This window comes from Lacerta agilis, chromosome 9 (genome assembly GCF_009819535.1).
Source record: "Lacerta agilis isolate rLacAgi1 chromosome 9, rLacAgi1.pri, whole genome shotgun sequence".
In the NCBI taxonomy this organism is placed as follows: Eukaryota; Metazoa; Chordata; class Lepidosauria; order Squamata; family Lacertidae; genus Lacerta; species Lacerta agilis.
The window spans coordinates 64905073-64977161 of NC_046320.1; the positions used below are offsets into that span (position 1 = coordinate 64905073).

General features: G+C 44.4%; 1 protein-coding gene across 2 annotated transcripts; it reads right to left on the bottom strand.

Moving 5' to 3' along the window:
- Window positions 1–787: 787 nt before the first annotated feature.
- Window positions 788–46608, bottom strand: GC (GC vitamin D binding protein). 2 transcript variants are annotated; one of them, XM_033160904.1, is made up of 13 exons: window positions 46468–46608; window positions 22320–22389; window positions 21222–21354; window positions 19799–20010; window positions 16717–16849; window positions 16108–16202; window positions 7878–8007; window positions 6362–6567; window positions 5077–5209; window positions 3997–4088; window positions 2316–2448; window positions 1903–2003; window positions 788–938 (listed from the first exon to the last, which is right to left on the bottom strand). In XM_033160904.1, the coding sequence occupies exons 1-12, from the start codon at window positions 46529–46531 to the stop codon at window positions 1947–1949; spliced, it is 1458 nt and encodes a 485-aa protein (XP_033016795.1). In that variant the 5' UTR covers window positions 46532–46608; the 3' UTR covers window positions 788–938; window positions 1903–1946. The 2 variants fall into 2 exon arrangements, with proteins under 2 accessions (XP_033016795.1, XP_033016794.1); XM_033160903.1 differs by lacking the exon at window positions 46468–46608 and adding an exon at window positions 24362–24443.
- Window positions 46609–72089: the final 25481 nt, after the last annotated feature.

Sequence of the window (72089 nt, forward strand, 5' to 3'; positions counted from 1 at the left end):
GCTTTTATTTAAAATGCATCTCTGGGTTATTTGTGGGGCATAGGAATTCGTTCATTTCCCCCAAGAAAATATAGTCCAGCCCCCCACAAGGTCTTAGGGACAGTGGACTGGCCCCCTGCTGAAAAAGTTTGCTGACCCCTGCTCTAGCACATATAAAATGTGTGTGGAGGATTACTAGGCCACAGCTGGATATACCAGTATAGTGTAAAACAGCCTTACCCAACCTGGTGCCTTCCAGGTATTTTTTATTACAACTCAAGGATGATGGGAGCTGTTCAAAACATCTGGAAAGCACGAGCTTGGGAAAGGCTGGTGAAAAGCTGGTGGGGAAGAATCTCTGGCAAGCATTGACATATCACTTGCACTGAACAATAGATACTAAATTACATAAGATGGTCACTATTTTCATCTGAGATGTTCTCCTTGAGGTAGGTCTGCCTGGCTACATTGCCTTCTTTGCTTTGCTGTCCCATGAATTTTCTGTTTTTATTTTGACGGGGTTTCAAATCTGTTGTCTAGCATGCTGCTGCTTTCGCCACCACTCCTTTTCTGGCTCAGTTCCCTTGTCTGCAAAATGGGCGTTTTTTGTGTGTGAAGCTGAATCACAACTGCAAAGCATGCCTATTTCCTCTGAAGCAAAAGAGCTATACATACAACGTTAAGTAGAATCCGTAAATTATAATGAATGGGATTGTTTTTCTTATCATTTCTAGGTGTGCACTTAGAGAACTTTTTTTTTTTAAGGCTCTCGCTCCCTCCACCACCTGAATTGAAACAATCACAAGGCTGGAAATATGAATACAGGTTTTATTAAGATGCCAATATGCCCTAGTCAGGTTTCTAGAAAACTAGACAGAGAGATGTGTTCAGAGCTCAGCAGCGTTGACTCAGCAAAATCTAGGTTCTGTGTGCAAACAGAAAGTCTTTTCGCGCTGCACCTGCAAATATGAAAAGAACGTTTCTTTCATGGGTATGGGAAAGGGATGAATTAATTAGCAAAAACAAAATAAAATAAAAATTCTTTCCAGTAGCACCTTAGAGACCAACTAAGTTTGTTACCGTACCCTGCATCACACACAGAGTCTATTTTTGCTTTCCTACCTACCTGAGCCTTCCCTGCTCCAGAAGAAACATGCCATTAATTAGCAAAGATATGCTTGTGCAGTGTTAGCACTGGATACATTTGTGCAGAGAAATACATGATCATCTGAAAGGATTTGCCATGCTATACTTTTAATTCTCAGTCACTTGCAATAGCACAGGTGTAGCATCTTGTCATGAATCAGCCAGCCCCCAGTGAAGGCTTGCAGCCAGCTCCGAGGGAAGACTTGCAGCTGGCCCCCAGTGAAGGTTTGCAGCCAAACGAAGAATGCAGCCAGGAACAGAGAGGGTTAACTGCCCTGCAGGATGAGCGTCATTTAGTGCCAATTCCCCCCGCCCTTTGGAATGCCGGTTGATAAGGAGCTGGACAGAACCCAACCAACGCTCTCGGAAGTGCCAAAAGGCGTGGACAGAGAAGGAAGCAGTTTGTCAGAACGAGATGAGATGGGAGCTGAGCCAATCCCTCTTAAGAATAGGCTAAAGGGAGGGCTGTTATATAGAAAACAAAGCAAAAGGCGCAAAGTGAGAAAGCTCAATATTTTCTGTAACCGGAAGAGGTCTTCAGAAGGGTCATCTTGATTGATGATGGAGGAGGCTGTGTTAAGCCATCCGGAGCTATCTGTTTGTTTTGACAATAAATTGTCCTTTTTAATTAACTACGCTCACTGTTATCAAGCCGGGGACTGGACTCCTGACACATCCCAAAGAGATGTTTGTGAAATAAAAACTTCTCAGTGCATACATAGACACAACACCGTACCCTGCATCACACACAGGGTCTGTTTTTGCTTTCCTACCTACCTGAGCCTTCCCTGCTCCAGAAGAAAGAAGTCATATTCTCACAATTAATTCTGGGCCAAGCAGTCATCACTGGTGCATGTGTAAGCCACTTCACTTTGAACCTGAAAATAGGGGGGGGGGATGTTTCAAAACTCAATTTTCTACGGTTGCCATATTTCAAAAAGTGAAAATCCAGAAACAAAAAGTCATTGAGCTTTTTTGGGGGGGGGGGGCAAAGTTATTGCGAAATCTCAGAAGAGAATGAAGTTTTTATTTTTTATGAAATTCGCCACAATTTAGACTTCCGACGTCGATTGCCATACATCCGGACATACAATTCCTGGACATTTCAGCGATGTCTGAAGTAGGTCCTAGAAACCAGGAATCCAAGGGCTGCTTCCTTGAATTGCTGAACTGGAGAGACGGTTCCTTACCTTCAACCCGCAATAGGATGGAGGTGCGTTCAAATGGCAGCAAGTGGATGCAAACGTAGCCCTTTGCTCGACCAGCCCAGAAATGGTATCTTCAGAGGCACTGGGAAGCGCCTTGTGATAGTGCTCTCTTAGCCTGCAGAATGGGCATAATATCTGATTTAAGAAGGCCTTGCATATTGCAATTTCGGGGGGTAGGGGGATGACTCATTCGATATGTGTTTCACGAGGCACTGCTAAGCCAATGGACTATACTGCTACACAGTGGATTTTTTAAAATGTATATTTAGAAACCCAACAGATGACCGGCAGGTTCCCACCAAATCTGATTTTCCTTGGTTCTGTTCACATGTGAATATTCATATCTGTTAGCCTACTTTGCATCTATGAAAACAAGATTCCCTTTTTCCTGACTGATCTTGGGTTGAACCTTTTAATATTCTGAATTAATATTTACCCGTGCATTACAAAGCTATAATGACATGTCACCAACTGGTTCTTTGTTTTGTTGCATCATAAGATGTTTTGATTATTCCAGAAAATCTTTAAAACTGGGGAAAGCAATAGCACTTTGTATGGAACCCCACCTCCAAATTGAATCCTTAACATCTAGATCAGGTTGGGGAACATTTTACAACTCAAGAGCAACTATTTTTTTTGGGGGGGGGCACATGTCGATGATCAGAAGAGACAGAGGTAAAGTGGGTGAAGCAATGGATATAAATTTTTATTTTTGTGCACTAGGGTAGTTTTTAACATGCCACCTCTCTACCCTTCATCCAGACGAGCAGGAAACATAATCAGGCACATCCCAGCCATGTGAAAACACTTAAGGACAGTGAAAAGCAGAATCAGAATTGGTGTGGCTGATGAGAGGCATGAGGGCCAGACAGGGAGACTTGGAGGGTGGCCTTTGTCACCTGGGATTGAGGTTCTCGACCCCAATCTACAAGCTGAAATAAAATCTCAAGAAATACAGCTAAGCCTGTAAATTACATGGGGGTTATATTCTGGGGATCATGACTAAAGCCAATATTGCTTATACAGTGGTACCTTGGTTCTCAAACTTAATCCATTCTGGAAATCCGTTTGGCTCCCGAAATGTTCAAAAACCAAGGCGCGACTTCCAATTGGTGTAGGCACCCCAGAAACAATAGCCGACAGCCACACCGTAAGTTCGGCTTCCGAAAAACGTTTGAAAACAGGAAATAAAAAAATTCCTTCCAGTAGCACCTTAGAGACCAACTAAGTTTGTTCTTGGTATGAGCTTTCGTATCTGAAGAAGTGTGCATGCACACGAAAGCTCATACCAAGAACAAACTTAGTTGGTCTCTAAGGTGCTACTGGAAGGAATTTTTTATTTTATTTTGTTTTGACTATGGCAGACCAACACGGCTACCTACCTGTAACTGAAAACAGGAACACTTACTTCCGGGATTTCAGCGTTCGGGAGCCGATTTGTTCATCAACTAAGCCATTCGAGAACCAAGATTCCACTGTAGTCATAACACACTGGGTTCAATGGTAGCTGGGATTGCCAAAGTCATTTCACCCAGAACCCAGACCACCTTCTGCCTCCTATTTATTTATTTATTTATTTATTTATGCCGCGTGCATAACACTAAATGCCCACAAATTTTGGGCTTACTATACAACCACTCCTTATCTAGAAGGTAGCGCTCACCTCTTCTTGAAATCCAGGAAAGTATGAGTTGTGTAAGCTCCACACATTTCATTTCCTTTTGAAAGCAATTCAAATAACTTTGTCGGTGGTTTCTGGAGTTCATAAGGGAAAACGTAGAACGGCAGTAATATTAAGCAGCATATAAGTGCTTTTTAAACAATAATGAAATTCTGCAATGCTGATGCCACCAGTGAAAAAACCTGTCTCCGTGTCACAGCAAGTCAATAATGATCAGGCCATGTCTAAACGAACTGGGTTCCATTTGCAGTACTAGTTCTTTCAGCACTCCCTTTAGGGTAGGGATGCGGAACATGTGGTCATACAGTCATTTGTCGGACTTCAGTTACCATCATCCTTGACCATGCTGGCTGGGGCTGATGGGTGTTAGAGTCCAGCATCTAGAAGCCCACATTGCCCTCATATGTGATTTTTTATTTTTTTATGTGAAATGGGGAGTGGAAAGGGGTTTGTTTAGAAGAAGAAGAGTTTGGATTTGATATCCCACTTTATCACTACCCGAAGGAGTCTCAAAGCAGCTAACATCCTCCTTTCCCTTCCTCCCCCACAACAAACACTCTGTGAGGTGAGTGGGGCTGAGAGACTTCAGAGAAGTGTGACTAGCCCAAGGTCACCCAGCAGCTGCATGTGGAGGAGCGGAGACGCGAACCCGGTTCCCTAGATTACGAGTCCACCGCTCTTAACCACCACACCACACTGGCTCTCGAGTGTTAGGGCAGTTTTTCATGTTAACATGCCATGCATATTTTGGAGACCCTCAGGAGGCAGAAGATCGCTCGTGACTGGCCCAAGGTAACTCAGTGAGATTCACAGTTGTGTGGGGCTTTATCATAGAATCAGAGAGTTGGAGGGGACCACTTGGGTCCCTCAACTGCCCAACATAGGGATTGAACCCATTATCCTGAAATTAAGATTGAGGTTGGATGGCCATCTCTCATGGATGCTTTAGTTGAGATTGCTGCAATGGAAGGGGTCCAAATCTGGTCCAAAATGCAGCTGCTAGATTACTGGCTGGGCTCCCGTTCAGAAATGAAAAGCTTTCAGAACTGTATTGCATCTTACCTTTCCTGCAAAACAAGCAGCGGGGTCCTCCGTGCTACAACAACTATTCGCCACTGTTTGGCTATCGTCATACAGGGCAACGAGAAGAGCTTCTGGTGCATACGTAAATGTCTGGGCAAAGCGGTGTATATACCTGCAACAGAAAGAAAAGCGTCTCAGAACATTTCGAAGTTTGTGCCAGCACTCCCTATGCTCTTATATCAAGAAGCTAACCAGGACTTTTACTCTTCACGAATGAGTTCTTGAAAAGTTTGTTTTAGGAAGGAATTAGTTCTCCAGTTCATTCCTCATTTTACAAATGAATTAGTACCCAAGGCTCTGGATCAAGGCTGGTACAGTTCTCTTTCTATTTTAATTATTGGTATGGGTTTAACCAGTGCTTTCTTTCTTTTTTTTAAAAAAAGTTTAGGGGTACTTTCATTTTCCTTTTGTTGTTGTTGTTCAGTCATGTCCGACTCTTCGTGACCCCATGGACCAGAGCACGCCAGGCACGCCTATCCTTCACTGCCTCTCGCAGTTTGGCCAAACTCATGTTAGTAGCTTCGAGAACACTGTCCAGCCATCTCATCCTCTGTCGTCCCCTTCTCCTTGTGCCCTCCATCTTTCCCAACATCAGGGTATTGAAATACTGCCCCTCGATGAGGCCAAACCTAGATTCACAAAAATTTTAGGGGTATGTGTACCGCTGTGTCCCCCCCAGAAAAAAAGCACTGGGTTTAACAGATTTTACATATGTTTATAGTTTTAATTTTATCAATGTTTAATTGTTTTTAAATGATTGGTTTCTTTGAGAAAATGTTTGTAGCAATTCTTGTTTTTAACTGTAAGCTGCCTTGAGTCCTGTCTGGGGAAAAATGCAGGTTGTGAAAAATAAATATATAATAATGGTAATCAGGGCTGCGTGGCTACTTTTTTCTTCAAAATAAACACATTCATTTTCAGCGGCTGCATATCACGACACATCATACCTTGCCAGGGAGAACTTAAATTCTTTTCCTTGGTGCCTAAGACCCCCAGTCTCTTCCACAAGCACCCCAAATCCTGCCCTTGATAAATTAAGAAATGCCCTGTTACCTCCAAGTTGGCTGGAAAATAAAAAGCATATAAATGGGTTCTCCCACCTTTTCGATGCAGGCTTATGTTGAAGTGGGAATTAAGGTCAGTTTGCAATTTTGAGTTTGGAACCAGCAGGTATTGCCAATAATGAATAAGCACATTTAAATTACAGCTAATTAAAAAGCTTATCTCTTGGAAAGTGTGTTTGTGTGTGTAGGGGAACACTTACTTATAAATTTCCCGCTGTCTACAGTCCACATTGCACAGGCATTCAGGAGTCGGACTTGCAACATTTGAACTGTCGGTATTCTTGTCCCATGGCAGGGAATATATGCATACATATTTTTGCAAGCCACAATCTCCTTGGCAACAGTTGTTAATTCTTTTATCTTGGGTTGAGAGTTTATTGCAGATTTTGGCAGTGTGGTTTGACACCTGGGGAGGAAAGGCAGCCATTGATTATGCAACAAAACTGAAACACGTGAAAGGATGCCTTTCCTACTGTAGGAAGAAGAAGAAGAAGAAGAAGAAGAAGAAGAAGAAGAAGAAGAAGAAGAAGAAGAAGAAGAAGAGTTTGGATTTGATATCCCGCTTTATCACTACCCGAAGGAGTCTCATAGTGGCTAACATTATCCTTTCCCTTCCTCCCCCACAACAAACACTCTGTGAGGTGAGTGGGGCTGAGAGACTTCAAAGAAGTGTGACTAGCCCAAGGTCACCCAGCAGCTGCATGTGGAGGAGCGGAGACGCGAACCCGGTTCACCAGATTATAAGTCTACCATTCTTAACCATCACACCACACTGGCTCTCCCTCCTCCCTGGCCTCCATATTTTAAGGCTACTTTGGAGGCATCCAGCTGGGGAGGAGAATTAGTGGGAAGTAGAAGACAAAGACCTTCAGTCCTGGCAATTATTTTGTGGGGGCCAGTCCTTGGTGCCTGGGAAGCTGTTTTCTTGAATAAAGAGCTAACCTTTCTGCTTGTCTCTTGATTGCTGACCTACATCTGAACTAGCCCTGACATATAAAGTGGTACCTCGAATTTCGAAAGTCTCCGTTGAAGAACATTTCGGAACTTGAACGCTGAAAACCTGGAAGTAAATGCTTTGGTTTTTGAATGTGCCTCGGAAGTCAAACATGCCACATGGCTTCCGTACTGAGTTTTCCGTATTGAGTTTTCCACTTTTGAACATTTTGGAACTCAAACGGTCTTCCGGAATGGATTACGTTTGAAAGCCGAGGTACCACTGTGCATGGTCCAAACCAAAAACTTTTGGATATTCTTTTTTGGAATTCATAGACTCATTGCACTAAATGCACACTTCCTTGGAAGTAAGTCTCGTTGAAATATGTAGAACTTGCTTCCAGGTATATGGGTAGAACTAGCTGGCTCAATCTGTGTTAAGTAGTTGGCATGATCACTTGACACAGCTCTTCCTGTCTTGTACCATTTTGGAACCAGTGGAGGGCAGGATCACATGTCTTAGTGCCCCATATAAAAATGGTTCTGCAGATGGAAAACCAGCACATAGAAGACTAGTTGAGAAGGCCCAGTTAAAGCCCATCTCCCTGATTTGCTGCTTTTCTATGTGGAGCTGGAAGCAGTACATCCCAGCAAGAGCCGCATCACCTGATTCTGCAGATAAGAGGACTCAGCCATTCCTGCTGGACACAGAGTGCTCTACTATTTTCAACAGAATGACAATGGCCATCAATGTGAAATGGCCTTTTGCTCCCGAATGCCCACCTCCTTCTGGATGCAGTCTTCTTCCAATGAATCACAGCACTTGGCAAGCACTTCAGAAGCATCTTCAGCGAGGGATAAGATATCCTCAACAGAAGCAATTGGACTTTTCTGAGTATATGTTATGAAATAGCTAGACATGGGCAGAGAAAAATAAGTGGGGATTTAAATTAGTGTAGCTATCCCAAACTGAATAAAATAAAAAATTCCTTCCAGTAGCACCTTAGAGACCAACTAAGTTAGTTCTTGTATCCCAAACTGTATCCCAAGCTGTATCCCAAACTGGTCCACCCGCCCTTTCTAAGCAGCTTCAACTGCCAGCGGCAGAATATAGACACCACAGATGGAGTTGAATAGACAGTCTCTTTCTGATCTCTTCACTTTCCACATTATATTATTATTATTATTATTATTATATTATTATTATTATTATTTGAATTTATATACTGCCCTATACCCCGGGGTCTCAGGGCAGTTCACAGAATTGCTGCAAAATGGCCTATTAGCCCATATGGGCATTCTTGTCTGAAGCAGTGTAGGAAAGGTGGCAGTGGTTGGGTCCATTTCCCAAATCCTCGATACTCTCTGACCTTCCCACATTTAGTGTGGTGTATTCTAACCATGCTAAGCTAAATGTGTGAAGAATCCCAGCCCTAATATGTGTCCAGGCAATAATAGTCTCTTGTTATGATCTGGCTTCAGGCACTGACCTGGACACAGAGGATGGGAGCACCAAAAAGTTTATGGAGGATCTATACTATAGGGAACCTTTGGCCCAACCTGGGAGCTCCTGAGTGAAGCTGGCATCTCACAAAAGGGAGACTGTGGCTCTCCCAGTGGCTCTTCCGGTTAGGTGCCGAGTCAATGGCGGACGGGAGTCTGATGGCTCCGTCCTCCGTTAGGCGATAGGGATCTCCGTGCCTGCGCCACGGGTCCCTTAAAGCCACGGGAAGAGCGTCCCGTGGACCGACGGCTTCGTGGGTCCCAGACGTGCTGTCTCCGTTCCTGATTTACCCTCGTAAGGGGGAGAATCGGGTGAGCGGAGCCCCAGCACGGGACTGAAGAAGCGACTGCCTGCGGAGGATCAAAGCAGCGATCCCGCCAGACTTGAGCACCCGGCACTTCCTACATAGAAACTTCCAAAGAAACCTCTGTAAGTTAAAATATTGGATTATTCTACAAGTTTAAAGAGCACTGCTTGCAGAGGAAACTTTAAAAGGAAGCCTGTTCCCTTTGAACTGTTTGCGCGAGCTTGGTAGCGCTAAAAGATCAAAGCCGCGGCTAACGGGAAAGTTTTGCGAACTCTGCCAAACTTCTTAAAAGTGATTTAAAAGTTGTTTAAAGTTTGTTTAAAGATCCAAAAACAGTTGATATGGCAAAAGAAGAAGCCCCTCACCCTCTGGATTAGGATTCCGGGTCAGTAGCGGGCTGGGATATATTGTTGCCATTTTTTTCTTTGTTGGTGTTCCTGTGTTACAGTGGACTGTTTACCAGTGGAGATACTTTGACTCTTTGCAGCCAGATACAAGCTATTTTATAGACTTGGTGGTTACATTGCAAGTGAGAAAACAGATACTGACTTGGGCTATTTAAAATAGACTCTTCTTGGCTTTAAGGAACTTATAACTTTTGAAAAATCTGAACTCTTGCCTAAAGTTGGATTGCTGGACTGTTGTGGACTCCTGGCTCAGCAGCCTCTTGTTCTCAGAAGCTAGCTGCAGGCCACCTGGTGTTTACTTTTGGGACTGTTGGTCTTCGCTGGTGAATGTCTGAGATTGTCACTACAGCAACTGGAGTGACCTTGAGATTACAGTTACAGAGCCCACAGGGAATGGACTTAGATCTAAAGGAACTGGCTCTGAAAAAAGGAAAGGCTCTGTTTCCTTAACCCTGCAGGAACAAATGGAAAAATTGGTTGCAAGTGTTGCAGAAATTGCAGCAGGTTTGAAAAGTGTCACCGATGGGTTGAAGCAAACACAAGAATCGGTGAACACTATTGGTGCATCAGTGAATACCACAGTTAACTCTGCAATTGAAAAACTCCAAGTGGATATTAAGGCTGATATTAAAACCTCTACCCAGATTTTAGAAAAATCAATTGGTCAAATTGAGGAAAATGTAAAAAAGAACAGAGAAGAAATTAATAAAATTGGGCAGGAGGTGACTACGTTAAAAAAGGACTCTGAGGAAATCAAAGTGGTCAGAGAAAAAATAAAAAGGTGGAGGAAAAATTGGACAATTTAGATTTGGAGCAGCTAGAAAATATTGGAACACGGCAGAGAACTGTGGAAGAGTCTCTCGCTTTTCTGCAACTACATCAGAGGGAAGGAAACATAAGAATAAGGGGTCTTCCAGATTGGAGGGGGAAGACCTAAAAGCCTATATTGTGGAACTATTTTCAACTTTTTGGGAGTTAGAAGAGGTGAATGTCTCAGCACGCATAGTGAAGGCCTTCAGATTTGGACCAAGAGGCTCCAGAGGAAAGAAAGCACTAAAACAGTCAGTGACTGTTTGATTGTGCTGCATGATAGACACGACAGAGACTATTTTCTGGATTACACTACAGAAACAACCTGGTGGTACAGCAGAACAAAGTAATTTTTTATAAGGATATCCCCAGATTTTTTTTGGAAAAAAGAGCTCCTTATAACGACCTGGTGACGGAGCTAAGAAGAAGAAAAATCTCCTTCAGTTGGGAAATTTCCAGAAGGCCTGGCATTTACGTTGAAGGGAAAAAGATAAAAATAAGGTCCCTGGCGGAAAAGCAAAAGTTCTTGGACAAGCATCTGGAATTCTTTAAAGGAACCCCATTAGACCCAGCACTGCTCTACAAGTTCCAGAGGTATTCCCACCACCGTCGGGATCACCAGGACCAAGCCAAGATCCAGAACAAGAAAGAAAGGAGAGGCAACTGGAGGAGAGGATAAACAAAGAAATGGCGCTCAAGTTAATGACTTGAATGTTCGGGGATTGAACCAGAGACCAAAGAGACGCAGAGTATTTTACAGCATAGAAAAGAGAATTTGGACATAATATGTTTTACAGGAAACCCACATAGTCCGGCGTCACAGAAGACTATTACAGAACAAAAAATTAGGCCAAGAGTTCATATCATTCGGACAAGGTCAAGAAGAGAGGAGTAGTGATTTATGCCAAAGGAGAAATATAGCCCAAGACAGCTATTTAAAGATGAAGAAGGGAGATACATCGCAATTGAAATTAACGTACAAGGCGAAAAATTTTAATTCTGGGACTTTATGCACCAAATGATGGAAAGTCGATTTTTTACAAAAAATACATGATTTGCTGCTGGATTATTTGGACTATAAGGTAGTTTGCCTCGGAGATTTTAATGGGGCAGTTTCACATTAATGGATAGATCTCAAAGAACAAAACTAACAAATGATGGAAACTCCCAAAGACTTTTTTTGAAATGGTGGACAATCTGAATTTGGTGGACTCTGGAGATTAAAAAACCCCACAGAAACAGAGGCAACGTATTTCAGTGAATCGCAGCAGTCATGGTCGAGGATAGATTATATCTGGATCTCGAATGAATTGGCTCCAAAACTACAAAAAGCAGAAATCGGTCCCAAAACGCTTTCAGACCACAATCCGGTGCAGGTAAATCTAAAAATGATTTCCAAGGATTCTTTCAGGTGGAGAATGGATGACGCATTGATGAGAGATACCAAGCTAGTAGAAAGAGCGGTTGAAAAAGATGAAAGAATATTTTCAAATTAATTGGAACTCAGAAGTGGAGAAAAGGATTGCTTGGGATGCAAGTAAAGCAGTAATGAGAGGATTCCTCATTAGTGAAAAGGCAAAAAAGAAGAAACAACAAAACGCAGAAATGGAGAGATTGTTGAAATTAATCAAAGGAAAGGAAAAGAATTAAGAGGACATCCCAGATGCGTCAAAATCCAAAAAGAAATTAAATACTTGCAATCTCACTAGGCGAATATTATGAATCAAGATATTGAATGGAAAGTGAAAATGATGAAACAAAGAACATTTGAATCTGCCAACAAATGTGGAAAACTACTAGCTTGGCAATTAAAGAAAGACAAAAGGCAAATGTCATCAGTAAATTGGTAGTAATGGAAAAATGTAGAGAAACCGGAGGAAATCAGATGGTGTTTTCAGAGATTCTATAAGCAACTGTACAAGGAGGAGAAGATAGATGAAGCAGAGATAGACCGATTTCTGGAAAAGAATGGATTGCAAAAGGTCCCAGAGGAAAATTAATAACTCTCAACCACCCAATAACGACACAAGAAATAGAAGATGCAATAAACAACATGCAATTGGGGAAGGCTCCAGGACCGGATGGATTAACAGCAAAATATTATAAGACATTGAAAGACTGGCTATCACAGCCGTTAAGAGAAATTTGCAATGGAATACTAGAAGGAAATAGGGCACCAGAAACGTGGAAAGAAGCCTTTATCACACTGATTTTAAAACCAGATACTGATAAGACTCTAATGAAAAACTACCGTCCAATATCCCTTTTGAATGTGGATTATAAAATCTTTGCAAATGTTTTGGCTACAAGGTTGAAAAGAGTGCTGAAAGATCATATCCATAGAGACCAAGCAGGTTTCTTACCAGGAAGACAAATAAGTAATAATACGAGAATTATTGTGGACATTTTAGAAAAACTGGAGAGAGACATAAATACAGATGCAGCACTATTGTTTGTTGATGCAGAGAAAGCTTTTGATAAAGTATCTTGGATATTTATGAAAAAGAATTTGGAAAAAATGGGAGTTGGAGAAAAATTCTTAAATGGCATTAAGGCCATTTATACAGAACAAAGAGCAAAAGTTATTGTGAACAGTGTGATATCGGAGGAGATTGAAGTAGAGAAAGGAACAAGACAAGGGTGCCCTATTTCCCCTTTACTTTTCATTACGGTCCTGGAAGTCCTTCTAAATATGATTCGGAAAGATAAACAGACAAAAGGAATTAAAGTGGGAGAGAAGGAATATAAATTACGCGCCTTCGGGGACGATTTGATGCTATCCCTGCAAGAACCAGAAAGCAGTGTCCCCAGAGCTTTGGAATTAATTGAACAATTTGGACTTGTAGCTGGCTTCAAATTAAATAAGCAGAAAACCAAAGTTTAGGTAAAATATGAGTGCAGAACAGATTCAAAGAATTCAAGAAGCCACAGGCCTCAATTTTGTCAAATCCGTAAAATATCTAGGTATCAATCTCACAAATAAGAACTTGAACCTGTATAAGGACAACTATGAAAAATTGTGGATGGAGATAAAAAAAGACATGGAGATCTGGACAAGACTTAAACTATCGTTAATGGGAAGAATAGCAGTGGTTAAAATGAATGTCCTACCAAGGATGCTGTTTTTATTCCAAGCCATACCAATTTTGGATAAACTAGACTGTTTTAAGAAATGGCAAAAGGACCTATCGAAATTTATATGGCAGGGCAAAAAGCCAAGAATAAAATTTAAGATTTTAACAGATTCTAAAGACAGAGGAGGCTTTGCCCTGCCGGACTTAAGACTTTATTTTGAAGCAGCGGCCTTTTGCTGGCTAAAAGATTGGTTTAAGTTAGAGAACGTCGATGTGTTGGACTTGGAAGGTCATGATAATATGTTTGGGTGGCACGCATACCTTTGGTACGACAAGGTTAAGATCCACAGAACTTTTAAGACTCATATAGTTAGAAAATCCTTGTATCAGGTTTGGATTAGATATAAAGACTTGTTAGAGAGAAAGACCCCTAGATGGATCTCTCCAGTGGAGGCCAAGGCCTATAAGAGACCGAACATGTCTGCAAATTGGTTAAGATATATGGACATATTGCAGCAGGAAGGGGACTCTTTTAAGCTAAAAAGCTATGATCAGGTGAAAAGCCAGGTCCCCGACTGGCTGCACTATCATCAGGTATTTGAAACATTTAAGATGGACAAAAAAGTTGGTTTTCAAGTAGAAAAATCAAAACTGGAAACAGAACTGATAGAATCGAACTTTAAGAACCTTTCCAAAATGTATAATCTTTTGCTAGAGTGGCATACGAAAGATGAACTGGTTAAATCATCAATGATAGATTGGGCGAAAGATATAGGACATAATATCATGATGGATGACTGGGAGAGATTGTGGCAAAAAGGTATCAAATTTACTGCTTGTCATAGTTTAAGAGAAAACATAATGAAAATGGTTTATAGATGGTACTTGACACCAGTTAAGATTGCTAAGATGAATACCAAAATGTCAGATGTATGTTGGAAATGTAAACATGCGAAAGGTACCTTTTATCATATGTGGTGGCTGTGCCCAGCGGTAAATGCTTTCTGGGATAAGATTTACAATGAGTTGAAGAAGGTAATGAAAGTTACCTTTTGTAAGAAACCAGAGGCATTTCTTCTGAGCATGACCAACGAAGAGATACCCAGTCAGGACAGAGTGTTTTTTATGTATGCCACAACAGCAGCTAGAATATTATTGGCAAGAACATGGAAAGGGGAAGAGATACCAACGGTGGAAGAATGGCAGATGAAGATGATGGAATACATGGAACTCGCAGAACTGACCGGCAGAATCCGGGACCAGAGGGAGGAGACGGTGTCACGAGAGTGGAAAAAATTTAAAGACTATTTAGTTAAATCAGTAAAATTGAATATTTGAGCAGAGATAAATTAGAGGCTTTAGTAGGGTTATATTTGATAAAACTGGCAAAAGAAAATTTTTGAATGAATGATTTATTTGTTAAATAGGAGTTAAGTTTTGACATTAAGATAAGATTTATAGTTGATTAAGATCATGATTGTGTAAAGTTAAGCATATCAAAAATTCGAGCAATTGTTAAATGAACAAGATATAAAGCTACCTTTAAGATGTTTTTGACTTTGAAGACAGTGGAGGGAATGGGGGAAGTCCCCAAATTAAGAAGTTAGTAACAAGGAAAGTATAAAGATAGGTAATGGTTAAGGTATGTATATGTTCTTTTTTCTTTTTATGTTTATTGGTATTGTTATTTGTTATTGTTTTATTGTTGTTTTTATGCCTTGTGTTGTTGTTTAATTTTGTTTTTTGGTGTTTTATTGGAAAATAATAAAATCTTATAAAAAAAAAAAAGAATAGACAGTCTCTTTCTGATCTCTTCACTTTCCACATTATTATTATTATTATTATTATTATTATTATTATTATTATTATTATTATTTGAATTTATATACTGCCCTATACCCCGGGGTCTCAGGGCAGTTCACAGAATTGCTGCAAAATGCCTATTAGCCCTATATGGGCATTCTTGTCTGAAGCAGTGTAGGAAAGGTGGCAGTGGTTGGGTCCATTTCCCAAATCCTCCGATACTCTCTGACCTTCCCACATTTAGTGTGGTGTATTCTAACCATGCTAAGCTAAATGTGTGAAGAATCCCAGTCCCTAATATGTGTCCAGGCAATAATAGGTCTCTTGTTATGATCTGGCTTCAGGCACTGACCTGGACACAGAGGATGGGAGCACCAAAAAGTTTATGGAGGATCTATACTATAGGGAACCTTTGGCCCAACCTGGGAGCTCCTGAGTGAAGCTGGCATCTCACAAAAGGGAGACTGTGGCTCTCCCAGTTTCTCATTTTTCCCTTCTTAAATTCAGTTTTCCACATTTCTTTAGCAATTTGTGATTTTTTGTTTAAATCCTCATGAAAATTCATTGGCATTTTAGTGTGAATTTTGCCCGACAAACGCATTTTTGTATGCAGTTTGGGCTAATGTTCAAGTTTTAGCAAACCATTTCCCTTAACATAATGCACGTTTGCATTTATTTTCGCTAATACATTCATTTTCCTGCAAACTCCCCCTTATATTATTGTCTAGTCGAAAATTGCATTGGAAAATTCAGTAAAGTGTGATTTATTTATTTTTTGAACGATGGTTGTGTTTCGGTTCTCATATTGTTTTGCAACATGTGAATTAGGTAGGTTTACCTTTAGATATGAAGTGAATCATTTTGTGTGTGCCCTAGACAGGATTCTTATGCATTGCTGCATTTGAAAAACACGACTTGAAATACATGTTTGGATATGGTAGCAAATTTGGTACTATCCCATGGAATTCCATTGCAGTTTGCTTCTTCCAACCCAGATAGATCTACCCAAGCTTTCCCAATGAACAGGAACTACCAGAAATTCAGAGATTCAACAGGTAAAGTTCCGATCTGCCATAAATACATAGGATGCAGAAGGTTTGCTGTGTACCTGAGTTTTGTTTTCTCTTTCCCAAACACGGAATAGCGGGAGCACGCTTTGTTGGACAGATCAGTGAGCATCCTGAGAGACTTCCTCTCCAGCCTCTGCAGCATAAAAGAAAGAGGTGAGATCAAACACTTGACTCACATTTAGAAGAAGAAGAAGAGTTTGGATTTGATATCCCACTTTATCACTACCCAAAGGAGTCTCAAAGCGGCTAACATTCTCCTTTCCCTTCCTCCCCCACAACAAGCACTCTGTGAGGTGAGTGGGGCTGAGAGACTTCAAAGGTGTGTGACTAGCCCAAGGTCACTCAGCAGCTGCATGTGGAGGAGCGGAGACGTGAACCCGGTTCACCAGATTATAAGTCTACCATTCTTAACCACTACACCACACTGGCTGTCCCTCCTCCCTTGCCTCCATATTTTAAGGCTGCTTTGGAGGCATCCAGCTGGGGAGGAGAGTTAGTGGGAAGTAGAAGACAAAGACCTTCAGTCCTGGCAATTATTTTGTGGCTGCCGGCATTGGGCTGCAACTGAATTGGAGGGCAGTTTGTCTGAGCTGTTCAGAGACAAAGAAAGTGCAATGCGTTTAGTGCCGAGAAAAGAAAGCACAGACCTCTTTTAAGAAGCAGACCGTGGGTTGATCATGGGTACAACACGTTCCGACGATGGACAAGTAGGTCGTTGTGGAGGCGATCAAGAGTGGCAAAGGTGTATGGCTATGGTCAATGGAAAACTCATACAGAAACCTAGAAAATGGACCACAAAGGAGAACATAAGGAGATTGCATATCACAAGTGAGGTCAGCGAAATCTTTGCAGCTACTTCCGCTGTCAGACTTCTCCGAGTGCCAGTTGCTGGTTTCCCACAGGCATTGAGTTGGCCACTGCGAGAATAGGCTAGAGTAGGTGGACCATTGGTCTGATCCAGATTCCAGCAGGCTCTTCATCTGCAACACAAGACTTGCTTTGCTGCATATCCCCAGATTAGTCTAGGGTTGCAAATATCTCAATTCCAGTTTTTCTCGGTTTCTCATTTTTCAAATTCTAATTTTAAAGTCGGTTTCCCACACCTGTCTAATTTTTTTAAAGCCCTAATGAAAATTGGCTTGCGTTTTACTGTGAATTTCCCCAATGCAATTTTGCAAACAATTCCCCTGTTTCCTAATACAGGTGAAACTCGAAAAATTAGAATATCGTGGAAAGGTTCATTTCTTTCAGTAATTCAACTGAAAAGGTGAAACTAATGTATGAGATAGACTCATGACATGCAAAGCGAGATATGTCAAGCTTTTATTTGTTATAATTGTGATGATTATGGCGTACAGCTGATGAGAACCCCAAATTCACAATTTCAACTTTGGGGTTTTCATCAGCTGTGCACCATAATCATCACAATTATAACAAGCAAAGGCTTGACATATCTTGCTTTGCATGTCATGAGTCTATCTCATATATTAAACTCCAGTAGCTAATGAAAACAATTGCTTACATAAATGGATTTTTCCACAATATTCTAATTTTTCGAGTTTCACCTGTATAATAATACCTTAGTACATTATAATGCATTTCCCCCTACCTCCTACTAGTGGGAACTTCCTTTGGCTCCATCAACATAGGTGACACCAGAAGCTGCCTTACACTGTGTCATGCCATTGGTTTATCTACCTCAGTGTTGTCTACAGTACAATGACTGGCAGGGGCTCTCCTGGATTTCAGAAGGAGGTCTCTCTCAACCCACACTGGAGATGCTGGTGCTGGGGGTGGAACCTGAGACCCTCTGCATCAAAAGCAAATGCTTTACCACCAAGCGACGGCCCTTCCCCAGGCTCTGAAGCAGTCCTTCTATTCACAGATGGGACAGTCTGGATTCAGCCCCTTGAGTGGCAGCAGTTCTCAATAATTTCTGGGAGGAACCAGTTGCAACTCTGCAACCCAGGTTGGATGTTAACTGTTATGTACTGAGTTGAATAGGATCCAAAATGCACCAGTCTGATTGGTCCTAGAACAATAGGATTGAGATTGCAGCAGTCTGACTGGTCCCAGAACAATAGGATTGAGATTGCAGCAGTCTGATTGGTCCCAGAACAATAGGATTGAGATTGCAGCAGTCTGATTGGTCCGCAGGAGCCACCCAATCCAGCTCCAGGTGGAAGTGAATCCGCACTCCGATTGGCATACAGGAGTATCCCGGAATTAGCCAATCACGTGGGGCCCATTGTGTAAATAGTGTATATAAAGCAAATGTTTTGGGGGAACTGCATTCCTCCTCACTACTATGAGCTGAATAAAGAGCATGAAATTCACACTTGACTCCGAGTATATTTCATTAACGTAACGTTTTATATTCAGCAAAGCATCTAGACGTCTTCTTTACAAAACGAACAAGGGGGCAATCCTTTTTTACAAAGAGGGATGAGAGGCCAGAGAAAACGGATTTCTTCCTGGCATCCTTAGCATCTCGGTCCCTGCTCCCCCCAGAATTATTATCAGGTTTTAAATGTGGGAAATGATGTTTCAGTCAAAGATGACATTCCATGTTTGCTAGGTAAGCCAAGGGTTAAGACGCATGGAGTTCCTTGAAAGTTCCTAGAGAAGGCATTCTGCGAGGTCATATCCTCTGCTTGCATAGATGAGGAAAAGGCAATGGCATTTTAATCCTTTGTTCTTCCTCCTGCCTCAGAAGACAACCTGTTTCTTCACCATGTAACCATGTAAGGATACTTTGTGCTCTCCTCAGTACAGACTCCATTTTGATCTCAACTATGGGTTTTTTTTGTAATCTAGAAGTATATTCTGACTTATTTTTCACTGTTGTTTGCTGCTGAATCAAGTCTGCAACTTTAAGTAAGTAAATAACATTCCCCCCTCCCTTACGTTACAAATTTCTGTGTGATTATTTTGTTTAAAAGGGATAAAAAGTGGAAGATCTGGTCTGCTAAAGCATCCTGGATAATTGCTAGTGAAGTTAGGCAACCTTTGTCCCAAATGTTTCCACATTTTATGCTGCAAAGGGATGGTAAATTTTAAACTCTACTAACTGGGCGTTAACTCATAAAAGTGATAAGAGGAAGGATAAATAATAAATAATATTCTATCCAACCTCCAAATCCCTCCAATATTAAATCCCCAACTGTGCAAAACAACAAGATGAAAACCTGTTTGCGGTTTTAAAGCTCTTTCTCGCTTCGCAGACACCTCACTGGAAAGAACTTTTGGCAAACTGGAGAAAAAAATAAGTTTCTAGAAGGAAAATATATGGGGTGGTATATTTGCATTATAACAGACCCAGGAAGGAGCCATAGCTCAGTGGGTAGAGCACATGACATGCTTTGAGTGCAGAAGGTCCCAGCTTCTCCTCTCTGTTGTTGAGAGTAGAAAACCAATTCTAGGCTGAAAAATCCCCGCCACCCCCAGACTGCTGTTGGTGGACAGGAGTGAGCTAGCTGAATCAATGACCTTGACTCAGCAGAAGGCAGCTTCATAGGGTGAGTTTTGTAAGAACTGTTATGATAGGATAACCAGAAGATGGAGACAAGAGTTAGGACCTTTAGCATTCTCTCCAGCTACAGGGATCTGTCTCCAGGGCTCCCCTGAGCCCATGGAGTCTGGACCATCCATCAGAGTGTGGTCAGAGATGGACTCTGGTGCCTGAATGGGACTGGTAAATGGAACAGTTGAAATGCACACATGACTCACTTGTCTGCAAAGTCCTGGGGGTCCTTTCTGAAGGCCCCACATAATTCCTCATTGGATGGCTCCTCATATGTACGGAACTCCTTGGGTGGGTGCTTCAAGGCTGCCAGGCACAGCTTTCGTTCAAGGCCTTCCTCGCGGCAACAGGCAGCTGTCCCTGGATGCTTCGGGAAAGGGTTATTTGGGTTGCAGGATTTGGCCGAGAGTGCTAAAGACTGGGTGGGAGGAAGAGAGAGCGAAGGAGAAAAGAGGGAAAGGTTACAAGTTTGCTTAAGTACTGCAGCGTCTGATGCATAAGATCACAAGAAAAAACACTGTCTGATCAAAACAAAGGGAAATCTAGGTGGAATCTACACACATATAAAAAACACTGCGAAAATGTTTTTTTTGGAAAACGTTTTGAAAAATACATTGAATTTTGCATAGCTCTCTGATTTGTATACTGAGCTTTACAACACATTTAAAATGTTTGGTTTGCAGCTGCGTAGCTGAGTCCCTAGTCCAGTATCCTGCTATAAAGGGGAGTCACGAGGGGGGGTGGGGGTGGCCTGTCCCGGTTTCCAGGGGAGGGAGGGTGCCACTTGGGCCGGCGTTGTTCCGCCCCGCCGGCAGGCCCCAAGCTATGGGGCTGCCGCGCACAATCGGCGGCTCGTGGGGCTGCCCAGCTCCTTTTCATGTGGCGGCTCGCAAGGTCGCCGCGGAAGCAGTAGGGGGGGGCAGCCCCACGAGCTACCGCTCGCCACGGGAGCAGCCACGCTGGCCCGGATGGACTGACTGCACATGTCTGGATTTTTGGACATGCGCAGTCTGTCCATCCAGGCTGGCACTGCTCCTGGGGCGACTGAGCGATGGCTCGTGGGGCTGCCGCGTCTGTGCTGCTTTCCAGGCATGCGCAACCAATCCTGACGTGCGTTGTGCATTCCTCTTTTCCTGCAGCGTCAAGAGAAGGGGTGTGTGTGATCTCCACCATTCCTCATCCGTCGCCCCCTTGAGTCCAATCCCCGACAGTTTGGCATGGAGCAGCCCAGCAGGAGTGCATGGGTAGTTGGGTGAACCAGCGGAGGCACTCCCTTCCCAAGGCAGGGACAGCGGCCCCCTTGGGAGCTACCCCAAACTACCACGGTGGCTGCCCGAGCTCTGACAAGCGCGCCTGGCCAGCTGACTGAGGGAAGAAGGGAGGAAGGAGGGCAAGTGCCGCGGCCATGCTGCTGACATCAACGCTGCCACCAACTGTTGCTCACTGAGCCTGCCTGAGCGCATGCTGGCCTGACCTCGACTTGGAAGAAGCATGGCATGATGAGGGGGCATGCTGGGGGCAGGGGAACCCCCTGCCACCTGCCATACCTCCCCCCCAATGTTTTCCTCAAGTTGGTACCACTTAGCATTGAGAAGGGCTGGGTGCACATATATGCTTGTGGAAGTGTACCTCCGTTGTGTAGCATTCCGGGTCGGCTCCTTCAACGCAGCATTTTTCTGCAAGGGCGACAATCTCCACCACGATACTCTTGACTTCCTCAAAGGTGCTGTTGGTATACTTCCTGCTGTTCATGATAATTGCTCTGAGAACCAACAGGAGGGAAAGGATAGGGTTTTGACCTATGGAGCCTTAAATGGCCCAGGACCGCGATAACTCAAGGACCACCTCTACCCATATGAACCTACACGGACCCTGAGAGCATCCTCTGAGGCCCTTCTTTGTGTGCCTCCTCCTCGAGAGGTCCAGATGGTGGCAACATGACAATGGGCCTTTTCTGTGGTGGCTCCCCACTTGTGGAATGCTCTCCCCAGGGTGGTTTGCCTGGCACCTTCATAATATACCTTCATGAGCCAGGCGAAAATATTCCTCTTCAACCAGGCTGGTTAACATTTGATAACATTTAAAATGTGTTGTGGGAGGGGGTGCGGCTCATTGGTTTACTTTTCTTCTTATTTTTTTAAGATCATGTACTTTGTGTTTTTTATCTTGCATTTTTATGTTGTGAACTGCCCTGAGATCTATGGATGAAGGGCGGAATGCAAAACAAACAAACAAAGAGACAGACAGACAGACAAACAAACAAAATGAAAACCATGGAATTGTAGAGTTGGAAGGGACCCCAATGCCTTTTTTTTGCAATCAAGCAATATATCAATTTTGTTTAATAACTGTAAAAATAAAACAATACCGGTATTTCCCAAGCTATACTGTTGCCACCAGCTGCAGCCAGCAAAACCCTAGACACGAAAAGCCATTTAATTCCACATTCTGGCAGTCTCCACCCACAATGCAGAATTTCTCCCTCAGATTCAACCTGCCGTACGAAATGGCTGTGTGATCCACCAAGCTCTCTCCTTAAGTTATTGGGTTCTGCTCTAGCTGCCACCCCGCCACCTGGCCCAGTATTTTCGAAACCAAACAGGGGGGCCCTGTTCAGAAACAGATATTTGATCTCTCCCTTTTACGACCACAGCTGCCCCATTTTGGCTGGTCTGAATGACAGCAGGTGTGCGGCTCTGAATAGGCGCTGCCTTCAAAAATACTTACAGAGAACGGAATTTGTCCTTTCCCAAGTTGTTGAATTCTTGGCAGATTTTGTCTCTCATGTAATCCCGTCCTGAAAAACCAAACAGGAGGAAGAGCAATAAATCAAAAGCTCGTTTGCATTTCAAAGAGCTACCATATCACCCCAGTTACTGTGTCATCGTTGTCACCAGTCATCAATAATATGAGGACTGAATTCTCCGGAGCCATGATGGAGTTCGATAATAAGAACAAAATACAAGCTTGCTGGGTCAGGCCAATGGCCCATCTAGTCCAGTATCCTGTTCTTACAGTGGTCAACAAGATATCTGGGGGAAACCTTTGCATTCTCCAGTTGTGGAGGCAGAGCATAGCCATCATGGCTTCATAACCATCAATAGTCTCCCTCTCCATGAATCTGCCTAATCCTCCTTTAATGTCATCTAAGCTGGGGAAAGTGAGGAGGAATTAAAGAACCTTTTAATGAGGGTGAAAGAGGAGAGCGCAAAATATGGACTGAAACTCAACATCAAAAAAACATGGCCACTGGTCCCATCACCTCCTGGCAAATAGAAGGGAAAGAAATGGAGGCAGTGAGAGATTTTACTTTCTTGGGTTCCATGATCACTGCAGATGGTGACAGCAGTCACGAAATTAAAAGACGCCTGCTTCTTGGGAGAAAAGCAATGACAAACCTAGACAGCATCTTAAAAAGCAAAGACACAACCTTGCCGACAAAGGTCCGTATAGTTAAAGCTATGGTTTTCCCAGTAGTAATGTACGGAAGTGAGAGCTGGACCATAAAGAAGGCTGATCGCCGAAGAATTGATGCTTTTGAATTATGGTGCTGGAGGAGACTCTTGAGAGTCCCATGGGCTGCAAGAAGATCAAACCTATCCATTCTGAAGGAAATCAGCCCTGAGTGCTCACTGGAAGGAAAGATCCTGAAGCTGAGGCTCCAATACCTTGGCCACCTCATGAGAAGAGAAGACTCCCTGGAAAAGACCCTGATGTTGGGAAAGATGGAGGGCACAAGGAGAAGGGGACGACAGAGGATGAGATGGTTGGACAGTGTTCTCGAAGCTACCAACATGAGTCTGACCAAACTGCGGGAGGCAGTGGAAGACAGGAATGCCTGGCATGCTCTGGTCCATGGGGTCACGAAGAGTTGGACACGACTAAACAAATAAACAACAACAACAACAAAAAGCTGGGGACCATCACTGTCTCCATTGGGAGGAAGTTCCATAGTTCAGCTCTGCTCTGTGTTCTTTCTTTTGTACCAGTTACAGGTAGATAGCCGTGTTGGTTTGCCATAGTCAAAACAAAACAAAAAATAAATAATAATAAAATTCCTTCCAGTACCTTAGAGACCAAGTAAGTTTGTTCTTGGTGTGAGCTTTCGTGTGCATGCACACTTCTTCAGATAACTGAATCTAATGTAGGTGGGGTGGCCCACAACACAATTGAAAGCATTTGTCCGTCTTTCAAAGACGTGCCCTTCTCCAGATGCCTGCAATGTTGCCTGCTTCATAACAAGAAGAACATATGTTTAAAGAAGATTGGGAAATGTTTATTGAATATACGGGGGGGGGGAATTGTGTATATTTGAAAACGTGGGCAGCATTGAGACAAATTCAACTGTGTAAATAAGTTTTGATGGATGCAATAATGGAATACTCAACGGTTTAGTTTTTATAAAATATGCAGGGATTTATGTTACACAAAATGAACCATGGGAAGAGAAGAAGGGAAGTCATTGATATTTCAAGGTTGTTTAAATGAATATTCAAAAATGTAAAACAGAAGATTTAATAAAAATTAGATGGGAGGGGGTTTAGCTTGTTTGATAATGGCCGAGCTTCAATATCCTGAGAGCATCCTGCTGTTTATTCTTCAATAGCTCCAGGTTAGGAACAGTTTCTGGAAGATGGCTTACACCTTTGGAGAGGCATAAGTCACAAGCTAAAGGCATCTCACTGTTTCAGCAATTGCCACCGAGTGCTTGCAGCACTGAAATAAGTCTTGACAATCACCAAGGGGAAGATCTTTTATCCTAAACCCACCTCTCTCGTTTCCTCCCCTCCAGGACCCCAATTTCCACAATTCCTCTCTCGTCTCCTCTTGATTCATTAAGGCTAACAGGGCTGGAAAATGTAATAAAATAAAATAAAAAAATCCCAGCATCCTTTTTATCGCTGCTTGTTTCATCCTCACTGCACACTTTGGAAATGAATATGTTATGTTCTAGAAGGAAAAACTGAGAATTTCTAAGGGAAATTGCTGTTTCTGCTCATTAATTCTGGGTGAAGGCTTCATGTAGAGAGAAAGAGAGCATGGAAACCCGAACAATGAAGGAAGGATTTGTGCTCTCTTCTGGGAGCCTCAAGACTGTCATTCTTCGCAGGTGGGATTCAAGGAAGTTTTGTGCAGTTAGAGTGGGTGAAAATACTCTGGCAGTTTAAATCCTCTTTAAACAATGGAATTTGACTTTTTTTCATAGCCACCTGGCAAGTGAAAAGAGAAATGCCTAGAAAAGTGTCGGGTATAAACCCCCCACATGCAACTCAAGCTGCATGCGTCGGTCCAGTATATCTGAAGGAGCATCTCCACCTCCATCGATCTACCCGGACACTGAGGTCCAGCGCCGAGGGCCTTCTGGTGGTTCCCTCACTGCGAGAAGCCAAGTTACAGGGAACCAGGCAGAGGGCCTTCTCGGTGGTGGCACCTGCCCTGTGGAACGCCCTCCCACCAGGTGTCAAAGAGAACAACAACTACCAGACTTTTAGAAGACATCTGAAGACAGCCCTGTTTAGAGAAGCTTTTAATGTTTGATGGATTATTGTGTTTTAATATTTTGTTGTAAGCCGCCCAGAGTGGCTGGGGAAACCCATCCAGATAGGCGGGATATAAATAAATTATTATTATTATTATTATTATTATTATTATTATTATTATGCTCATGCATCATTGACACCTGTCTGTTTTGAGAGACAATGGAGTGTGCCTCTGGGAGTGAAGTCAACCAGCTGCATAAGCTGCACGGAAGTGACCTCCCTGGGGCGCAAGGCTGGGCAGTGTGTCTGGAGGTGCGGGGCTGCCCAGACAACAAGACCCCCGCCTCTTGCGCTCGCTGGTGAGGCTCAAAGGAAAGCAGAGCAATACATTTGGCACCAGCTTGGCTGCAGGAGCTGCCGGAAGACGCCATCCAACGATCTTAGGGATTGTACTCCCAATGTGTGTAGGGTTTACTCCTTAGCCTTTTCTTCTCCTGAAGATATCCCACAAGGTAGGGGAGGGAAAAAAATTCCTTCCAGTAGCACCTTAGAGACCAACTAAGTTTGTTATTGGTATGAGCTTTCGTGTGCATGCACACTTCTTCAGATACACTGAAGTCACCAGACCCTTATATATAGTGAGAGGGTGGGTAGGGGTATTACTCCGAAGGTTGGTGGGAATGGGTGATTGGCTGATAGGTGTGGTAAACCTGTTAACGACTTTTTACAGCTGCAATTGGTCTTACAGGGAAAAGCAAGGGGTGAGATGTGTGAGGATCTGAAAGGGTTACACACAGATCTAGCTACGCCGTCACACAGGAACTGACATGTGATGTTATGCTTTGTAATATGAGACTGCTGTAATTCTCAGAGACCGAGTCTGAAGTCTGTGTGAGAAGGTTGCTTTCGTTTTTGCCTGTACCGGAGAGGAGCCATGAACGCCTCATCTCCGGGCTTTTGAGTTATGCTACGCTGCAATAAATCTGCTTTGCTGACAGTGGAGGAGTCAGTGTACGTTTGTTAAAGACTGCTGATTAACAAAGACGATATTGCAGGGGGTTTCGCTTCAAGAACGCTGTGCATTTGAACTCTGCTATGAAGGTGAAAGTGTTTTGGAACTGCGCGATCGGGAAGCCTGCCGGACCCATTTTGGTGATTTGTGGCTTCTGAACGCAGGGGTTTTATTGCTCCTGACCCCTCGCAACACAAAAGGTTATGGGCAAAAGGTTATGGCTTTGCTAATTGCCTGCCTGCTATCGTCTTCAAAGGGAGGAATGGACAGCGTGCCACGGCAGTGAAACCCAGCTGGAGTGCAGCCAGGGCTGGCAAGCATTCGCTGGTGGGACGACGCCATTAATCCGGAGCCGGGAGTTTGAGTTCTACAGCAGTAAGTAGAAAAGCCCCGGGGGGAGAGAATGGCTGCCGCTGCTGAAGGAAATGAATCCTTTTCCTGCCCCTTTCCTCCACTGAATGGAGAAAATTATTTGGAATGGAGAGTGAAAGCCCAAGCTTGGATTCTTGCCAGAGGGCTTAGTGAATGCCTGAGAAACCCCCCTGTCCAAGCTGCTGCTGGCGCTGGAGCTGCAGCGGTCGCAGCTGCACAAGCTGAGCAACGCAGGGATGAGAGAGCCAGGGGAATGCTCATAATGGCCCTGGAAGGTTCCCAATTGCCCCTGATAGCTGGACTTGAGAGTGCCCACGCTATCTGGACCGGGCTGGAAGGAATTTATATGAGACCTACAGCTGGTGCAAAAATCCATTTGACCAGGCAGCTGTATGGCTTAAAACTGGCTCATGGACAGAGCGTCCAAGAACATGTGCAAAAAGTGATAGCCACGTTGGAAAAGCTGAGGCTTTTGGGCATCACGTATACGGAGGAGCAGAAGTCGTATATCTTGCTCACTTCTGTTTTTGATGAGTATGAGAGCCTTTGTCTCACTCTGGAAGCCATGCCTGCTGCAGATCTTAATCTCCGGTTGATTGCGGGACGCTTACAGGAGGAGGAGAGTAGGAGGCACAGTGACTCCGGCAATGGATATGCTGAAGGCTGCCCTGTTCCCAGCAGGAGAGGGGGGGCAGCTAGAAACAAAAGCCATGATTTTACTGTGCAGGCCAATGCTGCTACACGTCGCTGTTATCTCTGTAATTCGAGTAGCCACCTGCAACGAGACTGCAAGGCCAGAGGCGCTGCTAATGTAAACACACAGATAAGAGGTTACGGCAAGCCTGGAAACGCACGTAGGAGAGGCACAGGTGGGGGCTCATCGTCTGGAGGAAACCCACGTCATCTTGCTGCTGCTATGGCTACCGTCAAGGACGTTCCTGTTGCTAAGTTACAGTTCATGATTGACACAGCAGCATCTCACCATTTTGTGCCATCTGGTGACCATGCTCGGGACTGCAAGGACATTGTTGGAGGCAAACAAGTTTCCCTTGCTGATGGTTCAAAGAAAAAGCTACAGACTGAAGCTACTGTCTTTGTTGATTTTTTACAGGCTGATCTTCAATGCTTTGTTCTTCCAGGCATGAAGCGCTGTTTATTGTCTGTGTCTTCTCTTTTAAGGGATGGGTATGTGGTTCATTTGGAGAATGATGTCTGTACCATCTCTAAAGGGGGTAAACTGTTGGTCAGTGTGCCTTGTAATGATGATGGAGTTTTTGTTTTGGAAACAGGTAACAGTACCTCTGACACAGCACAGGCGCTGTGCGCGAATACGCCGATGCATCGTGATTGTTTACACTTATGGCATCGACGCTTTTCTCATAGGAATTGGCAGTACGTAAAGAAGGCCCCAGGTAACACGCAAGGGTGCGAGTTTTCACCATGCTCACGGTTTCTTGACTGTGCTGCATGCAAACAGGCCAAGGTAAAAACGTGCCATTTTCCTAGATCAGATAGAGTCACCACGGAGTGTTTTGCCCTAGTTCATGCAGATCTCTGTGGTCCGTTCCCGACGCCCAGCATGGGCGGAGCCAAATTCATTCTAACTCTCACGGACGACCACTCGAGAGCAGGATGGTCGATTCCGCTCAAACACAAGGGGGAGGCGGCCAGCATGATCAAGGAGTGGGTCGTTGCGGTTGAACTTGAGTTTTCCTGCAAAGTTCGCAGCTTTCAGTCGGACCGAGGAATGGAATTCTTAGGGTCCACACTGCAAGGGTTTTTCCGCCAGAAAGGTATCAAGCACAGGTTGTCAGCTCCATATGCTCCTCCCCAGAACGGAGTTGCCGAGAGGAGGAACAGGACGCTGCAAGAGGCGGTGTCAGCCATGCTTTTCGATGCTAAGTTGCCTCAGAAGTTCTGGGCTGAAGCATGGAAGTGTGCTTCTTTCTGTTTGAACCGCACCTACAATTCGGTGGTAGGTGACACGCCCTATGCTCTGTTGTATGGCAAGAAGCCAAAGGTTCACTTCATGAGAGTGTTCGGCTGCCAGGCTTATGTGCTGCTGCCTAAAGCCAAGCGCCGCAAAGGTGGACCTAGGTCCCAAAAGATGATCTTCGTCGGGTATGAGCCAGCCTCCAAGGCCTGGAGGTTCGTCTACCCTGAAGGGAAGGATCAGTCTCGGGTAGTGCTCAGCTGCAGTGCTGAGTTCTGCGAGCAGGAGGGGTGGAAACGTGTTCACGGCAATCCAGAAGTTCTCACTGACATTCTGGAAGGTCCTGAAGATGTGGGACAAGCAGGTGCACCACCGGCTGGTGGTAGTGGTCCGGGTGGTGGTCCGGCTGGTGGACCAGGTCCAGCTGGCGGACCAGCCCCGGCCGTTGGTCCAGCTCCGAGAGGTAGTGGTGCTGCCACTCCTGGCACTTCTGGTGGTTTGGGCCGAGCACCCAACCAAGGCCAGGTTGCACCACGTCCAGTAGCTACTCTGAAGCAAGAGCCGCGGAGTGCACCAGTTTCTCCAAAGGCTAGATCTGGAAGACAGTTCAAGCGCAGTAGAACGTCTCCAGAGGCTGGTTCAGGGGAACAGTCCAAGAGGAGCAGGTCAGTAGAACAGTCACCAGACGTCAGGGACTCACAGGCAGAGTCCAGCTCGTCTGAGTCAGAGGGGGACTCCAATGACACACTGAGGAGGTCCCAGAGGACCACGAAAGGAATTCCTCCTGAACGGTACACAGCCACTAGCGTGTGGGCTTGTATGGCTCTGTGTGAGCCAGAGAGCTTTGAGGAAGTGCAGAAATTGCCTGAGCCGGAAGCCAAGAAGTGGCACCAGGCAATGCAGAAGGAGATGAACTCCATGAAGGCACTGAAGGTGTTCTCCAAAGTGACGCTTCCCAAGGGCGAGCGTGCTGTGAGCAGTCGCTGGGTGTTTAGGCTTAAACCCACAGCAACTGGAGAACCTCAGTACAAAGCTAGGCTAGTAGCCAGAGGCTTCACGCAGAAGAAGGGCTTGCATTACACGGAGGTGTATGCGCCGACTTCTAGGAGTGAAACTCTTCGCTTTTTGTTAGCTGTAGCTGCTCAGAGAGGCTTTGTAGTGCACCACTTTGATGTGGACGTCGCTTATCTGAACTCGTCTTTGGAGGAGGTTCTGTACATGCTACCTCCACCAGGGTTCGAGGGCAATAAGCCGAATGTCGTGTGGAAGCTACACAAATCCATTTATGGCTTACGGCAGTCCGCCAGGAACTGGAATTTGTGTCTCCATCAAGCGCTGGAAAGCATGGGTTTCCAGCGGAGTCTTGCTGACAGTTGTCTTTACCTGGCAGGTTCCGGCCAGGAGCAAACTCTGGTGCTCTGTTATGTCGATGACATCATTTGCCTTGCCAAGTCAGAGAGTCAGGTGCAGGAGTTTGCACAGGAGCTTAGTAAGCACTTCAAGCTCAAAGAACTAGGTCCAGTGAGTGTTTACCTAGGAGTCAAAATTGAAAGGACTGAGGATGGCAGTTTCTTGCTAAGTCAGGAGAGCAAGATCGAACAGCTACTAGAGAGGTTCAGGATGTCTGACTGTGCCAGTGTCAGAACACCAATGGAGACTTGTTACGTAAAGGACAGTCAGTCCGGGGAACACTCTGCGTTCCAGAGCCCCGAGGTGTTCCAGTCAGCACTTGGAAGTCTGTTGTATCTCTCCCAGTGGAGCAGACCGGATATAGCCTTTGCTATAAATCTGCTCAGCCGGGAGGCAGCACAACCCAGTGTGCATGCCTGGAATGGCATCAAGAGGGTACTGAGATACCTACAAGGTTCCAGAGATTGGCGCCTCAAGCTGTCAGCAGAAGGTGGAGCACAGCTCTCTTGCTGGTCTGACAGCAGCTGGGCCAATCTGGATGACAGGAAATCAGTGTCTGGACTCGTTGTCAAGTACGGGGAGGCTCTGGTCGGGTGGAGATCCAGAAAGCAGAGTCTTCTAGCTCTCTCCTCTACAGAGGCTGAATTCAGTGCGTTATCTGAAGCCTGTAGGGAGATGGAGTTCTACAAGTGCTTGGTCCAGGAAGTCAACGGGGAGTGTTGTTTACCCATCACAGTTTGGGAGGACAACCAGCCCTGTATGAAGCTGGCAGAGACTGGACAGTTCAAGTCCAGAACCAAACACTTGGACATCCGGTTTAGGAATGTTTGTCAGAGTATCCAGACAGGCTTGGTAAAACTGAAGTATTGTCCAAGCCAAGAGAACCTAGCGGATGGGTTCACCAAACCTTTAGGGTTCCAACTGCATTGGGAATTCTGCAATGGTTTGTATCTGGTGTAGGCCACAACCTGCACCATGCCCTGTGTGTCCGGCGAGAGGGGGTGTGAGGATCTGAAAGGGTTACACACAGATCTAGCTACGCCGTCACACAGGAACTGACATGTGATGTTATGCTTTGTAATATGAGACTGCTGTAATTCTCAGAGACCGAGTCTGAAGTCTGTGTGAGAAGGTTGCTTTCGTTTTTGCCTGTACCGGAGAGGAGCCATGAACGCCTCATCTCCGGGCTTTTGAGTTATGCTACGCTGCAATAAATCTGCTTTGCTGACAGTGGAGGAGTCAGTGTACGTTTGTTAAAGACTGCTGATTAACAAAGACGATATTGCAGGGGGTTTCGCTTCAAGAACGCTGTGCATTTGAACTCTGCTATGAAGGTGAAAGTGTTTTGGAACTGCGCGATCGGGAAGCCTGCCGGACCCATTTTGGTGATTTGTGGCTTCTGAACGCAGGGGTTTTATTGCTCCTGACCCCTCGCAACACAAAAAGATGGCTAAAAATCATGTATAATGATGGCTGTATCATGTATTATGAGATAAGAATCCAATGTCTCTATTCAGACCAGGTCTCTCCATGGTTTTAGGTTTGTTAATACAGGTAAGTTGCAATTCAGCAACTTCTCTTTCCAGTCTATTTCTGACATTCCTTTGTATTATGCCAGCTACTTTGAGATCTTGTATAGAATGTCCTGGGAGACTGAAGTGTTCTCCTACTAGTTTCTCTGTCTTGTGATTCCTGATATCAGACTTATGTCCATTTATCCTTTGGCATAGGGTTTGGTTTAGGTAGGGATGGTTTAGGGTCAGAATTTTTCTTCTAGAGGGGCCACCTACCCAGGTTGATGAGCCCCATTTGCCACTCAGTTCCCTCTACAGCATGTGCAAAAACTGCCTTCTCTTGAGCATTGAACCCACTCTTAGTCTCATCCACTCAATCTGCCAGAGACTGTCTGTGACCAAGGAAAAAAAGTATCAAATACTCAGCCGTGACTAAATCCCTAATACGAGGGACAGGTATAATAGTATAATAAAGAAATAACTCAAACTTAACTGAAAAATGGGGTGAGGGTCCCCAAACAACCTGGTGAACTTAGACAAATATATAGATATATATGTTATGAAAACTTCCCGCGGGGGCAAGTTGAGAGACTGACCCCAAGACGGACGAAGCTTCCGTGCTCTCTGGCTCCTAGAGTCCAGGGGCACAATGTAATATGCAGTTGTTCCCAGCTTGAAAACAACATACACAAGCCATTTGGCTAAGATCTACTTTATTGTAGATAAAAAGAGCAGAGTATGCCTCTGCGCAGCAGCTCATAATTCAGAGCTGTCTGTTAATGCGACCTACATCTCCGAAGCAAAAACAGAAAGTAAGGAGTACAATAGTAAAATACAATGACATCACATGTGTGGGAGCTGGTATGCCCAGTGTAATTCCCACAGAGAGAAAACATGACTCTTGAGTCTTGTGACCTTGCTGCAGTGTTCGCAGCTCGTCATGTCATAATATCACAACAATATATATATTATTCAAATGAAAACCCTCAAAAGCCGGCTCTCCCTCGTTTCACTGGATACTCCATCAGTTTCCTCAGAGGGAAATTAGAAAGTTATCAAGATTACATCAAAAGAATAATGAGCAGTAGGGGGAGAGTCCTCCCCAAAAATTCCGTGTAATTTAAACTCAGGTTAGCTAACCTAAATAGTTGTATTAACAAAAAACATAGTTTTGAAGACGAAGCTGCACGGGCTCCTGTGACCAAATGCTACAAGCACATGATAGAGACTGCTGTGAAGCAGGACCAGTGAGGAGTTTGTCTGTGAAGCAGGACCAGTGAGGAGTTTAGTCTTCGATGCATTCCAAGAGGGCCAGATAGAGAGGTCTGGAGGGCCACTTTTGACCCTGGGAATTAACCCCCCCCCCACTGCTGCCTTAGAGCAATAATAATGAGAAAACAGAAAGATTACAACTTCTGTTTTAGGAAGCCATTCAGCACAGAAGCCAAGGGCACTAGAGGGTAGAAACTAGCAAATAGGTAGAGAAACTGACAGGAACAGAAGGGTAATCGATACTGAGTTGGTCTGTATAAGTTTGGAAAGCAAGCATCTTAGAAGAGAAAGACTGATAAAATAAATATGCATTCTTAAAAAATGCAGGTTAGTCTACAGAAGCGGAGAATAGAGAAAGAGGAGAGAATGCGAAGATGGTATTTCAGGGAAATAATAAAATAAGTGAAACTAAAACTAAAAGCAACAATATTGGCGCCATCCAGATGCTCCCAGCAGTATTTTCAACGAAGGGAAACAAATGAGTGGAAAGTAGACTCGGCTCCTTGAAAAGAAACAGAGGAGGAAAAAAGAGGGGTTCATTAAATGCAGTATAAAAAGAAAATAAGAACGTACGGGAGTGTTAGAGAATGCAGCATACATAATATTCACTTTGAAAGGTGCATTACTCGAGTCTATAAATAAATAATCAGAAGCAATCCATGAAGTGCCAAAAGCTGTAAGAAGCAGGCTGGATTCTTATTCTTTTTGAAGCAACGTTTGAGAAAAAGTTAGAACGAGTGCAAGATCTTGCAAAGCAAGTGAGTTCTACAGGCAGGGATGTGGAATCAGTGACCCTTCGGAAGTTGTTAGACTCTGTCTCCCATCAGCCGTAGCCCACACAGCCAGCGATCAGGGAAGATGGGAGTTGTAGTCCGTCAAATAACTAGAAAGCTCCTGGCTCCTCATCCCTGCTCCATCCCTGTACCAAATTGAACAGGTGAAATTGTTTCACGATGGATAGAGGTTCTGCTGAAGATGGTATCAGAGTGGAAAGGAGAAAGTCCAACAGTGAATTTGTGTGCCTGCTTGTTTATTTTATAAAAATTTATACAGTGCTTGACTGTAGAGAAAAATTCCGTTGTTCCATTGTCAGGAGAGGTCACTTCCTGGGTTTCATGGAGAAGCTGGTTTGCATGGAGAAGCTGTTTTCAACAGAGCCCAACAACAGAAGCACGTTGAGACTTCACCGGGTGTTGAAATTTTGTGCCCCTAACAATTTTGCACCCAGGGCAACTGTTCATGTCGCCCCCTCCACACTACACTACTGCCTAAGAGGCAAGGGGGTGGTAGAGGGGTCACAGGAGGTGACCCATTTTATCCCATAAACTCATTCCCTATGCCTCCTACCATTATTCTAAATAGTGGTTTGCACAACCCACTAAGGACACAGACAATGAAATTCAAAACAGCAACAATTAAGTGCACATTTATTGAAAATCCAATTTAAACTATTTAGTTTAATTCATTCAACAAAACTGATGAACTTGATTCAGTGATACCAGCTTTTCAAAGTCTCATAGTCATTTACACCTCCAGTGCCCCCTGCCTCTTAGCGCCCCCTCCCGGGTAATTGCACTGCCCCACAGGGGGTGGTACTGCCCACTCCGAGAACCCCGAACTTAACAGATGTGCCTTATCATGCTGGTTTGGGGTCTAGACTATCCTGTTGCATCTCTTTGCCTGTTAACAAAAGGAAGAAGGAGATTTCTATTCCGGTAAGAACCCGAAGAGGGCACTATTGTGACGCACGTTGTCGAAAGAGTGAGGATTTGCTAGCGCATATTGTCCTGGCTGTAAATATCCCGGAGAAACATACAGAAGTCAATATGATTCCAATGAAATAACACACTGCGTCTCCATTATGAAACCTCAAAAGAGAATATTGCAACTCACGTAGCTTCCATTTGTGCTGAAGGGCTTATTAATGAATAGCTAATCTCACCAAGTAGCTGCGTAAGTGTGCTGGCTCGGCCTCCGGAGAGACGGCCACCGGTTTAAATGCAAGTGGAAAATGGTGGTGGCTTTTAAATCCACTTTTACATCCAATTCCATGGAGTATTTCTCTCCCGAGAAGACTGTTTGAATCGAAACCTGGGCTATATTTGCAGATACATACTGTGTTTTGATCTGTATGCTAGTCCTCCCCATCCAAACAACACATCTGTAAGTATTATTTTTTTTGCTTTCAAGTTCCAAGTTTCCGAAAGTTTCTGCTCCTTTGGTGAAGATCAGTCATAGAATCACACAGTTGGAAGGAAACATGAGGATCATCTAGTCCAACCCCCTGCAATGCAGGAATACACAGCTGTCCCTTATGGGAATCGAACCTGCAACCTTGGCATTATCGGCACCATGCTCTAACCAACTGAGCTATCCAGTAACATAGATAGGAACACAGGAAGCTGCCTCATACTGAGTCACACTATCTAGCTCAATAATGTCTACACTGACTGGTAGCAGTCAGAGGGATCCTCTTACCTGAAGATGCCAGGGATTGAACCAGGCACTTTTGGCATGCAAAGCTGATGTTCTGCCACTGAGCTATGACCCTTTCACAAGGTTTTGGGTTAACTGGGTTCTGGAATTGTAGCCATGGGAGAGACGGTGGTGCTGCAGATGGGAGCACAACTCTGGGACTTTTTGTAGAGGAGGAATCACAGAATCAGAGCATTCAAAGTGCTGGCTTTGACCTATGAAGACTTAAACGACTCATGGTCACAATACTTCAAGGACCACATCTCTCCATATGAACTGACCCCCCACCCTGCAATCATCTTCAGAGGCCCTTCTTTGTGTGCCTCCTCCAGGAGAGATCTGGAGGGTGGCAACATGGTTAGAGGAATCCTCTCCCAGGGGAGGTTCACTATTCACCTCTAGGCACCAGACAAAAATGTTCCTCTTCAACCAGGCCTTTGGCTGATTAACATCCTATGTCCTTTTAAATGTGTTTGCGTGTGGGGAGTAGTATTGGTTTGTGCTTTTTTCGTTCTTGGTTTTATTATGTATTTTATGTTTTTCTTTTGTTATTTTGTTATTTTGCTATTTTTTATGTCATTTTGTTGTTTTTATGCTGTGAATCACCCTGAGATCTACAGATGGAGGGCAGTATACAAATTTAATTTGTATCATCATCATCATCATCATCATCATCATCATCACACAGGAGGTCCCACGTTCAGTCTCAGGCATCACCAATAAGGACTGGGAGACACAGATTATTGAGACTTTACAGATCTTATAACGTAGCAGTGGCAGCAGCAGCAACAGCAGCAACAACAACAAAGCCTGTTTTTATCTACAGCTTAATGAGCGAGCATCACTCCGGCAGTGAAATGCCTTTTGTAGATAAATTGGTAAATTGCTGCAAGGATTTCTCAATCCGGCATGGGACTAGTACACCCTGCACACATATTTTCTGTTTGGTCAAGGCCGTCTTGTGCAACTGACAAGGACAGTTATCTCAGGGTCGTTATCCTGCTCAAATGACCTTTGCCTACAAAAACAGTTGCTGCATCCACAGGATAATCGGGGAGGAGCTTGCTTCAGGTGGTTAAGCCGGGGCTGTGGAGGAAGTCTCAGGTCCCGTTTGCACTATACATTTTAAGCAGCACCATACTGCTTTAAACAGTCATAAAGGTAAAGGTAAAGGTACCCCTGACCGTTAGGTCCAGTCTCGGATGACTCTGGGGTTGCGCGCTCATCTTGCTCTATAGGCCGAGGGAGCTGGTGTTTGTCCGCAGACAGCTTCCGGGTCATGTGGCCAGCATGACTAAGCCGTTTCTGGCGAACAAGAGCAACACATGGAAATGCCGTTTACCTTTCTATATATGCCACAACAGCTGCTAGGATTTTGATAGCTAAAAACCGGAAAACTGAAGAATTACCAACAGTGGAAGATTGGCAGATGAAGTTGATTGAATACATGGAACTCGCAGAACTGACCGCGAAACTCCGAGACCAGAGGGAAGAAACGGTGCAGGAAGATTGGAAGAAATTTAAAGACTATTTGAAACGACGTGAAAAGATAGACATTTGAAATTAAAATCAGAGAACAGTTAAGGCTACAGTAATGCCAGAAGTTAGATAGGATATAAGAAGTAGTTAGAATTATGTTATGTTGATTTTTACTAGGATTAAAAATAGAGTTAAATGTTGATTAACGTTTATAATGATTAAGATTAGGTGATAAGGAAGATTTAACAATGTTATAAAGTTACTAAAGAAGATTAGAAATGAACGCAGAAGAGAGGATGCGAGGAGGTCCTAAAATAATGTTTATAAATAGGATAAGGATAGTTAAATACCGGTAAGTGTTTGTTTGTAAGATTTTTGTATTTTGTGTAGTTTTTTTGTAGTGTTTGTTGTATTTTGTATTTTGTGTGTTTTTATTGTTAAAACTTAATAAATTCTTATCAAAAAAAAGAAAGAAAAAGGAAATGCCGTTTACCTTCCCGCCGGAGCGGTACCTATTTTTCTACTTTCACTTTGACATACTTTCAAACTGCTAGGTTGGCAGGAGCGGGGAACGAGCAACGGGAGCTCACCCCGTTGTGGGGATTCAAACTGCCAACCTTCTGATCGGCAAGCCCTAGGCTCTGTGGTTTAACCCACAGAGCCACCCGCGTCCCACTTAAACAGTCATGGCATCCCCCAAATAATCATGGGAGCTGTTTTTGCAGCACTGAGGTGATCTCCCTGGGACGCAAGCTTGGGCAGTGTGGATGGAGGTCCTGCGCTGCCCAGACAACAGGATCCCACTCTCGGCCTCTCTGATGTGGTCCAAATGAAAGGAAAACAATACTTTGGCACCAGCTTGGCTGCAGGAGTTCCCTCACAGAGCTAAAATTCTCGGAATTCTCTGGGAAGTGGGATCGATTCTTAAAGCACTCTGAGAATTCCAGACCCTCTAAGTATCACTGTTTTCCAGGGACAGTCCTGGATTCACAGAAGCCGTCCTGGTTTCTGATTATATCCCAGAATGTTCTGCTTTTCCTTAGGATGTCCCTATTTTCATTGGAGGGTATGGAATTATGCGACACCCCCCCCCCCCCCGAGTCAAGGAGATAAGTAACTAGACAAGCTTTAGAAGACATTCAAAGGCAGCCCTGTGTAGTGAAGTTTTTAAAGGTTTAATTATGTTTTTATATATTTTGGAAGCCACCTAGAGTGGCTGGGGCAAGCCAGTCAGATGAGTGAGGTATAAATAATAAAATTATCATTATTATGGGATAGGACATCCCTATTTTCCTCGGAGAAATGTTGGAGTGTATGGAGTTTTCCTTTCTTAAGCTGAAGAGTAATTTTTGCGAAGGTGATAATCTCTATTTAGGCTAGGGATGACCAATCTTAAAATATTGTCATAGGCTTGGTGGCAGGACAGGAAAGACTTAGGTGTGATGTTGCCTTCAAGCCTGTGGTTTTATACCTGTAAGATGGGATTCTGCAGCTGAAGGGTATCCATAAGTGCTCAAACTAACCCATTTACTGAGTTAATGGCTCTAGCCAATTTCGTTAAGTATCTCTTTGTATGACTGAAGAGCGCAGAGGCTACTAGCTAAAGATGTTTTGAGAAGGCAGGTCTTCCTTCACTTCCCTGGCAGGAAGTGAGGTCACTGGTGAACACACGAGAACAAAAGGCCAGAAGTCAGTCTTGTTTAGAGGTCGGGGCTGGGGAGGGGCGGAGGGGTGAGAAAAAGAAAGAAATCTCAGAACATTCCTCCGAAAAATATATGCTGATAAAATTTGGCTTAGCTCTTAGCCACTTCTGCCTCACCATCTACAGAAAGATCCTGCAAACCTTTCTTGATTTAACAAAATAATGAGATGGGGGGTGGGGAGTATGTTTATTATGGGACATGACAACCCGGTCAAAAAGCAAATCATTTTTTTTGTCCCCAGGCAAAAATATGGCAAATTGAGCCATTGGAGCACATTATAAACACTGTGGCATTATTTTACCTTGTGAAATGCCCTAAGCTCTTTGGATGCGGAGTGGTATATAAATAATAATAATAATAATAATAATAATAATAATAATAATAATAATAATAATATGTTGTTGTTGTTGTTGTTGTTGTTTAGGCCTGGGACACAGCTTAGTCAAAGAGGGCTGCAGATGAAGAAGCTCCCAGAACTTTTACTGGCTTTGAAATCACATTTGGCTGCTTAACGTGGAGGCCTCTCCATTTATCACATCAAGAAAATCCAATTAGAGCATTGATAAAAACAGTGCACCACTTCAACTGCCTTTCCAAAGTAATTGAAGCATTAATTACCATGTAATTTGTAGTCTTTAGGCCCTTGAGAGTCCCATGGACTGCAAAAATATCAAACAAATCCATCCTTAAAGAAATCAGCCACGAGTGCTCACTGGAAGGACAGATCCTGAAGCTGAGGCTCCAGTACTTTGGCCACCTCATGAGAAGAGAAGACTCCCTGGAAAAGACCCTGATGTTGGGAAAGATGGACAAGGAGAAGGGGACGACAGAGGATGAGATGGTTGGACAGTGTTCTTGAAGCGACTGGCATGAGTTTGGCCAAACTGCGGGAGGCAGTGGAGGATAGGGGTGCCTGGCGTGCTCTGGTCCATGGGGTCATGAAGAGTCGGACACGACTGAACAACAACAGACTCAGGGAAATACTCTGAGGCTTAATGAGGGAGGGCATGAGAGTGAAAGAGAGAATGCCTTCTGTCCCATGAACACATGAACAAATGTGTTTGCGTATCGAGGACCTCAATCCACCCCCCATTGACTTGACACAGGAGACAGATTTTTGGTTTGGGTTTTTGGCAAATAATTTAGGGCCACAACTTTATTTAAATACAAATTCGGTGAGTGGTTGCGTAGGCATTGGTTCAGACTACTGTCACACCGGGACAGAGGCTGGCCTAGAACCAGCGATTGGGAGAATGCGACTGAGGAGAGTTAAGGACGGGGGGGCAGCAACGCGTCCCTCTTCCTCAATGGTCCCGGGGACTCGGCTTATGGCCCTAACCCCTACCGGGGGCATCGGACAAAGCATAAGAGTCGCCGGATTCCTTTAACGGAATTCCCAGCATCAACATGATTCTGGATGGGCAGCGCCCAATCCAGCAATCCACACAGGAACCAATGCCTAACCGCCAACCTTACAAGTTGTGACAAGTTGCTACTGCAGTAGGCAAAACCAAAAGGCACAGCCAATCGGCCAGATGGACAAATTCCTACTGGGCCCCTGCTACAAAGCAGACGACCCCATGACAGGCAGAGCAAAGTCAACGCAGAGGCCTAAGAAAAAAGGGGGGGCGGGACGGGTGATCAGCAGCCGAAGCCAAGAGAAGGAACGCCCTACGTGCTGAGGCTTAAATAGGACGCTAAGCTGTCCATCACAAGTTGCAACATTAACTTTTGCCCAGCAACTCCTAACTGACCATTAGCTACTAAGGCCGGCTACCGGCCCCACCCCCGCAGGAAGGGAATGTGTCTTGCCAGGTCCCGATCGCAACACGTGCTCTTACTCATGGTAGAACCCGATTTGCCAAATAACCAGAGAGGTGCACTTGCAATGACACAGGAAGCCTCTCCAAGGTAGAGACAGATGATACCCTTCTTTAACAAAGGAGATGCGTGCTTGTTCATAGCCTGGCTCTTGGGGAGGGGGCGGAAGAGGAGCTTTGTTCTGCCCCATCACCCTTTCACCGCCATACACATTGGCACCTTCCGTCTCTACATTTTGCTCCTGAGGGGGCCGTAGTTGAAGAAGAAGAAGAGTTTGGACTTGATATCCCCCTGAATATGCTGTGAGAATGCTGGGAGGCCTATTTCATATTAGTTCTTATACAAAAAGAAAAGGGGAGTCAGGCTGAGCCCTGACCAAAGGCCTGACAGAACAACTCCGTCTTGTAGGCCCTGCGGAAAGATGTCATATCCCGCAGGGCTCTGATCTCTTGTGGCAGAGCGTTCCACCATGCCGGGGCCAAGGCCGAAAAGGCCCTGGCCCTGGTCGAGGCCAGCCTAATCTCTCTGAGGTCTGGGATCTCCAAGGTGTTATTATTTGCAGACCGTAAGATCCTCTGTGGGACGTCCAGGAGAGGCAGCCCTGTAGGTACGAGGGTCCTAGGCCGTATAGGGCTTTAAAGGTCAGAACCCGCACCTTAAACCTGATCCTGTACTCCACCGGGAGCTAGTGCAGCTGGTATAGCACTGGATGAATGTGCTCCCGCGGCAAAGACCCCCTAAGGAGTCTCGCCGCGGCATTTTGCACCCACTGGAGTTTCTGGGTCAGTTTCAAGGGCAGCCCCACGTAGAGTGAGTTACAATAATGAAGCCTGGAGGTGATGGTTGCATGATTCACTGTGGCCAGATCAGGGTGGGAGAGGTAAGGGACCAACTGCTTAGCGTGGCGGAGATGGAAAAATGCCGTCCTTGTTGTAGCTGCAACCTGCGCCTCCACAAAAAGGAAGGCTTCGAGGATTGCAGAATAATAATAATAGAAAAGGGGATTCACACTGAACATAAGAGCTCTGCTGGATCTGGCCAAAGGCAAATCTCGCCCAGCATCGTGTTCTCACAGTGGCCAGCCAGATGCTTATTGGAAGCTGGCAGGCATGGCTATGACGTGAGTGCAGTAACGGTCTCCCTTCCAGCAACTGTAGGCTATCTGACAGTGGAGGTAGAACTTCTTTGTACTGTTTTGTTGCAATTTTAATATATGTGCTGCTGAAGCAAAGGAAGTATTCTAAGCAGACTGTGCGGCGTTTTTCTTTCTTTTGTTCCGAAACACATTTTTTTTTAAAAGAAAGAAAGTATGAATTGCTTCAATACTTAATCCTTTGGTGTGCATATTTAGCTCTTTATCATCTAATCCGCTCCCCGTGTTTTGCCTGTTCCTGTTTGTTAGCTACTTGCAATGTGAAAACGCTCTTTCGTTTGCCTTGGGAAGCTGTTTCGTTCTATGGCTGAAAAGATCTAAAGAGAAAGAGTGTGTCGGTGCCTGAACGCAGATCAAAAGGAGAGGGAATGTGCAATATTCTCATGGCAAAGGTGGGTTCATCCTTTTAAGATTGGAATTCCACCAAATAATGCATTTGCCCTGGGAACTCCTAGAAATAAAATGTGCTTTTAGCAACTGAAGAAGGGGGGCACAGCTCAGTGGTAGAGCATCTGTTTGTTTGTTTTTTTGCTTTTTTTGCTTTATTGTCGTTATAGATATCCATCATTTTACAATCATTTGCATAACTTAACACATTCTACATATTTCACCTATTTTCCATTTCATACTAATAAAGTATTCAAATACATAATTGTGTGTCTCATTTTCCCCCCTCATATGTAATTTGTACGAAACTATTTAACTCCATATTTCTACATCAACGATATCATACTAATACTATAAACAATATATAAACAGTATAATGAGAGAAAAATAATAACTAACTAACTAAATAAATAAATTTATAAACCTCGGTTATTTACATAAATCTACACATAACCCAAATCCAAATTTAATACTTGCATCACTAACAAATACATAATTAGACTTCCTATCTTTCCTGATGTGAGCATCTGTTTTGTCTTCAGAAGCTCCTAAATTCAATCCCTGGCATGTCCAGTTAGGGTTGGGAGAGACTCCTTGGATAGTCATTGCCAGTTACTGGGCTAGAGGGACCAAGGCATCTTATTATATTCCAAGAAGAAGAAGAAGAAGAAGAAGAAGAAGAAGAAGAAGAAGAAGAAGAAGAAGAAGAAGAAGAAGAGTTTGGATTTGATATCCCGCTTTATCACTACCCGAAGGAGCCTCAAAGCAGCTAAAATTCTCCTTTCCTTTCCTCCCCCACAACAAACACTCTGTGAGGTGAGTGGGGCTGAGAGACTTCAGAGAAGTGTGACTAGCCCAAGGTCACCCAGCAGCTGCATGTGGAGGAGTGGAGATGCGAACCCGGTTCCCCAGTTTATGAGTCTACCACTCTTAACCACTACACCACACTGGCTCTCTTATTCCTTCTATTCCTTGACTCAACGTCTGAGCTTGGCTCTGTGCTTGGGGAAGGGCCATAGCTCAATGGCAGAGCATCTGCTTTGCATGCAGAAGGTCCTAGGTTCAATCCCCGGCATCTCCAGGCAAGATTAGGAGATACTTGTGCTTGAAACTCTGGAGAACAATGGACAGACACTGTAGATGATTCTGAGCAAGATGGACTCAGTATCAGGCAGCCTCTTGCCCCGACAGAACTTGCTCACAAAATTTCTGAGGCTATGCCTGGAGATGCAGAGTGTTCTAACACAGGTGAGTGGTGAGGTGAAGGGCAAACAGGGGGACAATTTTCCATCAACTGGCATACTGGGATAGGCCAACTGGAATGTTCAAATGCTAGAAGGCTATCTCTGATCAGTTGCTAGAAGGCTGCCTGTTTGGATAGCTCAGTTGGTTAGAGCGTGGTGCTGATAATGCCAAGGTTGCAGGTTCGATCCCTCTATGGGATAGCTGTATTGAATGGGGGTTGGACCAGATGACCATCAGGGTCTCTTACTGCAATTCTATGATTCTATGATTTATTTCTTGAATTCAAGGATTTTTGATATCCCCCATATTGATACCAATACTTATGCTGATTTTCTGAGCATATAAATAAATACAGTGGTACCTCGGGTTACAGACGCTTCAGGTTACAGACGCTTCGGTTACAGACTCTGCTAACCCAGAAATATTACCCCGGGTTAAGAACTTTGCTTCAGGATGAGAACAGAAATCAGGCAGCGGCGGCACGGCGGCAGCAGGAGGCCCCATTAGCTAAAGTGGTGCTTCATGTTAAGAATGGTTCCAGGTTAAGAACGGACCTCCAGAACGAATTAAGTATGTAACCAGAGGTACTACTGTATTGGAATTCAAGGTGTCTTAGAGCAGCCTTGGCCAATGTTGGGTCCTCCAGACAGCCACCTTAGATCTGACCATTAAAGATACACTTGCATATTAAGAACAAATCAGGTATTGCAGGAGGGGTAAAGGTAAAGGTAAAGGTAAAGGGACCCCTGACCAGTCGTGTCCGATTTTGGGGTCCAGTCGTGTCCGATTTTGGGGTTGCGGCTCTCATCTCGCTCTATAGGCCGAGGGAGCCGGCGTTTGTCCGCAGACAGCTTCCGGGTCATGTGGCCAGCATGACAAAGCCGCTTCTGGTAACCCAGAGCAGCACACGGAAACACCGTTTACCTTCCCGCCAGAGCAGTACCTATTTATCTACTTGCACTTTGATGTGCTTTCGAACTGCTAGGTGGGCAGGAGCTGGGACTGAGCTCACCCTGTAGCAGGGATTCGAACCGCCGACCTTCTGATCAGCAAGCCCTAGACTCTGTGGTTTAACCCACAGCGCCACCTGGGTCCCTTGCAGGAGGGGTATTCTTTTACAAATGCAGCAAGGTTGGGGTCACATTTAGACTTCTTTCCTGGCTGAACTTTCTATTAGAATTGCTATCTAATCCAACATTAATTTTCCACTGGAATCTCACCCTTTTGCAAGGAGCCTTCAACCCTCCCCTTTTCCTCTCTCACTTCTCATATTTAATTAATATTTTCCCTTTGTGTCAAAATGCTTTAAAAGAAATCCTTTTTCAGAACTGGTATTTACTGGGAAATATGGGTTGGGTAGAGGAATTGAGTGGCTGGCTGGCTTTGTAAATCAAGAGATAGTAAAAAACAACAACTCTTTGCTTAACTCTAGTTCTACAATTGAAATCTTTGCCACCTGTTAAATTCAATTCTATATTAGCAACAACAACAAAATATTATACCCATCAGTGAGCATAACTGGGGTTTTTGTGCATGTAGAGAGGTTCAGGTTTCGGTGAAACAGCTTTGTTGAATGCTTTTTAGAATGAATTAGGAAACTGTTGTTTCATCTTTAGAGGGGATATCAAATTCAGACTTCCCTAACCTGGTGCCCTCAAGATATTGCTGAACGACAATTCCTATCAGCCTCAGCTGGCATGGCAAATGGGCAAGGAAGACGGAAGTTGTTGTTCCAGACATTGGGTGGAATTTGACGTCATGCGGAGATGAATGATCTGCCTGCACAAGCACATCAGCTTTCTGGGTGGAGCTATCCTTCCCATGTGCTTTACTGGGGGTTCTCCCGACTGCCCCAGAGCCAATTTGGGGGTGTGCAACGTGCTTGGGGATGGAGGAGAGTGGGCATATTTAATCTGGTAAACTGATATGCTTGTGCAGATGAAACATTCATCTAGTGCGACGGTGAATTCCTCAGATGGGGTGGGGGGAGCCCCTTTGTCCAGAGTCCCAGGACAAAGGATCAATGGACTCTGGATATTTATATAATATGAGGATGAGGAACTGGTGGCCTTCCAGATGTTGCTGGAATTCAAATTCCAGTATCCATGGCCAAAATGATTCTCTGTAACCAGGACTCTAACTATCTGCGGTGGGTGGAATGTTTTTACCCACAACACTCTGTTTTAATGTATCTATGTGTGGTTTTTTGTTTTTTGGTTGTACGGCACTTTGATTTGCCTTGGGCAAGATAAAGTGACTAACAAATTTAATAAATATTCGAAGCTAAATAATGATTGGCCTTGCTAGCTAGGGGTAATGGGAGTGAGCGTCAAATTTTATTCACTTCAGTTGTTTATTGCATTATTTTATATATTTATTTTTATTTACAAATTGTTTTATTTATTAATTAAATGGGCCCAGTGGTGCATAGAGGTCCAAATGTTCTGAACAAGCAGAGGTCCCAGTGATGCGTGTAGGTGAGCAAAATCATTTCCCCAAATTGTGACCTGGGACGGATCTCTTTCAGACCTTTTAACATGCATGTGGAAGTAGGGCACACACAATCTAGTAGTTCATATAATGGCCAAGCAATTCACACACACACACACACACACACACACACACACACACACACAGAGAGAGAGAGAGAGAGAGAATAGTTCTCTTCAGAACACTCTTACAAATTCACCTGCTTAACACATTTCCCCCGAGCAAGTGATAATGAGTTTCTTTCTCACTGCCAAGCAAGGACCAGAAGCAATCAGTGTAGTCTACGAACCCATTGAAACAGCAATTTGTTGTTGAAGTGCAAGTAAATCCTCTCAAACATTTCTGCTTGAATTATGAAGCAGGGGCGTAACTAGGTAAATTGGTACCCGGGGGCAAAATTTTTTTTGTCAGCCCCCCCCCCCCCAAGGCATGGGAAGTCAGGTGGTACCCGGTGCAGAAAATTTCTTGTCAGCCCCCCCATTGACACCCCCCCCCCGCAAAAATGGTTTTACGTTATTTCATATTTTCTTACAAAGGAATAATAACAAGTAATAATAAAAAACCCTTTTATTTATATCCCACCCTCCCCAGCCAAAGTCGGGCTCAGGGTGGCTAACACCAGATATATAACATTGGTATAAATTCAAACAATAATTAAATTACCTCCTAAAAACATCTCAAAGTCTAATTAGATGGCTTTCCACAGGGTTAGGGTTGGGAACAGTAAGCGTTCCCTGAACTGAAATTTCAGCCTTCATGACATAGGAAAACAGCCAAGTGAACAGCTATTTTGGTGGAGGAGGGTCAAGATATTATGCATGAAATTTCATATATAGCTATATAATCCCTAAGATAAGACCTTCGGAGCAGGTATTTAAAAAAAAATCCAAAAAAATGTCCTTGCTAATTTGTCACCCCCTCCATTATGGAACACAGGGCGGCCCGCCCCCCTCGCCCCCCCCCCTTGCTACGCCCCTGTTATGAAGGTCTTGACACGGTCTTAGAAAGAACGAAACCAAACCCTTTCTCTTTGCTGTCGGAGACAACCCACAATTTCCAATGGAAGCTCCCACAGCAGCAACACACAATGTGTGCCTGCATACATATGTGTATTTTAAAAAGTCCTTACCTCTCTCGATTGCATGGCTATACGATAACATGAGCAGCAAGGCGGTTATGATGACGGTCTTCATTTTCGTCGCCTGACAATTGCACAAGTTTAAGGGGAAGGTGATACGATCGTGGTTTGCTTCCCGTGGGCTGCTTCACGAAGGCGACGGAAAAGTTGGCCATGCCGCTTATATCCATTCACTCCCAATTTTTTGATCAATGATTAATTTTGGGGTGGGGACCGGGGGCATGCATCCTTGGCCTGGCTGAGATAAACTGAAGCTTCTGCGGCAGGCAAACAGACACTGGTGGGTGCTGACAGACTCCAGACCATATTCCATTTTAAACATTAACTCAAGAATGTTTGGGCAGCCACACTTTCTCCCACAAGGTTTGGCACATAAATGAGAGAGGACCTATGTGGTCCCTCTGTAGCAGCACCTTGTTTCTGACAGCACTCTCCGCATCAAATGTGGCACATTTACCTAATAAAAGAGTAGACTCTAGCACTGTGCACCAGATTTGTCCCGAATCCCAATGCAAATCAGGCCGATTTGGAAGGAACTGGGCCTCAGACAACTTGGACTGAGACAGTCACAGATCTCTGTGGGTCAGTTTGGATGGCCCAAAGGGATCCAGCGCTGTCTGCGGGTGCGGCATCAGGCAGGAAGGAAAGCTAGGTATCACATTTCCCTGCGAAAAGGCCAAGACCTCCTCGATTACCAGCTGTATCTTCCCAGAAGAAGCTAGGATCCTGAGGTGGCTAGATCCCCTTTTTGTTTTAATGCAATGCAGGATTAATATCTTTGATCAACAGCTGTTACTTGGAGGCATTGATCCTGCAGGGGGCAGGGTGCTCCTTTTCAAGCAGCTTCCTTGCAGAAGCTGCCATGCATGGCACAGGTGCTGTTTTGAATTGACCCCAGGGCCGGATTTAGGTTAAACCACAGAGCCTAGGGCTTGCTGATCAGAAGGTCGGCGGTTCGAATCCCCACAATGGGGTGAGCTCCCGTTGCTCGGTCCCTGCTCCTGCCAACCTAGCAGTTCGAAAGCACGTCAAAGTGCAAGTAGATAAATAGGTACCGCTCTGGCAGGAAGGCAAACGGCGTTTCTGTGTGCTGCTCTGGTTTGCCAGAAGGGGCTTAGTCATGTTGGCCACATGGCCCAGAAGCTGTATGCCGGATCGGCCAGTAACGTGAGATGAGCGCCACAATCCCAGAGTTGGACACAACTGGACCTAATGATCAGGGGTCCCTTTACCTTTACCTAAGCTTCTGAAGGTAACAGTAAAGGTAAATGTCCACCTGTCCTTTGTCAGCAACAAATTGTCACTGTTTTTTGTGCTGAATATATGCTATATGCAAAACAAAATAAAAAATTAAAAAATCCTTCCAGTAGCACCATGTTGTTGTTGTTCAGTCATTCAGTCGTGTCCGACTCTTCGTGACCCCATGGACCAGAGCACGCCAGGCATGCCTATCCTTCACTGCCTCTCGCAGTTCGGCCAAACTCATGTTAGTAGCTTCGAGAACACTGTCCAACCATCTCATCCTCTGTTGTCCCCTTCTCCTTGTGCCCTCCATCTTTCCCAACATCAGGGTCTTTTCTAGGGAGTCTTCTCTTCTCATGACGTGGCCAAAGTACTGGAGCCTCGACTTCAGGATCTGTCCTTCTAGTGAGCACCCAGGGCTGATTTGTTCTTGGTATGAGCCTTTGTGTGCATCCACACTTCTTCAGATACCATATGCTATATGGTAATTTATGGACATAATAGGTATCTAAAGCCATTTGCACATGCAGAATGTAGGCACCCTATATATAGAAAGCGGGTTCTCCTTCATGGAGAGCACGTGTTGCGGTGGGGGCCAGCAAGTCACCCCTCTGTTGCTGGGTGGGTTAGGATAGATGGCCCCTCCTGTAATTGGGTCCTGGGTGTAGTTGGGGAGATTTGTATGTTGCAATTGTTGATGGACAGCCCAGGGACTATATATTGCTTGGCTCGCAGCATGTTTTCCTCTTTGCTGCGTGCATTGGATCACCCTCCCTCCCTATTTTTAGGCCTCTGTGTATGACCTTGCTATGCCTGTCATGGGGTCATCTGCTTTTGGGGGCAGGGGTCTCGTAGGAATTTTTCCATTTGGCTGATTGGCAGGTGCCATCTGGTTTTCGCCTACTACATAGCAATTAGTCACAACTTGTAAGGTTGACGGTTAGGCATTGGTTATTATTGGTTGTTGGAGGGGTCAGGATTGACGGTGGCTGCCCCTCCAATGCTGCTGCTGCGCAGGGAATTCCGTTAAAGGAATCCAGAGGCTCACCACGCTTTTGTCCATATCCCCCAGTCGGGGGCCAGGGCCACGCAAGAGCCCCTGGGAGCATTTGGGGAGAGGCGAGGGTCAGACCCCCAGCTCCCATTCTCTCCCCAAAGTTTTTTCCCCTTACTGATGAATGTCAGTTCTGTCCCCAGCGGGACAGATAGTCTGAACCAATGCCTAAGCAACCACTCACATGATTTGTATTTCAATAAAATTGTGGCCAAAATAATGCCAAAAAACCTTAAACTTAAATTTATGTCTGAAGTGTGATTTATTTGAGGGGTGGTTTGGGGACCTTGACGCGCAAATGAGCAAACCCGTGATATTTTAGGGAGCAGACTAGCAGACGGGGGCCCTTACTCACATCACAGGAGCCTACACAACACAACACAAAATAAACAAAACAAAACAAAACAAAACAAAACAAAACAAAACAAAACAAAACAAAACAAAACAAAACACTGTTGCTGTATGTAGGTTTTATTTTATTTGTTTTTTTATCTTCTATTTTGGAAATGTACACTCAGTTTTTTTCCCTTTAAATTTTTTTTGGGGCCCCCCAAGAGAGTGGGGCCCTAAGCTATAGCTTGTTTAGCTTATACATAAATCTGGCACTCATTGACCCTCATACTCTCCGTGCCAGTGGAGGAGGAAACACAATGAACCAGCAAAACATTAGCCATGCTATGTATGAACTAATTTGTGGCAGGAGTCTGGCTGGAGTGGGTGGTCCCTGATTGTCCCAGGGCAGGTCGGCCTGACTGGGCTCTGCCAGATCAGAGCCATGAGGCAGACTGGGATGTGTGCGTGCTTTGCAAAGCCCTAGTAGGCTGCTGCAGTCAAATCTACAGATGTGCAAGTTTCCAGGACAACCACTGATCTATCACCCCAAAGGAGGAGATGCATCACCCGAAAAAGTGGGCAAAAGAACACACCGGTTTGTGTAAAAGCTGCTTATGCTAATTTATTTGTGTAGGTGCAGATTTAAAAATAAATCTTCTCATTTTAATAGATGCATCTCTCTCTTTTTTTAAAAAATGCTTTTCTATTCTATCACATCATCAGCATATATTATCCTATTATTATTAACACAGGATAATAAGAAAGGAATTGCATAAATATAAGACATATATATGTGAATAATATTGATAACATAACTTATTCCTAAGACTTATTTAGCTCTTATATATCTTAACTTTTGCTCCCTTTCCACTCTTTCCATGGTTTCCTGTTTGAGATCATTTTAACTGCATTTTCTTACTCTACTAGGTTATTTTTAATTACCTTACTATCTCTCACGATGCAACATCTATTGCTGAGCTTATTTTTTTGCCAGCCTGTTATGACTATTTTCTTGTTGTAATACTTTTCCCCATACAGTCTATATATAATGTCCAGTCTCCTTTTAGAATCTTATCATCTTTATTTCTTAATCTATTTGTCACACTGTCTAATTCTGTATATTCTAATATTCTTCTCTTGATGGTACTGTATCTGTTCTCCACTTTTGTGCCACCAGAATTCTGGCATCTTTGGTCACAAATATCCATAAAGTAGTTTTGTTTTGGGGGATTTCTGTTGTTATTATTCCCAGAAGGAAAGCTTCTGGATTTTTCGGAAACATTCTTTTAAACGTTGTTGTTTTTTAAAATCCGTTGTACACCTTCACTCAAAATTCTTTTATTATCCTGCAAGACCATCATGTATGATAAAATGTACAAACTGCTTCTTTACACTTCCAACTAGGTCACATTTGGACCTAAACATCTTGGCTAGTCTGCCACCTGTGGATCATTTTTAAGCAGTTCTCTTAAAGCGCATAACTCCTAGTGAATTTCAAATTTGTTTTCCACAGTCGTTCCCACAAATCTTAATCATTATTATGACCCACAACTTGTGCCCAGTTGATCATAGATGATTTCACAAACCCTTCTTTCGTTTCCCAACCAATTAATGTTTTATACATTTTGGATAAATTTTTAGTTCTAGATCTTAATATTTCTTTTTCAAATTGTGATAGTTTTTCTGCAAATCCCAAATTCTTGTCTACCTTAAATTTTGAATTAATGTGATAATAATTTAGCCAGTCTGACATATATTCTTTAATCTCTTCACCCCCCCCCCATTTTAGGTTCCCCTTCTGAAAAGTCTAACAATTCATTATAGGTGCCCCAGTTTTTTTCTTTTCATTCTCTCTGCTTCTATTAGGGATAACCACCTTGGTGTTTTGTTTTCTAATATTTTAAAAATATTTTCCCATAATCTAATTACATTTTTCCTCATGGTTGGAGAAACTTTTACATATTCCAGCCTTGCCATAACAAATGCAAGCATATCAGCCATATTTAACGTCATGACCCTCCAAGTCTAGCAACTGTGTATTTTCCATCAATACCCAGTCTTTTATCTAGCACAATCAGGCAGCTTCAAAATATAATTCTAGGTCTGGGAGTGCAAAACCTCCTCCATCTTTTATATCTATGAGAATCTTATGTTTTATCCTGGGTTTCTTCCCCCTCCAAATAAATTTAGACAGATCTTTTTGCCATTATTTCAGGCATCGTGTATCGGGATTGTCTGAAATAAAAATAGCATTTTGGGAAGAATTTATGAATTAATAGATACATCTTATCATAGAAGGGATTTGGTTTCTCTGTTTTCCAATACAAAATTCAGTTTTCCATATTTCCACATTTAAAAAGCCTCGTGAAAATTCACCAGTGTTTTAGCATGAATTTCTCCTAATATACACATTTTGAATGCAATTATACATCTTTTTGCACCACAGCTGGCCATAATATAATGCATTTTTTGTTGTCATTTTCACGAATGTATGCATTTATATGCACACTTTACCCTAGTATCTGCATTTATGTACACATTACCTGGCTGGAGAACTGCATTGCAAAAGTCAAAGAAATGCAAATTTTGACAGATGGCTGTGTTTTGGTTACCATATTGATTTGGAAAATGCAAATTAGGTAGACCACCTTTAAATGCAAACTAAATCAATTTTCTCCTCATCCCTAGACTGTACTACATTCAGTATTGGAGGCAGTGTGCCTCTGAATAACAGTTCCTGTAGATCTATAGTGGGAGAGGCTATAGCACTCATGCTTATGTGTATCCCATGGGCAGGGCAGAATCCCTTGCCACTCGGGGTACTGTAAGAGCTGGAGGAGAAGAGCTATAGCAGAGCACTTGCTTTGCATGGATGCAGAAGGTCTCGGGGCATCCTCTGAGATTCCCAACTAAAAGGATCTCTGGCAGCAGAGGTGAGAAAGAGAGACATCTCCTTAAGATGCCAAAGAACTGCTGTCAGCCAGGCTAGAACCATCCTGCAAGCACAAATGTTACAAACATTTGTATGGATAAACCCTTTGACCCTGAAGAGCAGTTGAGCTCTATTCTGAAACCTTGTGAAATGCGTCTGCAAAAAATAAATAAAATAAACCAAGATAACTGACCATACAATTGAATGTGTGGTGCTCTGATTCCAGCTGGCTTGGCTGAGTTGCTCTGGGTTCAGGGGAGATGAATTCATGGGGTGGGAAAGCAATGTACAAGCAGTATGGCCAATGCATAGGGATGGTGGGAGTTGCAGGACAACAAAATTTGGAGGCCACAGGTCCCCCACTCTGAACTAGGTGGTCTTGATACTGTATAAGGTTGCATATGCACACACACACACACAACACACACACCAGAGGCCCACAGCTTCTAACAAAAGACAAGCAAGTGGAGTGAGCCCAGCTTTTTAAATAAAACATTTGCATGTACGATGCAGAGCTAATCTCCTCCTGAGACAAAGGTTGAAGTCTAGTCTGCCAGATATCATGGTGCTTATATAACACATTGCAAACATCCAATGCAGATAACCAGACAGGCAGAAGGAGGGCTGATCCCATTACAAATTTCCTATTCAGTCCCCTGACATAGAGATCTCTTGATATATTTCAGGGGACATTCTAGTTGTGTTTTACTGGAATGTACACCTTCCTGTTCTGTTCTATCTTGGGTTGTAAATGTGGCAAGAGCAAGGGAAAGAAGCAAGGGACCTTAGGCTGAATTTGCTTGCACATTTTTTTTTTTTTTTAGAAATAGGGAGTGATGAGCTCATCCTTGCTCTGCTCTATTTCATGAAAAATACTTTCTGGGGTGAATCAGATGCTTCTAGAAGTATTTTACAGTCTGGTTTTCTTTAGCAACCATTCTTGTAAAATGGGTGTGGGGGAGAGGGAGACTTCTTGCACATCATGGTCCTCATTATCTTCTAGAGAACCTTCTGGGAGGGACACATGCCTGTGGTGGGTGGGGCCAGAGACAAAACGGGCTGTGCAACCAACCTAAATTTTACCTTTTGTACGAGTTGGCTAAAGGTAAAGGGACCCCTGACCATCAGGTCCAGTCGTGTCCGACTCTGGGGTTGCGGTGCTCATCTTGCTCTATAGGCCGAGGGAGCTGGCGTTTGTCTGCAGACAGCTTCCGGGTCATGTGGCCAGCATGACTAAGCCGCTTCTGGCAACCCAGAGCAGTGCATGGAAATGCTGTTTACCTTCCCGCTGGAGTGGTACCTATTTATCTACTTGCACTTTGATGTGCTTTGGAACTGCTAGGTGGGCAGGAGCTGGGACTGAGCAACGGTACCTCACCCCGTGGCAGGGATTCGAACTGCCAACCTTCTGATCAGCAAGCCCTAGACTCTGTGATTTAACCCACAGTGCCACTTGGCTAGCTTTTATTATTTTCTTTAAAAATCAAACATTCACCCAAAGGCTTAATTAGTTTCTCTTCCATCACAGCCAGTTATTTATTGACCCCCCCAATTTCCATCCTTTCACCCCAATCCCTGTTTTTTCCTTGCCTCAACCCCCTAGATTAGAAGATCCTCTCATCTTTTCCCCTCTCCCCTAGTCCCTGCCATTACTTGACCTTCCTCAGCATATGGCTCTAGCTTTTTCTATGTGTAGGCTAATTTTGACACACATTTGCATGCCCCTTACTATCCTTCATCCACTCAGGCAAGAACTATTAGAGTGTTTGAGGACATATTCCAGCTAGGCAAACAACAATAATGACACTCAAGGAAGATGTGGCTGAGCAGGGTGTATGGTCTGGGGACATTTCCAAGGGCCAAACAGAACAGGCCAGGGGGACTCAGTTGGCCTCTGAGCCTGAGAGGCTGCCCATTCTGCCAGTGTGGTGTAGTGGTTAGAGTGCTGGACTAGCACCAGGGAGACCGGGGTTCAAATCCCCACTCAGCCGTAAAGTTCATTGGGTGACCTTGGGCCAGCCACTCACTCTCAGACGAACCCACCTCACAGGGTTGTTGTGATGATACAATGGGCAGGAGGGGAAGTATCGAGCTCCCTGGAGGAAAGGTAGGATAGAAATGTAATCAACAAAAGAATATGCGAGGGGGGCTGCAAATCTTCACCCCGCATTCTGTGACATGACTGCTTCTCACCTGTTGCAAAGGAGGGGGGTTGCTGCACTTTGTTTTCCAACCCATGGAGTTGTATTCATCCATGGGGTTTCAAACTTCCATAACAGTCTGTGCACTCTGTGCATTCTCCTTACATCCAGCATTGACTGAACAAGCTCAGTTGGAGAAAATGCCTGGATTTCACTTTAATCAGAGCAAATGGGACCTTTTGTGTTCATCCTTTATGGAAGAGCTCACCCCTTGATCAAGCCACCACTTGACCTTTTTCAATATAACTTAGCAGGTCGAGGCTATTAAAAACTTTCATCGCAAGACATCTCCCGTAGCTCTTAAACTATCTCTTTTCTTCTTTTCACAGGTCAAAAGGTCTTAAAAAAAACAACAACCATTGTGAGACAAGACAAGGTATTATGGGCAAGGGTCAATGATGGTAAGGATGGCTCTTTAAAATAGGGCTGATTCAAGGAAATTGGTGCTTGACCTGAGTTGGGTCAAGATAACTCTAGATCATCCTGGGTTAGTTTGGGCCACCCAGAATGATCCAGGACTGCCAGAGTGTTGGGTGGGAAGACTGCAGGGGTCTGCTATCAGTCAGATGATGCCATCATGACAGCTGATACCATCATGACAGCTGACACCACCATGACCCACCTACCTGTCAAAACTGGTCCATGCAGGGAGACAAAGACCTGATCACCTCGGCCAAAAGTGGGCCACCCCTAGGCCACCCATGGCTTATAGGGAACAGCAGAATATCCTAGATGCTCAGATAAGCAAGCAGTTGGGAATTCAGACTGGGAACTCATGGTTTTGTATACAGCTGCCACACGTGGTGAATCACCACACTGAAGCATCTCCCTAGCCAGGAAAGCTGTCCCAGATGCAGGAGTGTATCTACTTAGCCAAGCTGACCATTTGCTGTTCTGAGCATTTATTATTTTATAATTTCAGCGCTTTCGCAAAGGAAAGGGCAACAAAGCCTTACTGTTCAGGATGGGACCTAGGCTGAGCAATGGTAGTCCTTAGATTTGGAGAATTTCAAGCTAAGCCCAGCAAGCAAAGGTGTGTACCAAAGCTATGGGTGAACATAGGAAGCTGCATTATACTGAGTCAGACAATTGGTCCATATACCTTTGAGTGATCAACACTGACTAGTGGTGACTCCCCAAGGTTTCTGGCAGGGAGCCTTATTCCAGCCCTTTCTGGAGATGCTGCGGACTGAATTTGGGACCTTCTGCATGCAAAGCCAAACGATCTACCATTGAGCCGTGTTGGCATCAAGAATGTAAAGTCCCCAGTCCTCAGCCTATTTCATAGAAGGTAAGTCCTGTTGAACTCTGTTGGGCTTAACTTTGAGTGAATGGGATTGGATTGCAGAACATACTCTGCCTACAAAGTAGATCAATTAAAAGCACATTTAAAAAAAACCACAGTATGAAGACTAAAAAGCCCAGCTAATTCATGTTATTTGCCAGAAGCAACTTCATGAAGAAGACTCTTGGATTTGGACATTGTGTGATGACAATGACTCTCTCCATCTCTTTCAGGATTGTGACTCAGTGAAGACTAAGGAACTCCACTCAGTGGAAACAGCTTCCATTTTTCTTCCTTTCCATTGCACTTGCATGAGCTTTTGGAATGGATGCAATATTCCAGCTCAGTCCATTTTCTCAATATCACTGCCTTACCCTCTGATTTATTTACTGCATTCCAAAGTGTGGTGCAATCTGTTCTGGAGTTTATCAGTAATTATTCATACCTTCCTTGGAGGAATGAGGGCTTGCTTTGTTTGAAAGGCTATGGAGTGGAGAAAGGCAGTGAGACATTCTACTGCAACTCATGTTACGGCTAGGATGTCTGCATTAAACGACCTTGAATGTATTCCTTTGCTGGGCCTGATAGTATTATTTTATTTATTCTTAAACATATCAGCTGTATCATAAAAAAATGGTCAAAACAGCTTACAATGATACATGTAAGCAATAAAGGCATGTGCAAATTTAAAACCAGAGACCATCAACTCACCATTATAGAAATATGTACTTTTAATTGCCAGGGTAAATTGGGAAAGACAGTAAAGTTTTAGGCAGTTGTTTAAAGGCTGAAAGAAAAGGTTCCTGGTGCATCTCTATTGGCTGAATATTCCAAGGCCTGGACCAATGATGCTTGAGCCTCACCATCAGGGGACAACCCATTATGCTCTTGTATACAATCTCATTATGAAGAGCAGGATGTCATGAAGCACTGTGTCAGGTGAGGCGAAGTGGGACAAGGGTCCTGTTCATTTATAACAGCTGTAAATGGGACAAAGGGAATACTAACAATGGCAAAGAGCTGGAGAGCTGGACCATGAAGAAGACTGATCGCCAAAGAATTGATGAATTATGGTGCTGGAGGAGACTCTTGAGAGTCCCATGGACTGTAAGAAGATCAAACCTATCCATTCTGAAGATCAGTCCTGAGTGCTCACTGGAAGGACAGATCCTGAAGCTGAGGCTCCAATACTTTGGCCACCTCATGAGAAGAGAAGACTCCCTGGAAAAGACCTTGATGTTGGGAAGAAGAGAAGAAGAAGAAGAGTTTGGATTTGATATCCCGCTTTATCACTACCCGAAGGAGTCTCAAAGCGGCTCACATTCTCCTTTCCCTTCCTCCCCCACAACAAACACTCTGTGAGGTGAGTGGGGCTGAGAGACTTCAAAGAAGTGTGACTGGCCCAAGGTCACCCAGCAGCTGCATGTGGAGGAGCGGAGACGCGAACCCGGATCCCCAGATTACTAGTCTACTGCTCTTAACCACTACACCACACTGAAAGATTGAGGGCACAAGGAGAAGGGGACGACAGAGGACAAGATGGTTGGGCAGTGTTCTCGAAGCTACCAACATGAGTCTGACCAAACTGCGGGAGGCAGTGGAAGACAGGAATGCCTGGCGTGCTCTGGTCCATGGGGTCACGAAGAGTCGGACACGACTAAACGATTAAACAACAACAACAACAACAACAATGGCAAAAGGGTTGACACAAAGGCAACGCATTTGTCTGCAATACTGTGCCTTGTGTTTAGAACGATTAACATGACATTACAATGAGCAGCCGACATTTCTCATTTTAAGTAAAGAGGGTTTTAGTCACAATCTAACAAGGATTAACATTTCTAAAGCATCCGGTAAAAGGTAACTTCCCCACATGCTCCAAAGATGTCTAATGAAGCCGGTTGGCTTTTATAATACTTATAATCTTGATGGAGCCCAGGGGGTCCCTGAAGAAAGAGAAAGATCAATTCTCCCACTTCAAATTCCAACAGGAGTAGAGAGAAATGCTGACCCCCATTAGGAAGAGACAGGATTCAGCCCTGAACAAATGAAAGAAAAAAAGTTTGTGGGCCAGTCCATGAAGGTAAGAGGAATTAATGAAGTTTTAATGAAAATTCACACAAGTTTTTAAAGTGGGGTGGGGGGATCCCAAACTTTTGAAGCAAACTTTTTTTCTGGAAGAAAACTGCTGGAACCGAGGGATAAATAAATACAATGGAATCGGACCTTTCATGCTACTTTCTTAAAATAAACTTCAAATACTTTTGGATCTCAGCTCCACAGAAAATCCCAAACTGGCAACCAGAATTGGCTGGACAAGAATCCACGCTGAACAGCAATATCCACCTCCTGCCAAATGAAGGGTCCTGAAAGGAGACCAGCAATACCAGTAACGTAAGCAGAGCCTTGCTGGTTCAGGCCAACGATTGATCCTACTGTGTATCCATCACTCTGTTCCCACAGAGGCCAACCAGGTGCCTAAGTCCTCAAGCATTCTCCTCACTAGAGATTCCCAGGAATTGATATTCAGAGGCACACTACACCCAATGTTCTCAAATGCCAGCTCAATAACGGAGTAATGACAGTCCCTGAAACATGCCAGAACTGCTTTGTTTCCTTGGCACGAAACAAATGCATTTATAAATCACCTATATTGCCACCGGACGCGGGTGGCGCTGTGTTGGTGGTTCGAATCCCCGCGACGGGATGAGCTCCTGTTGTTCGGTCCCAGCTCCTGCCAACCTAGCAGTTTGAAAGCACGTCCAAGTGCAAGTAGATAAATAGGTACCATTCCGGCGGGAAGGTAAACGGCGTTTCCATGCGCTGCTCTGGTTCACCAGAAGCAGCTTAGTCATGCTGGCCACATGACCCGGAAGCTGTACACCGGCTCCCTCAGCCAGTAAAGCGAGATGAGCGCCGCAACCCCAGAGTCGCCCGCGACTGGACCTAATGGTCAGGGGGTCTCTTTACCTTTACCTTACCTTATATTGCCACCAAGAAGTTCAGATACATCACCACCACCATGATTTTATTTGTATGCCGCCTTTCCACAGTTAAAACAATGCTCAAGGCGGCTTACAATATGAAAAGATTTACATAATTATAAATACAGCAAAGCAGTCATACAAATAAATAAAACATTAAAAACTACATAACCGAACTGAACAATTTTCACATAAAAATAAAGATACAAAAAGTTAATATCACTAACAACACCAAAAACTGCCCCAAAAATACTTCCCCCCCAAACACCCCAGTCCTTGCTGGGCAGCAGCCAAAGCCGCAGTCCTTATGAGGCCAGTCAGGCCCCGCCCTGGGCCAGGTGGAGAGAGGCAGGAACGGGGCCCTCAGGGACTCAACAGGGGAGTTGCTCCGGAGCAGGAGTCAGCAACCTTTTTCAGCCGTGGGGCGGTCCACCGCCCCTCAGACCATGTGGTGGGCCGGACTCTCTCTCTCTCTCTCTCTCTCTCTCTCTCTCTCTCTCTCTCTCTCTCCCTCCCTCCCTCCCTCCCTCCCTCCCTCCTTCCCTCTCGGGGGGGGGGGGGTGAATGGATTCCTATGCCCCACAAATAACCCAGAGATGCATTTTAAATAAAAGCACACATTCTACTCATGTAAAAACACGCTGATTCCCAGATCGTCCATGGGTCGGATTTGGAAGGCAATTGGCCCATATCCGGCCCACGGGCCTTAGGTTGCCTACCCCTGCTCTGGAGGAACAGGCTCATCTTGAGCCTTCCTCAAGAGGGAATGGACCTTCTGATTATTGAGGGTGACGAGGGTGAGCTCCTCATCAACGGCACCTGGGTTGGCTACCCAGAGCCAACAGCCACTTTACCGCCAGCAGCAGGCCCGAGTGCCCCATCATCTCCACCCTGGCCAACTACCTGAGAACCCCAGCTCACAGAGCATCTGGCAGAGCTGGATCAGCAACAGAGATTGTGTGTATTTTCATGAACTGAACAGAGTGATAAAATATAAGTCATGGAGGTGTGGAGAGTGTGTGTATGGGCTTAGCGGTGCTTAGCTTGTTGTTTTTTTAGTTGCTATTTTGCTAGGGTTGCCAGGTGTCCACTATTTGAGTGGACAGTCCACTTTTTCACATTATGTTCACTATTTCCCCCCACAAAATAGTGGACATTTTTTAATTCAAAAGCTTTATGATGAAATGGTATTTTAATACGTGTTAAAATGTTTGTAAGAAAATATATAATTTAATTTAATTTAAACCCCCCACTTGTCCACTATTTTTTGGAAGCAGACCTGGCAACCCTATATTTTGCTAATGTTGATAATATTGTTTTATAGATTATAAATGCTGTATTGCAGGGGTGTCAAACTCAAATTCATCGGGGGCCGCATCAGCAGTTTGGTCACCCTCAAAGGGCCGGTTGTATCTGTAGGACTATGTGTCCACTCTTTATTATCATAAATTATTGTCACTGCATTCAATTATTACTGTTTTTTGTAATAATGTAAGTAATAACTAGCTCTGAAAGCAGAAACATAGTCAGAATAATGGCAAGTAGATATTCAAAAATAGCTTTAAAAAAAGCGAGAATAAAGGGTGAAGGCTGGCGGCCGGCGGCGGCGGCTACACGGGCCACATGACGAGGTCTGTATTGGATTGTTAATCATATTGCTGTAATTAGTTTATTTTTTTTTAGTTACTGCCTTCATAGAACCATAGAATTACGCAGTGTCCCATATGGGGATCGAACCTGCAACCTTCTTTGTTAATAGTGTTTTATGGATTGTAATTGTTCTACTGAAGATTTGTGAATTATTTTATATTATTTATGCTGTGCTTGTGATGTTCTACGCTCTACTATGTTACTGTTATTTATGGTTTGTAAGATGCTTTGGGATTCATCCCTGATCAGGAGATCCTATTCTGTTGTATCCTTCACTCTTGTCCCTTCTGCCTCTGCACTGCCCCCTCCCACCCTATGTTTAGCTGCACAGGAAATGGGTTTGACAAGTTGTAGTTTGTCATATCTCCTCTGACCCCAGAAATGGAGCCTGAGATGGCCCATTCTTTAAACGGGTCATTGGTGCCAGGTTGTCCCTGACCCATGCAAGTTGGGAGGCTGCCAGGCCAAACAAATGAAGCATAGCTTTGGAGAAAGTTCTGTATCTCGAGCCAAAGGATTGCAACACTTTCGGACTGAAGCTTTTGAATTAATAATACCTCCCTTTTCCAACATCAGTAAATTTGGGACTTTTCAGAATAGAGACAAGGTGAGCAAGAGGCAACGCGACTGAAGGGTATACAGTAATGCAGGGGTGGCCAACTTCCAAGAGACTGCGATCTACTCACAGAGTTAAAAACTGGCAGTGATCTACCCCCTTTTGGGGGGTTCAGGTTGAGGTTGTTGAAAGGAAAGACATCCATGTTTTGGGGGGTTCGGGTCAAAGTTGAGCTTTTTTTAAAGAAGGAAAGCCCTGTTTTGGGGGCTTCAGGGCAAAGATGTAGAGGTTTTTTTAGGGGAGCCAAAGTTGCTGAGCTCCTTTGGGAGGAGCCAGTGATCTGCCAGTGATCCACCACAGATGTCCAGTGATCTACCAGTAGATCACATTCTACCTGTTGGACATGCCTGCAGTAATGTATGGTATAGAGAAAACTGGATGGAGAAAATGAAGCTGGACATTGGAAAATTCAGCACAGATAAAAGAAAACACTCTTTCACACAGCACACAGTCGAACTATGGAATCCACTCCCACAAGAGGCAGTGATGACCAACAACTTGGATCTGAAGAAGTGTGCATACACACGAAAGCTCATACCAAGAACAAACTTAGCTGCTCTCTAAGGTGCTACTGGAAGGATTATTTTTTATTTTTTATTTTGTTTCGACTATGGCAGACCAACACGGCTACCTACCTGTGACTGGAACTTGGATGGCTGTAAAAGAGGATTAGACAAATTCATGGAGGATGAAACTATAAATGGCAAAGGCAGTATGCCTGCAAGTACCAGCTGCTGGAAAGTGCAGGAGGGGAGAGTACTCTTGTGCTCAGATTCTGTGCTTGCCATGGGCATCTGGTTGGCCACTGTGAGAATGGGATGTTGGATAGACAGTGGCCTGATCCAGCAGAACTCTTTTTAAGTTCTCAGTGTTGCACTCATAGTGGCGGAGCTTGTGCCTTGCATGAAGAAGGCCCCAGGTTGAATCTCTAGCATCTCCAAGTAGGGTTGGGAATGTCTCCTGCCCTAAACCATGGACAGCCACTGCTGTCTGCTGATCTGACTCAGCATATGGGAGCTTCTCATGTTCCCGTGTGTGTGTGTGTGTGTGTGTTTGTGTGTGTGTCCAGACACGAAGAGCATTGTGCTTCACACAGCCACTCTCCCACCTTCATGCCCACATCAAATCCAGTGGTGTGTGGTGAATTTTTCCATAGGAGAACACTTAGGGTCAGAGGCACCAGCTTACAAGGGTGATTGGGGGAAGGCTGAGGTTGTCATCCTGATGTCATGCATGTGAGCAACTTGCCACCCTACCAGACAGAAGCTTCCCAGGGAAGGAGGTACCAGGTATCTGATAGGATACTGGAGTATTCTGCCTCCTTCCCCAAGCTGGGCAGGTCTTGGGAAGGTGGTGGGAGAGCTCCTGAACCCCATCAGAGCATCGCACCTCCCTCCCCAGGCTTTCAGAAGGAGGCGCCAGGTTTTACTACTTTAATACTGTAATTTACTGGGCACATTTAGGGGACTAGCCTAGTCCCTCTAGTCCACTGACTGCATGCCACTGGTCAAACCCAAAGCAATATAGGTGCCACTGTGTTCTTCTTCTTTCTTCTTTCTTTGGTAATCACTCGTAGCCGAGTAAGATTGTCTTCCATAAACATGGTTTTAACAATGAATCTGTAGCTGTGTTCTTAGGCTATCCCTGGCAAATAAGAGGGACAATTGGAACATAGGAAGCTGCCTTATATTCTGTTAGTCCATGGACTTCCGGCGGCTGACGCCATTGCGGGTGGTCGTGGGTTGCTTCGGCTGCGAAGCACCCAGTCCATCCCGGGGGTTAGGAGCCCTGCAGCCGCATAGCGGGGCTCCGGTTGGGGTGCGGGAAGAGCGTCCCGCACCCTGGGCTCCCCGGCTGTGCCCGTTGTGGCTCCGAACCCTTCCCCCGCTCCCCCTGTAAAGGGGGAGTGGGGGTGAAGGGACGACGGAGCCGGGCTATAGGGGACATGCCCCAACCGGGATGTAAATGCGGCGACAAAGCCTGTGATGAGCGTCTAAGTTCTACCTGTCCTTAATGAGCTGTTAAGAACCCAGAGGCGGTGAGTAATTGATTGACTCTTTGTATTCCTGGAACGATCTGGGGGAAAGAAGAAAGGCAGCCCGCCTCCCTCCCTTCGGGAGATGAAAGGAATTAACTCTTTAAGTGACTGCTGCTACAACAATCGATAGAAAGTATCTGGAATTTGAAAACTGAGACTGTTGAGATTTCCCTTCGGGGGTTAACTGGGGAAAAAATATCTCCATTTGAAGTTTTGGTCTTTATACTCCGGCATCGGAGAAATGGCGACGACTTGGACTATCGTGGGAAAAAACTGAAACAAAGAAAGGAAGAGACAGGAACTGAAACTTGATACTCACCCTCCCTCCTAAAATGCTGGACTTTGCGATCGCACTGGTTTTGAACTCTGGTTTAAAGGATGAGGAAATGCTTACTGTCTTGAAACTGGAACTGCTTAATCGAAAACTACAAGTTTTGAGTGGAATTATTAATGAAAAGGACTCACTTTCCACAGAAGAGGCTTTTCAAAAGTTTTACACAATGGAAACAAACTTTGGCAAAGAGCTGGGAGGGGCGCTTGAAGGATGGTTTGAGATGGCTGGGCAACTCCGAAAGGAAGGGGGGCCGGTTTCTGGGGGTGGCAGCCCTGGAACGGGAAAATTTACAATATCCAGACTCCGAGGTGGCAGCTCGGGGGCAAGGGACATGGAATTAAGATTTCTACAAGAAGAAGAAGAAAAAGAAACGGAGAAACCCAGAATGGAGGGGATGAACACCCTGAGGCTCGATGCGGGGTTTGTTGTGGATGCTGCCTGGACCTGTGGACACTTAGAGGAAGACAATTGGAGATTTGGTTCTGGTGAAAGACAGAAAAAGACATTGGACAGAGGGGGAGTGGGTTGAAATATTAAATGTATAATCCAAATGGTCTGCCATGGTATCCGAAATCGGAGTGTGAAGTCTGTTAATTACAAGTTTATTTTAAATAAGTAAGGAGATATTGAATCTTAAGTCAAAAGCAGCATGATAAAGGATAGAAGAAATAAGTTTAGCTATAAGAATACTTGGTTAAGATCTAGGTTATAATGCAAAGATTAAGACAATTGTGTTTATTCTTTTTAAGTAAAGTTAATTTTTTTATAGAGAAAAGTTGTTAAGGAAATAGTACATTGATTTAAAACCGAAGGTGTATAGGCGGGGGAAGTCAAACGTCAAGATTCAGAACTAGAAATTTTTTTTTTTGCAAGGTATATAGATAAGAAGAAGAATCCTGACATTATGTGTATTTGTATTTGTTTTTGTATTTGTAGGTGCGGGGTTGGGTTTGTGTTATATTATGAAAATGCTAATAAATTCTGTTTAAAATAAAATAAAATATTCTGTTAGTCCATTGTTTCACCCAGCTCACTATTGTCTACACTGATGGGCAGTGGCTTTCCAGAGATTCAGGAAGGGAGCTTCCCCAGCTCTACCTGCAGACTTCAGGGACTGAACCTGGCAGCTTCTGCATGTAAGGCAGAATCTCTACCACTGAGCTACAGCCTTTAGCAGTTGGAGCACATTAGGTACCTGCCATTTCTTCTGTTGCTCTGGATAGGTATGGTAAAGGGACCCCGGAACATTAGATCCAGTCGTGTCCGACTCTGGGGTTGCAGCGCTCATCTCGTGTTACTGGCCGAGGGAGCCGGTGTACAGCTTCCAGGTCATGTGGCCAGCATGACAAAACCACATCTGGTGAACCAGAGCAGTGCACGGAAATGATGTTTACCTTCCCGCCCAAGCGGTACCTATTTATCTACTTGCACTTCATGCTTTCGAATTGCTAGGTTGGCAGGAGCTGGGACCGAGTAACAGGAGCTCACCCCGTTGTGGGGATTCGAACTGCCGACCTTCTGATCAGCAAGCCCTAGGCTCTGTGGTTTAAGCCACAGCGCCACCCGTGTCCCTCGTTGCTCTGGATAGTTAACCAATAACAGTGAATTGTTGTTAAAACCCTTGAGTCCTGTTCTCTCTCTCCCCCTCCCCTGCATTTGCCTGGGACCTTCTTGGGGAAAGATTAGGTGCATTATGGATGATGGCACGTGATATACCAGCTCTTTACCTTTGAAGGGATGGAGCAGAATTCCCCCAAAGACATTTCAAAAGGCCAAACCTGACGCTCAGGACACTTGTTAGTAAAGATCAGCAATCCTTGAGAGATATTGGATTGGTCCATTTCAGAATAAATGTCCTGATATGAAATTGGTGCATATGGCAAGCACAGAAAGGGCAGTCAAGAGCAAAGCTTAAACTACAGGAAAGTGAAAACAAGCCTTCCCTGGGGGTTTAAGTAGTAGTCCAAATGCACAGCAAATTTTAGCAAAATCACAGCAGCAAGAGAGATTCCTGGACCACTTTATCCCACGTGCTTGGGATATGGTAAAGCCACTGAAAACAAAACGAAATAAAGTTGGCATAAATATGTACTTTCTATTAAAATTTTATCCCGTCCTTCCTCTAAAATGAGCACAGGGTAGCAAACAACAATTGATCAAACTATAAGGACATCTTTAAAAAAAGAAAAGAATTCTACCACAGATGCAGGGTGAGGAATATCTTAGATGCGAAACAAAATATACGTTATATGAAAGGAAGAACACATTTGGCATTTTATTTTTAAACTCTAGTTACAGGTGGGTAGCCGTGTTGGTCTGCCATAGTCAAAACAAAATCGAAAATTCTTTCTAGTAGCACCTTAGAGACCAACTGAGTTTGTTCCTGGTATGAGCTTTCGTGTGCATGCACACTTCTTCAGATACACTGAAACAGAAGTCACCAGATCCTTAAATATAGTGGGGGAGTGGGGTTACTGGTCCCAACAACATCAAACACACCATCTCAGGACTATTTAATTGCTCATCTTCCAACATTGTGTATGCAATCAAATGCCAACAGTGCCCTTCAGCTCTCTATATTGGACAAACAGGCCAAACCCTACGCCAAAGGATAAATGGACATAAATCTGATATCAGGAATCACAAGACAGAGAAACCAGTAGGAGAACACTTCAATCTCCCAGGACATTCTATAAAAGATCTCAAAGTAGCTGTCTTAATACAAAGAAATTTCAGAAATAGACTGGAAAGAGAAGTGGCTGAATTGCAACTAATCACCAAACTTAAAACCATGGAGAAACCTGGTTTGAACAAAGACATTGGATTCTTATCTCATTATACATAACAAAGCCATCTTTAGCCATCTCACCCCTTGCCTTTCCCTGCAAGACTAATTGCAGCCGTTTAGAGTCGTCAACAGGTTTTCCACACTTATCAGCCTATCACCCATTCCCACCACCCTTCTGAGTAATACCCCTCCCCACTCCCCCACTATATTTAAGGATCTGGTGACTTCTGTTTCAGTGTATCTGAAGAAGTGTGCATGCACACGAAAGCTCATACCAGGAACAAACTCAGTTGGTCTCTAAGGTGCTACTAGAAAGAATTTTCGATTTTATTTTTAAACTCTGTTGTTTTAAATAAAAACCCTAACAACGTTTTTAAGAATTTTGAAGGCCGAAGTAGAGAGGGGTTCCATGTGAACAGCAGTTGAACATGGACCAGTCGGTTCTTCGGGATAGGCGAGTATTGTTCCAAAGAGATGGGCAATGGCCTCCGTTGCCTTCGGTCAATCGAAAGAATCGAAAGATTCAGATCCCTGAACCTGGAGTGGCAGAAGAGGGCACTGCAATGTGGTAACATGACCAATCCCAGAGAAGCCCGCAGGAGCCCTGGAGCAAGTCCTCTTTTTTGTGGCACAGTAGAACAAAAGAACGGAAATAAGTGAGTATGCTTATGTCAGGTGAGGAGTATCCTCTCCTCCCCGGGTAGCCTCAGAGGCAAGAAGAACTATGGTTCGTATTTAATGGCTTTGTATTCAGTCATCTGGTTGCCAGACAAAAGATCCATGTCTCCACACATAGGAGACATTGGCTACTCTGAGTCCCTCCTCTTCCCTCCCCAACAACACCCTGGAAACCTACAGGAAATCACAGGAGTCACATCCCTCCACATTCTCTGTTTTTGAATGCAGAGGGACCAGCGAGCCCATGGACTGGGAGGGTCTCCCATACTCTCCAGGGAGGTCTCTGCTGTCTGCTCTCTAACTTCCCCCTCCTCCACTATCTCGTAACTAGGCATTTCTTCATTCAGCTGTACATCATCCCTGTCTCCCTCTCTTCCTGAAACCGCTGGAGATGGGGAGGGCGAAACTTCCCACTCTTCTGAGAGGAGCTGATCAGACTAAGGGCTCATTTCCCATTCCTCCTGTTCAGTCCAGTCCCTGACAGTTTATAATTCACAGTCCCATCCCCATCAAAATTAGCCTCCACCTCTTAATCAACTAAACCTTCAGTTGATTAACTTCACAGGTAAAATAATCATTCATCCCTGCTTCCTAGTAAGCTTGCTTAGTAGTGTAGCCTTGGCTGACTAGGACTCAACTTTTAAGCTGATGATTGATTTGCCATTTATAGTTGCAGACTTACAGCTCATCCTAAATGTAGGAGTAGCCAATGTGGAATCCTCCCAGTGTTGTTAGACTCTAGCTCCCATCATCTGCGACATTTGGCCATGCTTCCTGGGGCTGATGGGAGTTGAAGTTCAACAACATCTGAAGAACATCACCTTAGCTACCCTTGACCACAGTGTTCTGTACACCAGCCAGGTTTCCTCTTATACTGTGTTGTACACATCCTGCCCTTAGCTGTAAGAATTGCAGGGAAATTATACATCTAATTATCACAGTGGCTATAATTGTGTTAACGTTGCTGTCAATTACTGCTCCTTTCCCACAAATATAACTGCTTGTATTTTTTCCCCTTTTGGCTGTTTTTAATTATATCCCTTCTTCCCCTGCAGAGCAGCTTTCCCATTACTCTAAGCCTTTCTACGTTGTTCCAAGGTAAGCACCTCTGGCCCATTTTTATCACCGGTGTTTCACGGCTCAACCTGTTCCTTCTCTTACACAAAGTTTCACTCGTTAAATCATTTCAGTCACTATGTGCTCCAAGGCTTGATGGGATTAGTCTAATTTCTTGCATGCCATGAGCCATCTAACACATGAATTTGATATACTTGAAACTAACTTCACTTCCAGTGTTCTGCATGATTTAGGACTGCAGATGTGGTACAGAGTGTAGTTATGGAAGTACACACTGGAATGCTCCTTGGTACTTCTTCTTTTTTAAACTCACTGCATGTAGAAATCTAGACTCTTAGGAAGAAGGCTAGGCTAGAATCATCTTTCTGGCATGCTACTATGCCTAAGAGAAAGTGTGCTCCTTTTACAGAGTTTCTGAGGGCACAGGTTGGTGCTGTGGCTCAGATGACTTTTGCTATATCCTATACCAGGGGTCCCCAAACTAAGGCCCGGGGGCCGGATATGGCCCAATCGCCTTCTAAATCCGGCCCGCAGATGGTCCGGGAATCAGCATGTTTTTACATGAGTAGAATGTGTCCTTTTATTTAAAATGCATCTCTGGGTTATTTGTGGGGCCTGCCTGGTGTTTTTACATGAGTAGAATGTGTGCTTTTATTTAAAATGCATCTCTGGGTTATTTGTGGGGCATAGGAATTGTTCATTTTTCTTCTTCAAAATATAGTCTGGCCCCCCACAAGGTCTGAGGGATAGTGGACCGGCCCCCTGCTGAAAAAGTTTGCTTACCCCTGTCCTATACAGTGGAATCTCAGTCTCCGAACGATTTGGAAGCTGAACACCAACAACTGGGAAGTGAATGCTTCCTTTTTCGAATGTGCCTCAGAAGTCGAATGGCTTCTGACGTGCGTTTCTCCATTTTTTAAAAGGAATTTGCTGACCGGCAATTGAGCCTCGGTTATCAAACATTTTGGAAGTCAAATGGTCTTCCGGAGCGCATTACGTTCCACAACAGAGGTTCCACTGTATTAGCACTCCACCTACTTTGTGAGCCTCCCAACAAGTCTCACGGTTTCATCTTCTTCTGTGCAGCCAGTGCCTGCACAGAGTGGTCATGATGGGAGTGGCCTCCGTGTGGGTTCAACCATTAGCTTGGGACAACTGAGGCTTTTCCAGGTTACTCTATACCTGAAGGAGCGTCTCCACCCCCCATTGTTCTGCCCGGACACTGAGGTCCAGTGCCGACTGCTTTCTGGTGGTTCCCTCGCTGCGAGAAGCCAAGTTACAGGGAACCAGGCAGAGGGCCTTCTCGGTAGTGGCACCCGCCCTGTGGAACACCCTCCCACCAGATGTCAAAAACCAACTACCAGACTTTTAGGAGACATCTGAAGGCAGCCCTGTTTAGGGAAGCTTTTAATGTTTAATAGATTATTGTATTTTAACATTCTGTTGGAAGCCGCCCAAGAGTGGCTGGGGAAACCCAGCCAGATGGGCGGGGTATAAATAAATTATTATTATTATTATTATTTCCCCACCTAATAATAGGAGAATTGTGTTGCAAAATGTTGAGCTGCAAAAGTGCTTAAAAGAAGGAGAAGAAGAAGAAGAAGAAGAAGAAGAAGAAGAAGAAGAAGAAGAAGAAGAAGAAGAGTAGTAGTTTGGATTTGATATCCTGCTTTATCACTACCCGGAGTCTCAAAGCGGCTCACATTCTCCTTTCCCTTCCTCCCCCACAACAAACACTCTGTGAGGTGAGTGGGGCTGAGAGACTTCAGAGAAGTGTGACTAGCCCAAGGTCACCCAGCAGCTGCATGTGGAGGAGAAGGGACACAAACCCAGTTCACCAGATTACAAGTCCACCGCTATTAACCACTACACCACACTGGCTCTCATAGTAGATGCAAGTGACATTTATAATAACAGCTTTTTAAACAGCTGGGGTGATGTTCATCACTTTGCACCATTACCATTGCTAAGTTAACATTTCAGCTGCACTTTTGCAGAGCTGGTTAAATATTCTCTCATTTCTCCGACACTTTGCTCAAATCCCGTAAGAGCGCCATTCAGCAAACAGGGAGGAGGTCAATGTACTTCTGGCTCTCGTTCTCTCTCCCTGTGGTCTCCTTTGGGCTGTTTGCACAGTGAGTACACAACATTAGATCTAATCATTAATAAACTTCCTTTCAAAAGGCACCGCCCAGCGTTTGCGTCTGCTTGAACCCGCTGACACCACATTCGGCTTTAAACAATGATGTTAGGGAAATGGTGCTCCAGGGAGCCCGGAGGTGCAGACAAAAAACCATGTTTGAAATGGTCTTTAAATTGCCAGAAGACACAGCTGGGCACAATGTTAACGACCAGTTGGTCAAGGGAGGGAGCAAACATGCTAGTTTTGAGAGTGCAGGACTGCCACCTGTTGCAAAAACACACCATAAACAATGAGGGAAGCTTGGGTCAGCATCCCAGATCACCGGGCTCAAAGAAAGTTGATGCAAAGGGTGTCTAGAATGAGATGCATGCTGAACTGAATCACACAAATAAATCAAGAACATAAGGGACTGCTATATCAGACCGGTGGCCCACCATAGGCTACCCATCCTGTGCTCACAACCTGATGCCTATGGAAAGCCCACAAGAAGGATGTGAGTGTGAGATGTAAACACAGAGCAGTCAAACACAACATTGCTAGAGTGGACATGAAGGTGTCTCAGTCCTCCAGCCTTAACTTCCTGTTTACCTGGACTGAGACAACTTCCTCTATGTAACTTGAGATGGGTGTGGTTTTACCTGAGGAGGTTTACACAAAACCACAGGAAGCAGACCCCATTTTTCTCTTTTGCATCGTCTTCTGAACAAGCTACATCTTAGCTTGTTTATCTAAACTAGCCTGCCTCTCTGAGCCTGTACTGTAACTCAGGATGACTGTAAGTAAACTCTTTTATATCTTATAAACAGTACTGTGTTGTGTCTTTACTTTTAAGAGGGAAGAAGGGGAATATACCAGGAATATATATTTCTTCTAGAGGCTTTAGCAAGCCTATGCAACCATCTCTGCTGTGTTTTAGAAAGGGAATGGAACTCTGCTAAGTTTGGAGCTTGTTAACACAAGCTGGGATGAGATATATAAAGTAATATATCATCATCCACACTCCTAAGCATTCCCACAGTGAGCACAACAGTACTCTCTCAACAACAGAGGAGGCAGAACAGAGCCATCATGACCCTGAGGTAAGACTCCTCTTTTTTAGGGGAAGAGGCTGGGAATTCAGATTGTGAAAGGGAATTGCCCCCAGGATTGGTCCCAGAGGTACATCACAGATTGGAAGCATTTGTGCAAGCCATTGTGCCATTCCCTTGGCCCAAGAAGGTTGCATTGCCCTCCTCTGAATACACATCAGAAGCCCTAGTGAAACCTCAGTCACCCACACTCCATCAGAGTCAATTACTGCTAAAGCAGGCTTGATCCCCTTTCAATGAAGAGGTTCCTTTCATGGAAGGCAGCGTGAGCTACTGAGATACAGCTGCAGCTCCTGTTTAAGGCTCAGTCCAAGGATGGCTGCTGCTGAAACAACACTCTAGTCTAGCCTGAGCTCTACATAGAGCTGTCCTAGGTACTGTACTGCTGAGGCCATTGCTCAAATCAGAACAGCAAGCAGGTGGGCCTGGCAACAACTGAGAACCAGGACAATGATACTAGCTCCTGGTGAGTGGGTCCCTGAGTGGTTCAGGGCCTTAAAAACTGCCCAAGTCTCTCCATCTCTAACACAGGTCATTAATTTATAGGTGGTTTTCTCTGTAATTATTGTTCCTATTTATTTCTGTCCTTTCTGTTGTTGCTTGTTCCAGAGCTAATTTATAATTCCCGAGAAACAGTAACAATTTTTGTTTTCAGAGAACATTATGAACAGCTTGAACTGCTTAAGGGTACTTATCCGAAGGAGCAAAACTAAAATAAACAAAGTTGTTAAAAGAAAAATGGAACACTATTATAAACCAAGGTGGCTATGGGAAGCCCCTTTGCCTGATTAGCTGATTGTCAGTGCCTGCAGATCTCTTTTTTGCTGAGCCAGGTCTTGCCCTGCACTTTACATCATATATGATATCTGGGGTAGGGCAGGTAGGTGTGGTTTGGCCAAAATGGCCCCGTGGGCTAAATGAGGAGTGCCTTATTAGACCTGTGGGCCTGAGGTTCCTCACCTCTGCTGTGAATTAACACTAGATTTTTGCTAGCATGGTCACTGGTTTTGTCATCCAGGGCCAAGACAAAAAATGTATTAAATCACATTGACTATACATGGTATTTCACTGTGAGAATGTTCCCGACAGGACACTAATAATTCTAATAACCTCTGCTGTTCTCAGCTATGGAAGGTGTGCTTGCTTTGGTCTGGTCCATACATAGCACTT

What these genes read in the sequence shown, in the direction of transcription:
- GC (XM_033160903.1), bottom strand. Translation starts at nt 24,428, where the DNA reads ATGAATCAAGAGGAGACGAGAGAGGAATTGTGGAAATTGGGGTCCTGG. An exon ending in AAGGACAAATTCCGTTCTCT is followed by an intron (nt 21,355 to 22,319) that starts GTAAGTATTTTT and finishes GTTGGTTCTCAG; the next exon opens with AGCAATTATCATGAACAGCA. An exon ending in CATCCTATTGCGGGTTGAAG is followed by an intron (nt 2,004 to 2,315) that starts GTAAGGAACCGT and finishes CCCTATTTTCAG; the next exon opens with GTTCAAAGTGAAGTGGCTTA.